We start from the raw sequence: 72,089 nt of genomic DNA, 5'->3' as shown, positions 1-72,089 counted from the left end.
CCCCAGTTTCCCTGCTCCCCTCTTCTCTATTACCACACTCCCCAGTTCACCCACTCCCCAGTCCCTCCAAACTAACACACAAAAGTAACCAAATTACGAATACTACAATTTATATTATTCATATGGATAATATGATAAATTATGATGTATATGTTTTGTTGAAAGAAACATTTTACAGTGAAACAACAATGTGCATTTTATAACTTGAAATTATTAAGTAATAAGGAATGATTGCAGTTTTTAAACATTATTAAACACTTTATCTGCTGTGTGAACCTCAATTAGCTGCCAAACAAACATTGCAATATTATGTATATTACATTTTTATGACATTTATTGGAATACATTTCCCGTAATACTATAAATATCAAAAATGCCCAACTTCTTGATTATATATGTATTTATAGGAATAGTTAAAGAATGACAAACCATATTGTGTAAAGTCTAAATGCTACTCCCAATTAATTCTCCAAGTGTTACATTAATTACAAAATAAACAATGTATAATTATGATCAGATCCATATGATTAATATAAATTGCAGTATTTGTAATTTTGTTACTTTTGTTTGTTAGTTTGGAGGGACTGGGGAGTGGGTGAACTAGGGAGTGTGGTAATAGAGAAGAGGGGAGAAGGAGAACTGGGGATTAGGGGAACAGAGCCACTGGGTAGTTTCCCTGTTTCCATGTTCCCTGTTCCCCATTTTAAAGATAGCTATGTGGTGTGCAGTGCAGTGCAGTACCAATAAGTGTCTGTTGCACCTTGTTTTTTAGGCCATTATATCCATAGGCTAATATTAGTTCCCTAATGGATTTAAAAAATTCATGGTGAAGTACTTTCATCACCTTGTTAATGAAGGAAACATCAAAAAGGAAGAGGCAAAGTGCTGAGGTAATTGACCTGACAAATGATCAAAAGGAAACATTCCCTAGCATTACTGGTTTATCTCCCATAAGGAAAAGACTTTTTACTGATGATGAAAGGGATGGTAATCTTACAACAGGATCAGTGAAAATAGAACCTGTAGCTTTTGATTGCCTTAGCATAAACAATGACCATTATACAATATTACCGCAACAATCGAGAGCTACCAATGTTTAGTGAGAGCAGTCCTAACCTCAAAGGAATATTCAATATATGCCTTCTTCATGATGTATCAAAAGAAAAAATTGTTAAGGCAAAGCCAACTCGGATTAAGGAAACTGCTACGTTTTGTTGTACGGCAAAATTTAATTAACCTTAAGCACCCATATGATGTTGAAGCAGATGACATGCCAGGATCGTTTATTAATCGAGATCAGGTCCGTTTTTATCAAGCAACCCTAAGTGATGACGGCAAACTTAGTTTATCAACTGAAGTGCACGTGAAGAAGGACAGAAAAGGAAACATTATCGGAGGGATGTACAATCGTTGTGAAAATGGTAAATGGAAAAGTAAGGCTGCTGACCTAAGCAAGTTGTACGCTGTCGTGCGAAGATGAGCGGTACACAAATAAACTATCAAGCATTTTAGCACTTCTTTTACGCGATATGTTATTTTTGAAATCTGACAAGTCTGAAGGTGTACAACCTATGGTTGAAGATGATTATCATTCATTATTACTTTAGCTCTGGAAATCCTGTTCCAATTATTCCATCAAAACATGGTAATGCAACAAAAGAAGACACACCGTTTTACAGACCAACAAAACATTTCGTTAAACAGGAATGCGAAGAAGCCGTCAAGTTGTGCTCCAGAGCTCCGCGGCTGTTAGCAAAATCCATAGGAGATGCTGACGTGACGATTTTAGAAAGTACAACAGACTCTTCTCGAGTTCGCAACCCAAAGCAAGTTTCCAATTACAAATTCAATTATGGAAGTCATTCGAAGTCCAATGATGAGATCAATGATGTAATCCTTATGTTGCTAGAACAAAATCAAGAAAGCGAGTTTTTAATTTTAGAAGAAAATAAACCGCTCGTTAGAGAAGTATTATTTTGTCATGGATGTCAGCCAGCCATTGTTGCTTTTACAAACCAAACACTAACGGACGTTATGCACTTTTGTTCCAGAGCCGGTAGTGAAACTTCGTTTTCTCCTATGCTTGCAGACATGACTTTCAATATTGCTGAGTACTATTTCACACAGACAGCTTACCAGAACTTGAGCTTGCGGAAACGGGACTCATGCAGAAGACATCCTTGGTTTCCAGGACCCCTTCTGATCCACAGAAACAGAGCCACTGATGACTTCAAGTACTTTTGGCAAGCAGTTAAGCGTGAAAACTTTAATCTAGAAGGATTGCATGTCATTTGCACTGACAAAGACGAAGCATTAAGTGGTGGGATTCTACAAGAAACATGCGGTACAATTCACTTGCTGGGTTTGGAGCATGTTCAAGACAGCGTTGAAAGAAAGCTTACGGAGTTAAATTTCCCTGTTTGACAAAGAAAACTAATCCAAGCCGACATATTTGGTGGCCCTGCTATGGGAGAAGATGGCTGTTTATATGATTTTGAGAGCAAAGAAGGATTCGATGAAAAATCCAAAGTGTTTAAAACTAAATGGGAACAAATTGAAAGATCTTCAACCCAGAATAACCCACCCAGGTTTTGCAAGTATTTTAGCCGGTACAAAGAGAAGCAAATCAGAGAAAAAATGGCAAAATATATCCGTGATCGTGCAGGAGTTCCGAGAGGTTTTGGTCAGAACCCAGTAGAGTGGTTACATTACATGTCAAAGCTTGAAATCGATGCTGAGGGAGATGGCGTTAACCACAGAGATACTAGTCTTACAGCAGCTATTTCCAGCCTTAAGAACAGGGTTATGCAGCTGTATCAAGATGCTACGAAAGCTTTATATAGGCAAGGGCCATACAGATTAGACGAGGAGTACAAGAAATTTTCTCTTGATTACGATTCAAAATAATGAAAGTGCAAGTGGAGTACCATCAATTTCAAAGATTCCAGAAGTTCCCGTCTTTCTATCTCAGCGGACCAATTTGGTATTGCAGAAGAAATACTTCCTAACAGCACGCTGAGAGATATGATCAGGAATGCGGAAGCTCTATTGAGTGAGCTAGGTGCAATTTTGCCAGCTGCGTCTGAGGAACCTCGAATGAAAACTGTGAAAAGTAGACTTGGCAAAGTTCCCCTCATTGTAAAGCCATTGAAAACCAGAAATCAGCTTGAGTGTCAGTGTAGCGTTTACAAGGCCGTGGCTATCTGTCAGGACACAATTGCCGTAGCCAAAGACCTTGATTGGTTGGAAAAATATGCTGAAGTTATGGTAATTTTGTATTGTGTGTAGTTTTTGCTTAGATAGAAAGTAGGCAAAAATTTATTTTCCCACAATTGACATATAAAACAGGCATTCTTCTACTGATTGACTCAGTTAAAACAGTTTCATACTCTCAAAGAATAGCAGTTTATAACACCTCTTTTGGACATGTCTGATTAATAAACAACTATTCAGCTTGATGGCATAGATACAGATAGATACAAGGTTTAATAATAATAAAATGATATTAAACAATGCCCAGGCAAGTTCAAGGATCTGGCAAATAAATTTAAAATAGATAATTTAGGACAAGAAATCCAAAGGATTGCAAAAACAACTGTACTTATAAATTCTATATGAGAAACAATTTATGCGGATAAAACTATAAGCGTGAATCTCAATTCATTTTCTATGAGAGCTGTCAAAAATGTGATCGATGAAACTTCAGAAGTAGATATAAATTGGCTTACAAGTATGAGTCGACATTCATCCCTTCTGGAGACTAATTGCATCAACACACTGCAAAAAGAGTCCATTGTTTTTAAAGGTCAAAAAAATAGTAGAAAATAGTCGGATTCGTTTGAAAAAAAACAAAAAACAAAAAATATTTTTCGAAGGCAGCCGGAGGGTGAAGGAGTGCGCCTGAAGCACTGTATCGCGGTTGTCAGTGGTCATTACCATTGCCCAGTGGGACCATATCTGGCGTCAGCACGAAAAAATCCGCCATGTTTTTTGCTTCACTTTTTTGACAGGAGCCGGTCCTCCAGGAATTATTATATAGCTCAGTGAATTTTACCCCGGAAATCGATTTCCAGGCTTATTTTACCCCTAGGGGGTAGGCATCGTTGAATTTTTGACACCTTTAACCTCACGCGAAGACCGCAGGTGCGTGTGCGCTGGGCAATGCGTCTCGTTATAAACAATAACAATGCAGAAAAATCGATATTTCTCGACTTTTTCTGCCCATCCTGACTTAAAAACTATCAGAAAAGATAACTAAAGCATTTACTGTTAAAAGACGACAGGATAAAAAATAACGAAGAAAATAACAAAATTCCAAAGGCGAGTTATATTTCCGGTCGTCATCACTCTGTAATTTGATACGATTTTGCCAGCTGCACTGCGGTGTCAGGTTAACAGAAATATTTATTAATTTCCGGATTAAAACAGAAGCGACTGGGTTATAGTACTTTTCTCAAGCTATATTTTGGTGGTATTTTTGTGTTTTTTGCTCACGCATTCGCAGAGTTATTGGGATTTTAAACAAATACGATCGTACTATAGGGACCAGGAACTGCGTAACTGAGTTTAATTTCTGAACTGCATTGTATTTATAACAATGGAGACGACAATGTATTTCTAATCGTTTCCGTTTACTTATATATAGGCTGAATATTAATGATATGTATATATTATTTGCTGCAGATATATCAAGAATTGCTTGTAACTTGCTTCAAAGGTCAAAAGTAAAAATTCGAACTCCGTCAATCCATGCGGAATATTGCTTAGAATAATTGTGCCAAGTTTCATTCCGATCAAACAAGTAATGATAGAGCCTTAGGGTTTTTTTTAAGAGCGTCGCCCCCTAACAAGAAGAAGATTAGCAGCGGTTAGGGACCAGTTCCTGGTCCAAAAAGTCGGACTCTATAGACCAATTGCAAAACTTAGTAACCACGCCTTCGCTCAACATGGAGACGAGGCTTATTATGCAAAGCTATTCCCCGAGTTATATGCCATTTTTCACCTTTGTTTTACATATTTTTCGATTCCTTTAAGCTTGGTTTCATCGTTGTTATCATAGTTTTCAGGTTAGGAAGTTTTGCCTTTCAATTGAGGCATTTTTGTGGTGTTTTCATTAATCATTTCGGCTGCTTTTGTCGGGGAAATATAGAAAAGGTTGACACAAACTCAGGTAAAGGTTTCTTTTTTCCAAACTATTTCGTCTCAAGTTTTGAAAATGTATTTCATTTTTCTCCCTCTTATTTGTGCAAAATTTGGCAATATATATTTGGTGCAAAATCTATGTTTTTTATGTCAAAAATTATTGAAAAGTCACGATCGAGCAAACCACCATGTTCACATTTCTCATCTAAAATTTTTTTATACCAATTTTATCGATCGATAAGATGTAATTTGACAGCAATTTTACAGCTCAGCAAAAAAAATAGTAGAAATCTGTTGACAAAAACTGTAAGAGATAAAATAAGCAACGGAGTTTTATGTTTATTTTCCCTATGTATATGGACTACAGTACATGTGATGTGATGCTGACTGAAAAGCAAAACAACTCTTCAACTTGGCACACATGCATGACATGGATAGTAAAATACTTATAACCAAGACATAATATCATTGTCTATTTTGAATTGCCATTTGAATATTCCTTTTTCCGCAATAACATACTATAAAGGTAGCCACAATGCAAGCTGCAACGTTTTTTAAGATACACCTTTACATGATGGCAAAGCCGAAAGTGAAAAATATTTAAACCAGAGTTCGCAAGTGTTTTTCCGTTTACGATGCTAAACAGAATCCTTTCCTTTTCAAGTATTCCTGGTTAACCCTTATTAAACATCTATTGCATGGTAGTAGATAGAAAGAATAGTGTTTTGTACTAACAAAAATGCAGAATTCAGATGCAAACTCAGATGCATTCGAATTCGACTTTTATAAAATTCGGCCTTCAGGCCGGAATGCAAGCTATGCATTGTCTGTACTTTTTTAAAACGAAAATAAACAAAAACATTTCAGTCAGTTACTTTTGACCATTTTAACAGTATTACTGTGGTATAAAGAAAAAAAAATACAGTGATATTTGTGAATAAATTTGAATAAATCTGAATGTCACTTTTCAATAATTTTTGACATAAAAAAACATAGATTTTGCACCAAATATATATCGCCAAATTTTGCACAAATAAGAGGGAGAAAAATGAAATACATTTTCAAAACTTGAGACAAAATAGCTTGGAAAAACTAAATTTTTACCTGAGTTTGTGTCGGCCTTTTCCATACTTCCCCGACGAAAGCAGCCAAAAAGATTAATGAAAACACCACAAAAACGCCTCAATTGAAAGGCAAAACTTCCTAACCTGAAAACTATGATAACAACGATGAAACCAAGCTGAAAGGTATCAAAAAATATGTAAAACAAAGGCGAAAAACGGCATATAACTCGGCGAATAGCATTGTAGTGCAAAAAATACAAATATTGTTTTTTGCTAATAAGCCTCGTTTCCATGTTGCACAAAGGCACGGTCACTAAGTTTTGCAATTGGTCTATAGTCCGAAATTAATCTACACCGGATGGGAATCAGTTGAAAAAGATTTTTAGCTTATAGAAATTTATTAATGGAATATTGAGGAATGTGGAATTTTAAAACAAGCTTTTTAAAACAAGCAAATAGAAAAATTAAGATAGTTTGGAATTCATTTTTTGAGTTATGGTGTACTAAAAATATGGTTTTCCTGATCTCAAAGGTGGTGCAGAAATAAATTTGGCTATATTCAGATCAAAAATGATCATTGGGAAGTACTTTCCAGAAATAAGAAATAAGAAAGTAATAGTCTGAAAAAGTTTTAAATACTTATACTAATAAAGTTATAGCATATTATGGTGGTGATATAAATTCATTTAGAAAGGAAAATACTTATTACTCCGGCATGAGCGACAGAGTTGGTTATTCGCCTAGGTTTCTTTTTTTTTCATTTTCTCAAGTGTCTCCCAAGAGTTGTGGTGCACAGCTCGAAATCTCTGACAAATTTTCTGATGCGTGATGGCAATTCCTCCAAGAGGAACAAATAAACCGTTCTGTTGATGCTGTTCGATTAAGTTTACATTAAATTGGGGTAGAAATATATTTAATACATGTAGATTCTGGTCCTATTTTAATAATATCCCTGCTATTTTGCCATTTAACAAGATGTGGTGATCATGTATGGGCGTGTTGACATGTTGCAGTTTACACAGGATTGAAGATTTAATAAGCACAAATTCCAAAGTGTAAGACATAGTGAATGTATCATGCGGTTTATTTACATTTTTGAACAATTGAACTTGTATACTTTCTAAAGTACAATGTGCTTCTCAATTTTGTGACCAAACAACATTTAGGTTGAGGCAAGACATCTAAATTAGTATGAACTGTATAGTTTATGTTCAGAAGCTTTATATTGAAGACTGGCACATGCGCTGTATGCCGGAGTTAACAGCAGAACAGGCAAGAGAAAACATTATAGTACTTATGCTATTGACATGATTAATAGTTAATATCCCACTGTTGGGCGTAATAAGGATATTTATTGAGGGGGTGCAGATGCAAAACCTGAGGTTGAATTGAATTTCTTTTTGTCAGATTTTGTCATATCTAAAAATTTGTATCTATATACTTTATAGGAGGTTTGCTCTAATAGTTGTATTTCTCCTATTTCTAAGCCCAGACTATCAAGAATCTGGAAGGAGCCAAGACTTTGTTGCTCCAGAATTCCAAAGCCTATTGTGATGCTGTGACAGCTTGTATGAAGTCCAGGTTATGGTGGTCAGATTTGCAACATCTGCAAGCTATAATCCTTGTGTTGGCGACTGCTGGGTGGGAGAAAGTAATGGAGAAGCTGGATCAGGTGAAAACTGAAAACAAACAGCATTTTCATCACCTTGTCAGACTGATACTAACAGTGAGAATGTTACAAGAGAAAGACTTTTAGAAGCATACAAGGTGCCATTGGAAGGACCAGGTGCTGAAGTAGATGAGATTTGCATTGAGTTTGTAGCTATGATGGTGTATGCTGTTCAATTTATCCCTCTTTCCACTTTAGACTACCAGAATGTGTGCTTGTTTCATGCACCTAACAAATCTTAGTAGCAGCAGCCTAGATGACCTACTTACCATTTCAACCAAAAAGAGAAAGCTTGCCGACTTCTCACCTTATTGTGATGTGCAACATTGGTGGCACACAAAGCATAGAAGACCTAACCAAATTGTAGGAAGGGCAATACCAGCATAAAAATGCAAGTCAAAAATCAACATCAGGATCAGCATCTTCTAGTCTAAAAAATGCCCAAGTTGTTCCCATTTGATGAGAACCAGCCTCAACAATGTTGTGGTGGACCCCATGAACAATGTTGTCAACAATGTTGTGCCACCTTGTTATGCTTGACAACAATTATTATTATTATAGGCTTTATTTAAAGAGGGTAACATTTTACAGTAGTAAAAAATACACTGAGAACTTCATGGCCCTCACCTCTTAGACCTCCTTAGCCCTTCTTACACTGCCTTAGCACATCTTAGACCACCTTAGCCCTGCTTAGCCTACCTTAGCCCTACTTAAACCACCTTAGCCCTACTTAAACCACCTTAGCCCTCCTTAAACCACTATAGCCCACCTTAGACAATCTTAGATTTCCTGAGACCACCTTAGCCCTACTTAGGATGTGAATCTCAAAGTGTTTTATATTGTTCAGTCTACGTAAAATAGCGACTATTTATTTTAGATAGATTGTAGAAGTTTTATATTAATAGCCTGTAAAATGTAATACTGGAAAAGTTTTATTTATGTGAGTATAAAGGCGTAAGGTGGTCTAAGGAGGGCTAAGGTGTGCTAAGGCGGTCTAAAGAGGGCTAAGGCCGTCTGAGGATGGCTAAGGTGCTATAAGGCGAGCTAAGGCAGCCTAAGGAGAATTAATGAAGGCTAAGGGGACTAAGATGTGTGATACACTATAATAGAGTATGTGATGCACTATAATACGGGTCACATGAAGTAACCACCCTGATTGGTACCAAAAAAATATGGCGTATAATCTCTTTCTAGAAGATATTCCTTCAATTTATGACCAAGCTCAGCGACACCTTCACTCTAATGATGTTAAAGTTCTAGAATTCTTTGTACAATGTCTAGATGATCACATTCTTGTTGTAGAATCGTGCTCCTGACAGGATATATTATGTTTCAAAGTTTTTTTTGTAAATATTCGCATATATTTGTCTGTAAAGTAGCAATGGAATTTACATATTTCGCACAGATTCATTACAACTAGAATATTAAAATTTTCAAAGGAGACAAACATGCTCCTCTAGGGGTTCACGTACCAGCCTCGACAGGGTCTTTACTCCACCTCAACGAGTAAAGACCCTGGGTACGAGGTTGCTTCACGTTACTGGTAAGAAAGTTCTATTCCATGTTATAAAACCTCGAACTTTGACAAAAATTAAAAGCAGCCTTTTAATTGCTAGAATTATGCTTTGGTGCTTGGTAGATGAATAGGTTATTATAGATTGGCATTTAACAGTAAAAAATACATACAAACTTCAAAATGAACCTAAAATAATGAAATATTTTATATTGGGAAATCATGATGTAATTTTCAAACAAAACGTCTTTAAAATAGGGAGCTAATCATACTCATTCTTGCGATAGTCATGACAAACTCATGGGTTTTATGAAAGACGCCTTCCCCCTGGCAGTTTATGGTATGCAAGATGTATTCAGTGTTTACATCCTATATTTGAAGCTGTGGACTTCAAATTCTAACCCCAAGCTTATTGGGCGATAGTATATGGAGAATCTTTTTAATGCAAAAGGTAATTTCATATACAAATAATATACTCTGTGGTGTTTTCTTACAAGACCTGAATTAAGTCCTAGCTGCATTAAGTGGCCATATTCTAAATCCCCAGGGGTGACCATTTACTACAGTCCCTACTAACTGGATTTGCCTATAATGCTTATAGACTTTCTTGAAGGGTAATTTAAGCAATCCTTGCTGACCTTGCATTAAAACATAAATTTTACTATTTATGTTTAAAACATGAAAGTAAAATAGATTTTATATCCATCAAAATATTTTTTTCGAATAACAAAATAATTATTGTTTACAGTTATAAGCAGTTTACAATTATAAGGATTGGATATGTCGACTATTTATGCATTCCTAATTAAGAATGCAGATCCCTCCCCCGGTGATACTGTGCACTATGGTCCCTCAACTAACAATAAAGTGCAAATATTGACCTTTTTATATAACTCTATAGTGTCTGTAAGTTTAAAACGTTTTCTTGATTTGATCAGATTGAGCATTGGTGGCAAGAAATTCATCAGGGTTTAAAGAAGTTATTTAAACGACAATTAATGATGCTTCTTGAACAGGGATATTATGATCCAGATTGTCCAACTGATCGTTTGTTTTACTTACGGTCAAGCTTGATTAGCCTGTGTAGACAGCCTGATAAACACCATGATATGCTTGATTTACTGTTCTCACTTTTCTTTTTATGTTATGTGTTCAGTCCTAATTACTGTATTATAAATGATTCTATGTGTATGTTTGTTTTATTGAAATCAAAGAAGCAATAACAGTTTCTTAAAAATTTTCTTTAATTTAACCTGTTTGAGCTCAATATTATTTACAGCAGTATTTCCTTTTATATTTTGGTGATGTCAAAAGCACTGTGATGGATGTGTGGAGTTTAATTGTTGTTTTGTTTAGGGACCTGCTATCATTTGTCTTCATTCCTCTCATACAAAAGGAATTGAATATGTTCAAGGATACAATATGAATACTCACAGGGTGAGATGTCAGAAGGATGCACAAATGCCCAAAGGCGTTCCTTTACATCTGTATTCGTTCCCAGAAAAATATGGTGCAGAACAACGTGGTACAACAGTATAATTGAATGATTAACTTTTTTCTTTTCAGTATAGACCCAGTATAGACTTGTGATTATATTGATTGTTTGTCAACAGGTTTTGAACTGAGAAAAGAAGCTATTGGTGAAGCTGCCCAACTATCTGGAGTAATGGATGTAGGAGATGATTACTTGTCACAAGCTGTTAGACAAGAATGTGAAAGTTATTCCAGAATGGGACAGTGTGGAACCAAAAGATGCAGCAACCACCTTTATTTTCCTCAAAAATTATTATAGAAATGCTGCCGGATATTTATAACTGTTACCCTCCATCTATAGAATACAATGGCTTGAATATAAATATCACAAAACAGAATTTTGTGGTGTAATAATCAGAGAAGCTTGTTTATTAATTTTTTGGAAGTTACATCTCATTTTTTCATTCTTTTTGATAAAATTTCTAAACATTTTGTTACTGCAGTCTGAATAGATCAATCATCAAGTAGTTCCAAGCATAAGTTACCAATTACATTAACTATTATTATGAAATTGTTGTTTGCAATTAGCAATAACAGTGGAAAACTATAGCTACTTGTCGGACAAACTGTGAATGCTGAAGGTGCAAGTATCACTAGAGAGTTGTGGGTTACTCCATCTTTTATGAATTGCCCTTCCTCTAAAATTCTATAACGATTTTTCTGCGGAAAGGGCAACAAACAACATATCGTTTAGGCTGTACTGAAATTAATTTAACTTCATCTAATTTAATTGGCTCCATTTTAATCTCCCAAACATTTGTCATTATGGCTTGAACAACAGACATAGTTGGATACTAAAAGTCTGTTAATTAACAAAACTTTAAATGAACAATATAACGTTTGCTTTGTATACAGTAGTCAAAGTCCTCTAGTCGAGTAGTTCAATCACTTATCACATAAACCAATAAGTTTACAATGTTCATTACACTTATGTGATTGCAGAAAGGCTCCTATTCCAACAGAAGAACAGTTTCCTCACCAAAAGTACAGTTCATCTGTGTCTCTATCAAAAAGTGTAGCAGTTGAAATTTCTGGATCATATAGGGTGTAATTTTAACCCTGTATTAATTATGGAACGTGCTAATAGGGGGCAAATTTAGGTCCTGGATGTATACATGCAATGACATCAGTAACAAATGATGCAAGAATTGGTGCGAGCAGTGACTTAAAGCCCAATGAAAAAGCTTTCTAACACCAAGGGCCTAAATCTGCCCCAAATTCCCACCCAAATTAGCACATTCCCTTTTTGACTAATGTTTTTGACATCAATGCCCTTTGTGTTATTTATAATCTCTATGGCTAAACCTGATAAACCCTAAACCTTTATTGATTAGGTCATATTCAAAATAGTTTGTGTTAATGATAAAACTAGTATTTAAACAAAAAGTCAGAATATAGTGTACCGTATTTCAATTTAGAGTCAACAACTAGTTGTTTTAAAAGGAGATGAAATGAAAAAAATCTCTTTAAAAAATTTAAATTAATCATATTCTATTGAATTCATCTGACAAGCTCTTCAAATCAATATAAGGCAACTATTTTAATTTCAAATACTTGCCTTTTTGATATTCAAATGGTAGTGATTTCGTTTTTTGTGGGTAGCCTGCGCATCTGCGGCTAACCACTATGTAGTTGAAAAAGTGTCTGGATGTATGTTTGTGTGTGGGTGCCACATCTTTGGCAATAGCCGGATATACGAGAGATGACAAACGGTACGTTCGTGTTACGATTGCCTATAGTTTTTCTACTTCCGGAAAATTTCGTTGTTTTCGAAGGACGGAAGAGACCAAAGTCCTGTAAATACGTTTCTCAAATTTTAAAGCGAAGGTGAGTACTTTAAAGTTTGTGTATTTTTGTGACATTTGTTATTTTTATCACTCGCTTTTCTACCCTGCTCGAGTAATTTCGATCACAATCGGATTATTGGAGCATACATATTATATATTCAGGACAAACTTGCAATATGGCGGATAGCAGCATGTGTGAAGTGAGCTCCAATGTAAACGATTCTTACTCGGTAAATGATTGCCTAAGTAATGTGATAACGCTACAAATAAACGACTATCATGGTGGATATATAACTACTGATCAAAAAGGGAAGCTAAAATGGAAGGAGAGCCATGAAAATCTTATAGATTTTGTGACGAAAACTCTTAAGCTAAGGGGAAAATGGACATCACCCTTCGGCCACTTAAAGTTGTTTAAAGAAGCCACAGGTTTGATTGCAATCAGATTTTATACTAATTCAGGCTCTCTTATAATTCAAGGTGAAAAAGGTGAGTCATTAGCGAATACTTTAATCCAAAAACTTACGAACATGCATTTAAATCCTGTGGCGAATATTATTGAGGACAATATGAACTCGGTTGACCCAAGAAAAGATGATGATTTACAAGATATGTCTATTATCTTGACAAAGGATCAAATACAGGACTCTTTAGCATTTAACGACAATATTCCAACACAGGAAAATATGGTCAATAAACAAATTAGGCATATAGATATAACTTCAACAGATGATTGCTCCCAAACAACTAACTTAGCAATGCAAACCTCAACCCACAACCAAGAAGCGACTGGTGATTACCCACAAAATATACCTGGATTCGACACAGCTAGCACCTTCAATAAAGATCTATTAAATATGTTCGTGAATTAGAATTTAGAGTAGAGAAATCGTTCGACATGTTTACGAGCAAACTGCGTGAACTTAGAGCAGTCACTGAACTATCAACTGAAATTAGAGCATCTTGTTCTTTAAATGAAAACCTATCGCTCAAGGAAGAAAATTCACGATTAAAGAGCAAAATCAACGATCAGTCATCCCTAATATGTGATCTGGACACAAAGATAAAAGAACTTAATAACGAACAAAACAGCCTATTAACAGTTGTAAGACTGCTACATGTAGAAAATCAAAATACTATACAATTCCAGCAACAACAACTAGCTCATTTACATTCTAACACATGCTACCAATATACCGGTGTCTCACTAGGCCAATATCTGGAAAAGTAATAGACGTTATCAACACTTCTCAGAAGGATAGGGTCATCCAATCAGGCGTGCTGAATATTGGATTAAGCGACCATCTGCCAATTTTTATCTCCAGAAAAATTAACTATTGGATTAAGACTAAACAAAGCCTACATATGATTATTAGCTATCGTAAGAAGAAGGATTTTATCCCGAGTAATTTTGGCAATGATTTAGTGGAAGTAATTCCGGCAAGTGTTTATGAAAATCATAGTGACCCAAACGTTCTCTTAGACCTTTGGCATTCTCATTTTATAAAAGTTTTGAATAGACATGCACCTTTGATTAAACGTAGGATCAGAAGAAACAAACTGCCTGGATGTTTCAACTGTGAAATATGTCTCTAGTCATCAAAGAGACTATTTCTTAAAGCTATTTCTAAAAAGCAAAAATTCCAATGATTGGTATGCTTACAAAAAGTGGAGAAATAGAACCGTTCATATCATTAAAAAATCAAAAGAAGACTACTATAAAAACCTTCTAACTGTTCACATACATAACCCACAACAATTACGGAAAATATTAAAAGATATCTTGCCTACCAATGACACTGCTTCCCAGATAACTCTTAACATCAATGGTAGGGAGATCAGTGATCCTACTGAAGTAGCCGATCTCTTTAATGAATATTTCTCTTCCATTGCTGATAATGTTGATTTAAGTCCACAAAACAACCCAATCTTTACTCATCTGCAATTCCAAATAAATCATACAAAGTTCTCAATTCCTTAGATGACAATCGATGACGTACAAAACTTTGTTGCATCATTAGACCAGAACAAAGCCACCGGTCTTGATGATATTCCTGCTTATTTCATTAAATCCTCAATTCAATCATTGGAATCTATTATACTTCACATTTGTAATTTGAGTATTGAATATGGTATATTTCCCAACAAGTGGAAGAGAGCCAAACTGATTCCAATCTATAAGGCTGATATCCGTACAGAGAGAAGCAACTACAGACCTATCTCTATACTGCCATCCTATCCAAACTCCTGGAACGTCATGCTGCTGATTCATATATGAAATTTCTTAGTGAAAACAATATTTTGTCGAGTTGTCAGCATGGTTTTCGAGCTCATCATTCTTGTGAATCTACTTTAATCTTAATTTATGAACACCTTCTTAATAATATTGAACAAGGGTTGATCAATGGAATGTCTCTTATTGATTTCTCCAAAGCATTCGACTTAGTTGACCATGACATATCATTACAGAAACTAGAACAATATGGAATTACACCCGTGGCGTTAAGATGGCTCAAATCGTTCCTGAATGACCGTTATCAACAAGTACAAATCTTATCATCCCTATCAAATCCTGCGATGATAAAATCTGGCGTGCCCCAATGCTCTATTCTAGGCCCAATTCTCTTTCTGGTTTTTATTAATGATTTACCCATCTACATCAACAAGTCCAAGCCCTTTTTGTTTGCGGATGACTCTACTATTATTTCTTCCGGAACTAATGTCCACGAACTTAGTGACTCCCTAAAGTCGGACGTTACTTCAGTGTCACATTGGACTACTCACAACAAAATGTCCCTCAATTCGAAAAAGACTAAAATTATGAAAATATTCTCCCAACCCAAATTTTCAGAAATTGACCCAATAACTATTGAGATCAACAACCATACTGTCAAGGAGATTTCTTCTGCTGTTCTACTTGGTGTCACATTTGATCAATATTTGAAATGGGATAGGCAAATTCACACTATCTACAACATAATTAACTCTAGACTCTATCTATTAAAACGCATACGCAGTCACCTTATTCTAAAATGTCGTATTCAGTTTTGGCCATGGGAATGAAAGTAATAGAATACCGTCCGAAATTTTTCCGGAAATAGAGCGGGTTTTTTTCATTATTCATTATTTTCGTAATTTTCTCCTACCAGGGTATTTCTTGCGCAAACAGCACAAGACTGTAAAACGGTTTACAATTTAATTTATTCATTTAATATAAACAGTATGAAATGATCCTTTCATTAAGAAATCTACTGTATTCTACTTTATTTTTAAAGAAATCTACTGTAATTTTCAAATCTACTGTATGCATGGTACTACTGTATATACAGCTTTCAGAGTTGCTTCTTGACGGGATCTTGCAAGCTTCTTCTTTGCAAAGACAAGACACCACTTTTCGCATTCGATACACTGTACCATTACATCTGTATTACGCGTATGTTGTACTGATGGTGAGAAAGGTAACTTGGCCCTGGTAGTCTTTGCCCTAGGCACATTACTTGGCCTATTCTGCAAAAGAAATATATTGTACTGATCACTTTTAGTTTTTATCATTACTATCAGCAGAGACACAAGTTATAACTACATATTTCTGTCGGTTAGAATATTGAAAGTACCTCTTTAGTAACAGTCTTGTAAACATCTTGGAAAGAGCGATAATGTCCATCATCAGCAGGAACTGGAAAAGGCAAGGAACCCACGCTTTTGCTTTGCTTGTCTCGTAATGGTCTAAAATAAATTAAATTATACATCAATTAATAAAACTTCAACAAGAAAAGTCTGCAAAGGCCTATACAAAATTTATTCAAATAAACTTTACAATTTTCTTCTTAATTACATACAGATCTTGCAGTCATCTTTACCACATTTCTTTACTTGAAAGCAATAGTGTCCTTCAATACAGCAATGCTTCAGAAATTCTTTGAGATTGTCGAAATTCTTAACATCTTTCATTGTTAAATGCTCCCGCCATATAAAACAGTAACAAAATGAAAAATTAAGGTGGTATCATGATGGAATTTTTGTCCCTTGTACAAATATTATATACATGTACCTGCAACTCCTTTTCAATTTCTAAACAGTTTTGCCACAAGGTGTTTATGTCTTCTTCTGGAGCAGGACTAAACGTCTTAAAATTCTTTTCTTTCAAACATAACCTGAGCATCTGGCTGTTGAGTAGATCAGTTGGAAACGCCAAAGATTCACCAATTAGTAAGTATTAACTAATAAATAACAAGTAACGAAAAACCATCTCTTTCATCCCAATTTTTCGCAACTTATCGCAAAAAATAGTAAAAACTTTTAGAAATATTGTTCATAGAAATCTCTACCTCATAATCAATTGTTAAATAGTACTTGTGAAGATACATACCTATGGCCTTTTCAAAGTCATCACTAATTTTTTGACGCATAAGACCAACACCTTGGAGACCTGTATTGACAATGCTCATTATTCGTTCCACAGGATTTGCCCACAAATTACTTGGAGCTGTTCGTAACGCAACCAGCATATCGAGATCAAGGGCTTTAAAAAGTGCTATCATTGATAACTTCACAGACATATATGTTGTTCTGTGATCTGGTCCTCCATCAGTGTAGAGTAAGAGCACAGGATTGATAGCTATGTATACAGTGAAAAATATATCAGATATTTACTATGTACTGTAACAAAATAATGATTTAGTAACCTGAAACATACCTCCCCTCAACTTCAGGATTTCTGCTAGCTCAGTTGCATGATGCAATGGTGACAATGGCTGTAAACATGAATCCTTGAATCCTACATAAACATCACCTCTGTAGAAGCTACCAGTTATTGCTGGTGGGATATCAATCTGTCAAATATTTATGGTTATATATATTTAATGATTTCTTATCCCCTATTAATTGTCTATGTACACATGTCACAACATGGCAAGTGCATGTATGTGTTCAACAAATATTCTCAATATAAAACTGACCGATGTCCTAGAGATTTACTAAACTAAGTTAGATCAACTTACCACCAAGTTAACTGATGGGGTCAAAGTGCATTTACTGAAATTGTGATCCCTCACTACCATCACCTGATTAGGTCTCACAATAACCTGCTTTCCTCTTTCCGCTGCAGCCAAAGGATATGATGGTTCGCAAATTTTAACTTTATGCTTATCGTCCATACTGACCAATGTTATCATCTCTCTATGGGCTACTGCTAACTCCCTCATGTATCGCCATGCAGCAGCACATTAATGTGCATCCACATGATTAACTCTGACCTTTAAAGGAAAAAGACAGCTAAACCTTTCACAGCACCTCAAACAGAAAATAATATTAAGCTAAATAGTATTTTAATACCTGTCTCTTTTGCACCATCATTTTTATGTTCATTTTTCCTTTGAAGTACTTGGCTGTATATGCTTTTGGGTTTATTGGCTGAAACTGATAGCGCAACCATTTAACAGATGGTATGTTGGTTTTTGGAGGTACTCTTTCCTTAACTCTTTGGTGTAGATCTTTGATACTAACTGCTTTTGCAAAGTACAGCTGCTCACCATGGCGTCTTTCCTGGCATACCACCCCAATGTCTTCTGCCAAGTACCTCTCAGTTTCAGCAAAAAACTCGTTGAATGCGTCCTTTTGATTTGCAGGTGGTTGGTTTCTGAGATCAACAAGAATTCCTGAATCTTCACATTCCATTGCATATTTAAAGCGATTATCAATTTCTTTTTCACTCAGGTTGGTTGAGGCAGATTTATCTCCTTTCATGTAAGTAACATAACATGTAAGTATTTCTCAATGGTACTTGACACTGGTTCTGCCTCATCAATTTTCCAAACAAAGTGTAAAGATGGTTTGTTGCCTCCGACATGATGAGCATAATGAATACACTTGGATCCCAATCCTTTCTGCTTTAACTCTTCAACAATATCATAAACTCTCCGTCTATCACAGGTAGGCAGGTACTCACGGCCAGATATTGGGGAATACTGTGGAGCATCAAAAAGCTGCTTATTAAGTTCATGTAGAGCAGCATGAATTGGTCCCTTGTTGATTTTCACTATTGTGACATTAGCTTTGATCTCAATTTCACTGCGAGGGGTTTCACGTGAAATTTTGTTTCTTGCACTTCTTACTCTAAGGTGCACACAATACTGCTCGACAACTTGCAACATCTGGAGTATCTCCTGTTTGATTGCTTTCCATGGTATGCTGTTTGTGAATGTTAAGGACTGCATAGTGTCTCTTATGGTAGTAGCATAATTTTCCAACTTCTTTTGAGAGGTTGTTCAGCACACGTTTTTGATGCTTTGATTTTTCTGGGCAATTAAATCCAGAAAATCGGCTCTTGAAGACTTCAGGAAATGCTTGCCTTGCTAATTTCCAACTCAATTTTAAAATATTGACCATCAAGGTAATAAACCAACTCAGAAAGAATAGAAACAAACGAGGTAGCTGCTTTTCCTCAATTTGTAGGAAAGGTGCAGTTATTTTCCTCAAAATACATAAGAACGGTATTTCTTAGTTTGTCAAGGCCAGTTTTAGGATCTATACATATTTTAGGCACATCCATATTGGCAACATCTTTTGCAGCAGCCATCATCACTTCAAATGCATTTGGACCTTTTGTTGCAGTTCTTGATTGACATGATTCACAGTTCATATTTCCATGTTTAATTGAGATCTCATATTGAAGAAATTAACAACTTCCATGATATCTCTTTGTCCATCACCCTTTATTCCACCTATTAAAGCTGTAGACTGGAATGCAGTGCCTTCATGAAATTCATAGCTTCGTGGGTTACACTTTAAATCATGAGTAAAACTGAGCTGCCCATGTACCCCTTTGATCAAATCCGTCCAAAGTTCATTGTATGTGTACGTATTGTGGTTTAACTGAACAAAACGCCACGGCAACACGACACGGTTCGCTTCACAAATACGAACTGCAACTTGCACATGTGTCTGATTTGCCGCCATGCATATATTTTAATATTATGTTAATTTTAAAAACAAACAAAATTAACATATATGAAATAAAATTATAAAATTCTTGTATTACATATCAACGTAGCTCTATTTAGGTTTAGAAAAGGCAGATAATAATTGAAGAAACTTACCAAATTGAGCCTGTTTCAAGACATGAACCTCTTTCGAATGTATTAATTCATCGGTAAAAAAAAGGAAAATATGAGCCCACAATCCCACATTCTACATTTGGTTTCTGAGTTCTAGACCATAAATATGGATGTGATTATTGAAGTTCATCGTGCCAGGATTGGTTCACATCACAATTTCACACATTGTCACGACAGTCTGTGTCGTCTTAAAGGTATACTTTGGAATAAATTACTATTAATGTTTTACTTTAATGTATTCTGCTTGCCTTATTTCAAAAGCCAATTGAATAAGAGCCAAAAAAACAGTGAATTATGCTTATGGTATGTTCAAATGATATACTATAATAATGTTTATGTGCCATTATTACTAAGACTTTCAAATGATGTGGAGGAAAATCCAGGTCCTAGGACTATAAATGATATAGTTGACCCTGCTTGTACAAGAAGACAAAATTAGTAAGAAGACAAAATTAGTCAGCAAAGGAAGCTAGACTTGCAAAAAATAGAAATGCTCAGTAATTAAGAAGACAAAAGGAGTCAGCAGAGGCAAAGAAAGCTAGACTTGCAAAAATTAGAAATGCTGCGAAAGTAAGAAGACAAAATGCGTCAGCAGAGGAAAAGGAAGCTAGACTTGTAAAAAATAGAAATGATCAGAAAGTAAGAAGACAAAATGAGTCAGCAGAAGAAAAGGAAGCTAGACTTGCAAAAAATAGTAATGCTAAGAAAGCAACAAAACAAAATGAAACTACTGAGCAAAGGAATGCAAAAATTGCAAAAGAGAAAGAAAGAAAGAGAGCTTCTAGAAAAAATACTTGCTTTGAAAAGCAAAAGAAAAGTAATGAATCACATTCAGTTCAAAATATTGCAAATGCTGAGAATTGTTACTTGCCTAGTAAAGATATTGATACATTGACACTTGTGAGAAATTTTCATAATTCTGTATCTACAGGACCTTTTTATGTTTGCACTTGCTGTGACCAATTATAGTATAAACATTCTGTTTCTCTGGCAGACAGACTAAGAATGGTCAATCCTGATACAACCAAGTATCTACAAAATATAAAAAGTGTTGATAATATTGAATGGCTTTGCCAAACTTGTAACAACCATTTAAATCCCCCCTTGTGCAATTGCTAATAGCATGAAATTTCCTGAAGGACCTTCTTTCTTTGATTTAAATGAACTAGAATGTCGACTTATTGCTCCTCGGTTGGCATTTCATAGTGTAAGCATGTTACAAGAAAAACCATAGTATTCACATGGTAAGATGAACCCAGGTAATGAGGTAATCACGTCCGACTATAGCGTCAGCATGTTACAAGAACAACTATAGTATTGACATGGTTAGATGAACACAGGCCAATATTTTTTGGCCTGGCTCCAATTTAAAGGTAAGCATTTTATTTTGAGGGGTTTTTTTCATTTTCTTTTCTCATGCAATTTGCCCATTTACCTTTATTTTTAGGTTCTGGTGGCATATTTTCAAATTATTCACACGATGTCGAAGCTGAAACACTAATAATTTAAAGGTAAATAATAGATTCGTATTGCATACTAGCTTTACATATACGTTTGTTTCTTTGATAGCGCAAGTTTTTGCTTTTTACAGGTTTGAATCAGCTACAATCACAAAAAAGTTTTAAAAATGTCAGCGTTGCTTGTTGCCAACTGCATGGATCAACGCTAAATTAATCCGAAGATAAAAAGACCACAACACATATCGGAAATCCTCGTTCCTCTTTCCAGACATCTTCTCTCCACATACCGCAACTGTAATCTGTTCATCAAAACAACGAATGCCAAACAAGAACAAAGTTCTCTGGTAACCTTACTGGTAAATGCTACTCATACCTTCATGGTGACTACTACTGAGAAATACACATTTATATCAATGATGATTGATGGCATTCAATGTTGACTGATTGTCGGACTGATTACCACAGGGATACCACGCAGTTTTTGGACCTACAAACTGGTGCTATTATGTCCAGCTAATTGATGCTGATAAGTTATCTGTAATCAACATTGCAAACCACCTGTACCTTCCTACTGGATCAATGAAATCATACTATCATCTTCAGTTATAATTGTGAAATGTATTGTCAATAAACTTTGGCAAACAAGTGGTATAATCTTACTGGAACAATAACGTTTAACCTTTATTGACGATTAACATAACTATAACATTGATTTATCAAAAAAAGAACCAATCTTGTATGTAACAAAGACATGCTGATAATCAAGGGACCTCAAAACGAAATAATTTGAAAAAGTCTGAAACCTTCTTTTTCTCCTTCTAAACTAAGCTTTATGTCATCAGACGATGTGTGCCACCATCCCGGAACCTTACTCTCTTTTTTGTTCTGTTCACCTATTCTGCTTAAAAATATTTCATTTCCTATCTGTTGTAAAAATGCTTTTATATATGTTTTGATCTGTTGTAAAATGTATTTAATACAATAAAATATTATAATAAATAGATTGTGTAATAAATCGACTTCGTTATAACTGTATTTCAACCAGCTAACTATAGCACGTTTATTCTGTTGTCTATGGCATTAGAATATAAGACTAAAAAAAAAATTGCAGTTAATCATGTTTTACAGGCTACCCACATGTACGCATTTTGTACCTATTTTCTTTCACTTTTTTTATTTTTTCAGAAAAAAAATAACCCAAAAAATAAAAAAACCCATTTTTTCTCAAGCCTATTCGTGCCAGTGTAAAAATACATTTTAAAAAAATTCAATTTGTGCCTTTTCCATATGATGCACTAACTCTTGATAATATAAAGAAAGCATGCAAGAATCATTTTGGCATAGCTTCGGTTATGGAGTGTGATGTGCTAGCTGGTGAAAGGGGTCCGTCATACACCAGCATCGATCAAATAAAGAACACTAAATTACTGCACATAAGATTTCACTTTAAGCTGTCGACAATTATGACGAAGGCCTTGACAAGGAGGATCCACTTCTGGTGAGTTCCTCAGATTGTTTAACAAGTGGGACAGCAGCGAAAAAACCGATGACTGAAAAGGCTGACAAACCCAGCGTAAGGAATTTTACAGAAACACGAAGATCTCTAAACATAGATTCTCCGAAAAAGAAATCGACGCCTTCATAATTTCCAAAGTCAGTTCCACTGAGTACAATTCTCCAACTTGGCAAAATGATCCCTCCAAAATGTGATGAAGAAATTGTTGAGTTATACCTTGAAAAATTTTCCATTGATAAAAAGGAGTGGCTTCTTCCATTTCCTGTCAAGTTATCAGTAAGCAAAACATCTTTTGCTAGTGGAGCATTCAGAAATGCTTTTGAAGCCCAAGGAATTTCTGGTCTTAAAGGGAGGTACATGGTTAAACGTTATAAACCTGATGAGGTGAAGGCTATAGAAGAAGTATTTGGATCAGTTGATAATCACACAAGGAAGTCTGTACAAATGCACACTTTAGCGAAGTAATATGCATCAGCAATGGAGAAGGAGGTTTCCACTTGCAAAGAATTTGGAGAGACTTTCAAGTATACCAAAGTGTATTTGGGAAGAAGTTGTGATGGTCAACTTTTTCTGTTGAGCCTTATATGGAAGGAGAGTTTGTTAAGTATATAAATAATGATGGAGAAATTCTTTAAAAGGCAGTGAAATTTCTGCAAAGGCTGAAGCATTTGCACATTTTACATATGTAAAGTCACAAAACACAATAATGGTTTTTCATATCCAGGGAACTAAGTACTCCTTATATGACCCTGAAATAGCTAGTGCTAAACTTCTTGATGATACTACCAAAGCAGTTTTGTTCTGCTATGGTAACCTATCTACCATAGCAATAGAGAGGTTTTTATTAGACCACAAGTGCAACAAGTATTGTACACTTCTGGGCATATGTGTACTGTAGCAACTAAACATTCCAGGATGAATGGATTTAGAGACCAACTGTATTGTTAGATGTTAAGTTCTTTCTCAAATTGTTGTTTTTGAACCTTGTTAAAAGATAACTTTTACATTGACACTAGTTTTGAAAAATATAACATATTTACTGTTGTAGATCATAGTGTGCAATCATTCAAGTTTAGTAATTTCCACTTGTTAATTATGATACATGATTACATTTGTTAAGTACAGTAGCGGATTATAAATCATGGGGCCTGTAGGCTACGAAGAAATTGCGGGCCTTGGAGTCAGAAATCTATTCTCACTGGTACTAAATTTAGTTACCAGTTAGTTTTCATATTATTAAACTGCATGGCACGGCTAAGAAACAACTAATAATTTGTCGCTTCAAAGGAGGATTCAAACTTGCATCTTTGGGTTTCTAGAAATAGAAAGCAGCAAATATTCCAGATATTTATGAAACCCACGTGAATGCCATACTGGCTAGATCTTTATTGTAAAAACATACAGTTTTCCTATTACATCAGGCACCTTACAAAATAGGTTTGCGGCATTTACGATAGGCAAATTCTTTAATGATATCCTGGAAGTCGATTTTACGTAAGACCTCTGCCTCTATACACATTATAGATAAATTGTTCAGTTTCTGGTCTGTCATGGTAGACCTAAGCACGTTCTTAATGCGTTTCAATGCGGAAAATGATCGCTCTCCCGAACAGTTGCTCACCACTAATGTCAAATAAATTCAAAGAGCAATTGCAACATTTGGAAAAACTTCACGAATTCCTTTGTTTGCCAGCACACAATGCATTTGAAGCTCGACACTGACAGCTTTATCTGATTTATCTTCGTTGCAAGGTTGATACTTTCCTTTAGAATATTCTTGGAAATGAACCAACTCTTCTGCTAAAGATGGCTCCAAGTCTTTTGAATATTGCTCTATCAAGCATTTCGCTCCATCTTTCATGTTTTTGTATCGAGATGCAAATTGTTCAACAATTTGGTATAGGCTTGTAAACGCTTTTTGAGCTCAGCATAAAGTTTGTCCAAAACAGGCAAGTAGACTTCAACCCTGAAACTTTTGCTGGGACTGAATTCTGCTTCTTCAGCTGGACCATTGTTAAAAGTCAGTCTTACACTTCGCGTGTGCTTTCGACTTGTTTCCTTCTTGGAGGATTTTCCTTTTGAGCGCAGCTTTCCCTTGCTTTCAAAATCGTCAAACGAATCTCTGAGGGTTGCTCTATAATTCAACAATGATTCTAAGAGAGCAACAGCTTTATTGAGATCCAGATCGGCACTTTGTAACTTGATGGACGTCTTGTTGAATCTTTCAAGAACAGTTTCCCAGAGCTCCAATAAGATACAGTTTTCCTGCTTCGTTTTTTGTTGCTGGTTCTTCATTTGCATCTTTTGAAATAGAAATAAGAGCTTCATGAATGTTGCCGTAGCTCTTTTTAAATGCAGAAGTAGCTGCTGAATGAGCTAACCAGTGAGTATCGCAAAGGCGTTTTACAACTGGCAACCTGTTCGCTCAAAGCTCATTTAACAGAATATCCCAGCGATGAGGCGAGGCACTAAAGAAAGTTTACAATTTTTGTATGAGCTGAAAAAACAACATAGCGCCTAGGACACAGTCCACAGCACAATGTCCAACCAGGTTGAGCGAATGTGTGAAGCATGGAACCCAATCTGCGAGTTAATTCTTCTCACGAATCAGCGCCTGTAAACCACCGTACTTCCTGCTTATGTTACTCGCATTGTCATATGATTGTCCTCTACAATTTTCAATCCTGATGCCCTCTTGTTCAAAAAACCCCAAAACGGAATTAAGCATTTTCTTCGCAGTATGCTCCTTCATGCCCAAGAACTGAAGAAAGCGTTCAACCGGGCCATCCTCACCTACATATCGCAAAACACAGAAAAGCCAGTATACATGTGAAATATCTGGAGTTGAGTCAACTGTCAGAGAAAAATACTTCGTTTCCTTTACTTGATCAATAATAAAGTCTAGAACTTTCCGGCCCATGATCTCAATCAATTCATTACAAATTGTAGAGGAGAGAAATGACACTGACCCCTTACCTTTCCCTCCATATTTCTCAATATGAGCTGCAATGAAAGGATCAAACTGGGCCAAAAGTTCCAGTGTTCCCAGATAGTTCCTGTTGCAGACAGATCTGAAGAGTTCATTGTGTCCTTGAAAAGGAAGCCCACGTTCTGCCAAGTATTTGATTACTGCAACAACTCTTTCTAGCATGGCACTGGAATAAGCAACTTCAGCTTTCTGCTGCTCTAAAAGTTGGTTCACAATTCTTTGCATCAGATCTGTTGAACCTTGCAATAGATGCCACACGATGGCTCTGACTGTTTTCATGTCTTTCCATTCGGCAAACAGTCCAATCGCAATAACCAATTTCCAATCGCAATAACCAGTAACAGCGAAGACATTGTCATCAGGATATGCCAGCAACTTGCAAGTAAAACAAAATGCACAACCACGAACGTGGAATTTTTTCACCATTCAGCGAATGAATACGAGAAAATATTGATTTAGAAAACCGTCTCTTCTGTTTGCCGTCATTTTGAAAAGACTTGGAAAAATTTGCATCTGTATGCTGGCAGTCTTGTCCGCTACATACAATCCAGTACTCAACAAAACTATCTGGAAGCTTGCCATTAGGCCATAATCCGATGTCGTAATTCATAACAGTCAAAGATTCAGAATCGGGATTAAGTCCAAGCTGTTCACCTTAAGCGTCCAAAGTATTCTGGGACTTCTCAACAGCAGAAATACTGCCAGTCAAAGAATAAATACTACAATCATTAATTTCAGCTGCCATATTTATTGAATCAAAAGTTTGCAAGTTCATATGTTCTGCAACTTCTTTTGCCGGAGATGATAATGATTGTGTATTTTGAGTACATACAGATGGTGCAGCTGGGGTGAAAAATTTCTGAATCTTTGAAATCCGACTATGTTCAGCCTCTTGTTAAGGTTTGCGTTCCCTGCGCTCCTTTGCTTTAACATTACCTGGCTTGTGGTGGTAATTCATACTACGGAAAAACTACGGACAAATACTGTATAAAAAATTACAAACTTAATTTGAATTTTAAAGTACGAAATTTAAATCTCGAAAATTATTGAGATGGTCAGCGGACTTAATAAATCGCAATACTTCATGAGTTCTGAGTATCATGCAAAGAAATTAAACAATGTGTGGTGCGATAGATAACAGTTGAATAGTCAAAATTCACCGCTCGTAGTTCCTACGGTTTTCAAGAGCATTAATGGTCTGGATTAAGAAAATTGTCATCTCATAAAACAAAAGTAGTAAACACTGAAGAAAAATTGAACAAGCCTGGGCCTGTAGGCTTTAGCCTACGTAGCCTATTGGGTAATCCCCCACTGGTTAAGCATGAACCTATGTACAAACTTTATGCAACATTATTGCCACATTTTTTCCATACATACAATATGCAACATGGAAAAGGTAGTTTTGAAATGTAGAAGCCAGGTCTAGGTCAGTAATTTGATCAGGTTTGGGGATTTGTGATTTTTAAAGTATTTTATAAGTATTTTACACAGTTGAAGAAACTCCAAAATGTAGTTTTGATCTGATGAACAGAGTTCAATTTATTTGCTAGATTGGCCTATACCATTGGTTTTAATGGCCTCTATAATCGGCTTTGTGACATTAAATTTTATCATGTCCACACCTGGACTACACCCTCACCCCCCCACCACAATAATGTATCAAAATATATACAGTGAACACCATGCTCAGTCAATGCATGGTTCCAGAAAATATCCATAACACCCTCCCAGATTTCCAAAATGATCCACCCATCCATTAGTCTCTACTAATTATTATATATTACATGATTGGGAGAAGGGCTATGGATATTTTCTAGAACTGCACTATTTCTCACATCCTTTTAAGTTGTATGTTTATGTTAAATGTGACTTCAGGAACAAGTATGCATTTGCAGCTTGGTCAGGCTTAATTTCATCAGTATTTGGGATGTGCTCTTCACAACTTGCTCGGAATTCTACATCCAGAAAATCGTCTGTGTCTTCCAAAACACCAGATAACTTCGCAACTTCTTCCAAATGCTTTTCACTGAAAATGTAGCCACATTGCTCACCTCCATACTGCTCAGGGTGATAGTATATATAGTCAGGAACCCCACAAGGAAGTTGTTTGTTTTGCTGCTTTCTTCCACGATGAGAATTCCACACTGTTTTTCTAAAGATGTCTAACTCTTTTTGAACTACTGGAACATACACATATGCCAGCATATTTCTAGTAAGAAAGAAAATATAACTTATTATTCCTTTGCAGATAAATATAACTAAATGCTTACAAACTGGTCTTTAAAAAATGTTTCCAGTCTTTCTAGTAACTCTTTCCACCATTGTTCTATCTTGTTTTCGGTAGATGGGCCATAAATGACACAATCTGCTGAATATTCATCACTTTCATGCTTTGATAGAAGGTAGGAGTGCATGGTGGCCATATCCACCGTTTCAGTACCCTTATCAATGCGTAGCCATGTAGGCATAACTAAAACATTAAATACTATGCATACAGTATAATTGACATATATATACTGCAATAACTGCATACATGTAGTTTGATCAACTCCTAAAATCTTCAAAATTAGTCAAACTTACCCCTTGTTTCATACAAGTATTCCAAGTAATATCTGTCAACAATTTTTGGATTGTTGTTCGATGTCCATATCCTAAGGAACTGTATTCTGCCACTATATGTATCCATCCCTCCATAAATGCAAAGTGGAAATGTCTCTTTTTGCTACCCACATAGTTTATCATGGCCATCAAGTGACATTGTCCACTCTGAACCCTTGAAAAAGATTAAAGAACAGATGTCTGTTATAATAATACACTAATTGTATCTCATTTAATAAATTGTACCAAGCAGCAATCTGCAGCATTAGGCATCAGTAAGTATAAAATTCGCATCAACTTTTGCATTTCACACTGCGGTACTACCTCATATGTAAATGCATCTTTTCGTGCACATCTTCTTCCTCCAACACCAGCTCTTTCTTGAAGACCAACAGGATTTACTTCTGCCATCATAGCATACACTAAATCTCTTGGTACCTTTAGACCATGAATTTCTCTAATCTTTTTATGTAAAGCACGATATCCTAGTAATTTACCAGGACCCTTCATTTCCTCTTCAACAACTTGATGCAAAAAATTTAGATTGGTGTCATAATCTTGATACTTAATATCAAAATAATTCAAACGGCGAATTAATGTTCGCAGACTCCATGCATAATTTGGGTATTTGCTAGAGACAAAATCTCATATTTCTTTTTTTTTAAGGTTTTGCTTCACATAGTTTTCCAAATCTTGTCGTAATTGGTAGTTGTTTCTCCAAGCATCGTTTCCCAAAACTACCATAGCCATGGTTTTAATACCCGGTTAGATTAAAAAGCTTTTCAGATACAATTATATGAAGTATATTTAAACAACCACCAACACATATTGCATGCTCGTTATCATGTTACTTACTTAGACCCACAAAGCATCATGGGCTATGGCACTTATAGGCTGCTTCAAATTTTTTTTTTTTTACACTGGCACGAATAGGCTTGAGAAAATTTTTTTTTTTGGTTATTTTTTTTCAAAAAAAATAAAAAAAGTGAAAGAAAAACAAAAATATAACTTATTTTAAAGAACATGTAATCGAAAATATTTATGGCCCTCCTAGGCCACCATACAGGAGGGACCCTTGTTAGATATAGAGAGATATATAGACATACATATAGAGAGAGATAGTCAAATATGGGTAGCAAAGTAATATACATAGGCATACATTGGTATAGATGAGAGATAGTGAAATATAGGTAACGAGGGTAGGCAAAGGTAGCAAGGGAAACAAAGTAATATACATAGCCATATATTGGCATATATAGAGACATGTGTAATGTTTAAAACCACACAAACTGCGAAAACCAGCGCTGCAGCTCGACGTGCAGTTATACAGGGTGTATAAAAAAATTAATCCAACTTTGGCGTGCTATTGTACATAAACTACTCATTCTATTAATGAAATGTTTTCACATTCGAAAAGGTTAGGCTTTTAACTATCGAATGACATGTTTTTAATACCAAATGGTTAAAAAATTAGCTAATAGGAGGCTGATAAAAAGCGTTAGCCAGAATCACATATTTTTACCTCTGAGGGTTGGGACCATTAAAAATTAGCACCCTTTGGGACTTAATTGAAGCATCGCCAACTATTCTGGTCATGTGTAAAACATTTTGGTCAGCAAATTTCTCTATTAATAGTATGAACTTCGTGTAATTTTGAAAAATTTTTAAAATCCAATATGGCAGCGCGAAAGAGACCCCCAGTAGACTACAAGGAGTTGAACAATTTTTCTTCAGTTGTATTGTATGATACCACTCCAAAAAAGAAGCGAAAAACCCTTCCGTCCACTTATAAGGTTGAAAGGATAATTTCTAGGCGAAAAATCAACAATGTAAGTACCAAATTAATGGGGAAAACGTTTTCTAAATTTTCAACTTTACGCTATTAATACTTGCTATAATATATTTAAAGTTATGCTTTTTATGACTTAATCCTTTAATTGATATTGTTCAGGGGCCGGTTGTATGAAAGCCGGATAGCGCTATCCACCGGATAGTGATTTTTTCAACCGTTCTAAAAATGCTTAAAAAGCTATAAAATCACGGCTTTGGAATTAAATATTATTAAGAGGATCCTCGACTTAGGAATACTAAGATTTATTCAAAGTTATACCTAACAACAGGTGATTTAAAAGCGATTGAAAAAACCACTATCCGGTGGATAGCGCTATCCGGCTTTCATACAACCGGCCCCAGGATCACAAATATCTCATCAAGTGGGATGGCTGGCCGTTGAAATACAGTAGTTGGGAGCCTTCACTTCATCTTACTGCAGATTTATTGAGGTGAATATTACTAACTATTTATATGTTGTCGACAATGTTGCATAACTATGAAAAAGATTACTCTGCGTAAAGCGCTGTGGTCAACAGCAGTAGCACACAGCGCATAATATATTAGCAGGTTAATGTAAATACGCCATTGATAGAAGTTGTGTAATTCACAAATGACTAGGATTTATAATGGACACATTAAAATTTGTCATTTATCTATACTTTTAAATACTTTGAAATTATCTATACATAGACGCTATGAAAAACCACCAAGACCAGATGCAGAGAAGCTACATGAGGCCAGTCGGCAGTTTTATCAGGGCATTCTTACTAGCTTAAAGTCAAAGTCGACTAGCCCTATGTATGTTCCCATGCAACACGATATCTGGCGCTATGTCGCTTATGGCAAAGGTACTGCTTCTAATCATGCAGGATTCTCACTATATTGCATCTCAGACTTGTCCCGGTTACCACTTCCGGAGCATTAGTGGTACTTTTTGAATAAATCCCATGGAGAAGGGTATGCAATACAGTTTCTCATGAAGATAAAACCAGTGCTTAGTTGGACATTTCCCCACAACATCAAGAAAAATAACAAAATCATACAAGCACCTCGATTGCCAATAGAAAAACTGAACATTGATATACTAAAACGCCCTTGCAATAATGAAAACATTGGGGTATAGTTACATAATTAATTACAACTGTTACTCTAAAGCAGTATTGCCCAAGGGTGTCTTGGGGGATGGCCAATGCTAGAATTGACCCCTGCATCTGACAATAAAAATAACAAAGATATTAAAATTGTAAGAGGTGTAAACATCTCCATAAGTTTCTACTGGTTTTTTAGTGCATCTCTGTACATTTCTTGTAGACGTGTCAACTTCCTGACTCGGGTATGAATGCCAAATCTTTTCAGGCCCTCCCGTAGTTCAGCTGCTGACATTTTGTCAACATCATCTTGGCTGCTTGAAGCATCCTCATCACTTGACCGTAGCCTTCGAAGTTTTTGCTTTGCCCGCTTTTGATTAAGCTCACAGTTCCAATAATCATAATTTCTCTTCTTGTATTCCCTTCATGTACGTTCATGTCCACTAAGCATTTCAATTCGTTTCATAACACGTAAAACATCTGCAGCAGCGCCCCATTTGTTCGATTTATTCAAATGGATCCTTCGGCAGTCGTCGTTGTTTTTTTCAATACCTGCATGTAAAGGTACAGTATTAATTAAATAAGCCACTATATTATAAGGGACGTGAAACAATCATAAACGTAGACCGTGAACAAGGCTGTGGGTGCTGGAATTGGCAGTCATTTATACTTACAGTATTATATTCATTGGCAGTCAAACTAAACTTAACCCATTTACTGACAGTACTCTACCACTGACAAGTAAAATAGTGTGGTATTGGATAGAGTAAATACTAAACTTTAGCGCATTTAGGCCCATTTTCAGTTGATGGGTTAATAACCTCACCTTGTCCGGTAAATTTTTTCATTCCACCGTGCATCCGCATAAAGCCAGGTATATGGTACACCATACAATGCATGTAAGGGGTAACATTTGCCTTTGAATATCCATCACATATCCCTCCTGCACCTTTAAGTGAAGTGAAAAGTGATATCCACTTCCTAGTCTAAAATATAAGTAAAAAATTCTCTATTTGAAAACAGTGCAAAAAATAGTTTTGAGACTCAAGTGTATGAGGCCAATTCTCTCTGGGGCGGGTGGGGGGGGGGGGAGGATTGTAATGAAACTGTCTGGATTCAGTATTTTCTGATAAATCTGCTCAAATTTTCTTGATTTTACCTAGCATTTGCCCAAATTTCAATGGTTTTCCTTTTTTTTAGTGGGGGGGGGGGGGGGGCTGTCTTGTATGCTTATGTTTTGAGTGATTTATAACTACATTATTACAAAAAATTACCTGTTCAAATGTAGTCTGTGATAAATTCTTGCTGGTGTCCCTTGTCTCAATCATTGTGTAGAGTTTGTTAAAATCCTAACAATGCACATAAATCAGATTGGTACATCAATGTACACATATAGACTGCACGCAAGACTATTCCTTATCCAGTAATAATTGTCTGGTATTTGACGACACCGCAGAAATTGGTTTACGATCACGTGGGTCAGCGGTATATCAAACATTTAAAGTCCGAGCGGTATTTTTGAAATTTAATTGTGTTTACATTTTCAATATGAAACTTTAAACAGTAAATCAACGATAAAAACTGAGCAAGAAGTGTAAATGTTTAAAAAATATTATTTCCTCAACTAATGAACCTTAATTTGTGATCATCTTTAAGAGCAAATACAGTTGTTTTCAAAAAATATGCCAACTTCATTACGGCAGTCAAATTAGTAAATAATGCCGTGGGGACTATCATAAAACTTATAAGTGGTGGACAATCGCAAAACTTAGCCGTATTTCGCAATACTTAGACTTTAAACTTAGTGACCAGAAAGTTTATTAAATACTTGAAAAAATATCTGTTGCACAAAGTATTTGAAACCTGCACACAACAAAAACTAGTCGTCTAAAGTTGCCGCTGGCGTACCTGGTTACCACTAGCGACGACATCTTTAGTTTGAGAAGCCTTAATTCCGCTATGCTGTGTTTTTTTTCAAAAACAAGACAGTCTTCAACAAATTGCAGAGGTACTTTGAAACGAATTAATAAAGAAATTAACAGAAGTGAAAGAATTCCATTAAATGACTATCTTTGTCATCACCACTACGATGAAATTCGTCGTCGCGATAACACACGATGTTCTTGTCCTTCAACTTGGGGTCATTCAAAATCACTTCATCAACATCCTATTCCCTCGAAATATTACGAAGTTTTAGACAAAGTTGGCGAAACAGTTAGCAATTACGTACCTGGCACTCGTTGGTGCAACAAATGCCATAAAACTGCTCCCAAGAGGTTTTTAGAAAATTCAGAAAGCAATTTGGCAAAGATTCAAAAAGTAAGTTCTAGATAATGTTTAAAACCCATTCAAATTTGTATCACTTGGCATAGAAACCTCTTTGAATTTCATTACTGTAAACTTTCATAAAATATAAATATCATACAGATAAATGATGATGTGTTATATACGGACAAGCAAAGTGAGCAAGAAAGTGAAACGAATCAGGTATAAAAAGTTGACAGAAACCTCTTTGTCTTTGAATTTCATTGCTCTAAACTTTCATACATTGTAAATATTATACAGATAAATGATGATGTGTCACATTTGGAAAAACAAAATGAGCAGGAAAATGAAGCAAATCAGGTATAAAAAAATTGATATGAACTAATTGCATAAAAAACAAGAAAGTGATAAAAATTCTTGTAGACTACCAAGTTTTTCTTATGCACTTTTTCTCATTTAGGAAGATGGAGAGGCTATGTCTATGATAGAAAATGGTACATGGGCAAATATTCAGTTGAAGCTAAATGGTATGCTACACATCAATAACCCTACTGTGCTGAAATAATTTGTACTAAATATTTAAAAATAATATTCAGAAATGACAAAATGAAAATCTTTAGTTTGATGCAATACAGCTATTACCGTTATTCTACATATGAATGTTTCTAGAACCATCTTTTGAGGAGAGCTTCAATAGGCTTAGCGATAGGGTAAATGGATGCACTGACAAAGAATCCCTGGTTGGACATGATAACATGAAAGCTTTTGTATTGTGTCACGCACCCACTGTTTACTACACACTGCTGAACAGCATTACAAATGAAAGACATGGAGCCAAAAGAACATTCCTACAAGAAAAAAGGGTTACATCATTAATTTGGCATTTATTGTATTTCAGGTACAGTTTTGAATATAACATACACATAAATCTATTCAAGCTGCCCATATTGTTAAAGTAAAGAGTGCTGATAGGTACGATAAATGACTTTAACTTTAATTCTAATGCCAAACAGAAATCAAAAGCATGGGCAATTTCAAGATGAAAGTTCTATCTTTTTGGAGCTTCATGGGCTAACATCAACTGGTATGTCTGCAGGAGCAACTTTAGCATTTTCACGAAATCCCAAGACAAAAACTCTAAAGAAACATCAAATTTCCTGTGCTCATATAAAGAAAGTACAAGAAATATTAAGTCATGCAATGAAAAAGGTATCGAATCACACATCTTATCTTACATATATATAATACATGTATCAGATACTGGCCATATTTAATTTTAGATTCACAAAGTAACATTATTTTCCTTTCATTTGTTAAAGAAATCATTTTTTATCCTGATGATTGACGACTTTCACAACATTAACACCATCAAGACTCCACAAAAAAGGGAACTTTCAAATGCAGTACATATGGCAACTCTGCTCATGGACATACAAGACTATAAAGCAGTACCAAAACCTCCTCAAAGTATTCATAGAGAGGTACAGGTACAAATACCTGGAAAGGAACAACCACAAATTTGCAGAGGTGGCATAAGTGATGAAGCAGTAATTACAGAATTGCAAAATATTTGGGCACAATACTCCCTCAATACATTTTTGGAATCCTTACCAGACAATTACAAAGAAATAAATCCAAGTTTGCTACAGACATCACTGAAGGAGCTTAGGTAAAAATTACACAGTAAAGTATTTAAAATACACAGTAGTAAATACTGGTACCTACAGATTAAATATGTTAATTTTTGTTTCAGAGTTTATGAGAGACAAGACATAGAAGAATGTCAAACTCTAAAATCCTGTGTATTAATTGATGAAATTGAGAAAGATCTCCATGGTCTGGAAAACTACCAAGAAACACACAGCTATATCTCTGAGGCAATACCTGAGCTAAAGCCCTTTTTGGAAAGTAACGTTGTCCCTGTTACTGGTGATTGGCCCACTTGGTATTTTCATAAGAAAATGGTATGTCAAAATAACCCAGAGTCACTCACATTGGTTCCAGAACTTGGTCAGTTCCACATCTACCTCAATGGAATCGAAGATGTTATTAAACAATATCATTCCATTTTCAATGAGATATACAAAGCTGTTTTTGGTCAGAAGAAAAGCCTCCCAGAAAACCCTAAACCAGACAAAATCACACTAAGCTCAACAATCACATTTGCAGGGTGGCTCCAAGTTCGCAATTACATAATAAAAGCTTTTGAAGAATGCAAAGATGTTGAATATACATGCCTTCATCACCTCTTTGATGAATTACTTCCATTAAATTTCCTCCATTATCCTGTTATTGTAAGAAGTGGAAATTTCAATAATATTCAGGATTCCATGAAGCGTCTTTGCCTCATGTTCATTACAATGGACAGACACCATTATAACAAAGCAACCTTGTCATGGATCAGTGACACACAGCATCAGAAGAATACATGTCCTGAATATTACCAAGCAAAACAAAACTTGTGTTCAGTTCTCACAGAAAAAAAAGTAGAAATTTTTCACTCCAAGATCAGAAGCTGTATAAGCAAGAATGACAAGGCCTAGAAAATACAGGAAACTGCGAGACTGCTGGCAAGATCCAATTTTGCAAGCAACTTGTTTGAGCAAAGTTATATAAATCGGTACCAACATGGTATCAGTAATCAAAATTTGCTTCATTTGAGTGGTAAAGTTTTTTATGCATATTCAAAATAGTTAATAATACTGTTACTTATTTTTAATTCATATAAATCATTTTTCAATTTAGGCTTGGCAGCTGAGTGCATACTCCAAATATTTGAGCGGGTTGCATCAAATCTAGGCAAGTCAAAGCGATTACCAAGAAAACTGAATAAGGCTGGAAAACCATATGGGAAATCCAATTACTATCTGGCAAGTTTTCAAAAAGAGTTCACTAGAAAGAGCCTACCTCTTGGTTACAGATGGCCATCCTCTGAACCAGATCCCAATCTTGAGTGTGATTCAGAAAAATGTACATTGCCAGTAAATGAATCTACAACAAAGCGTCTAACGTGTGGTCACACATTTCATCTTGCTTGCTTAGGCAATACTGGCTGTTCCATCTGTTTTAAACATTTGATGCAGGACATAAACAAGGTTTCCGAAGCTTGGAACCTTCGCCTGTTGGGAAATGATGTTCAAGATGACAACGAAAATAACGTCAACCCTGATACAGCCGAACATGATACTGATGATATCGGTTCGTTGATCTCGAAGTCCACACGATGTTCCAAAGATCCAGATTACGTCAAATCCGAAGTTTTTAAACAATACCTCGCAAATAAGGCGTCCAAAATCGCAGAGCTTCTCAGTAAAACTAAGGGATCGAAACCAATCCAACTCGAAATCGAAGAGTAAACACATTTGGCAAACTAGTAAAAGTAAAATGTCAGAAAGCCGTAAATATCTAATATGTAAATCGCAATCATTTATATCGAAAATAATAAGAATAATAACAACAAAAAAATTTGAAATATTACCTTGTGGCTTGTGTATTTCGCCGCTAGCAGACGATTGTAACCCCAAAAATTAAACATCTTGTCTAAATACAAAACTGAACGTGCTCTTTCGCTTATTTTAAGACTGTTTACTGCACCGATCTTCTTTTTTAAGCTCGCAAAAACCAAAAATCTCGACAGCAAAACATGCAAATAACAAACCGCCATTAAAATGTTCGAAATCGGAAATGATGTCATGAAAACCAATTTCTGCGGTGTCGGTATTTGACAGAGTAAACAATAAGGCGGGGGCACATTTGAGTGCATTGCAATTTTTGGAATATATCGGTCCTACCAGTATACACCAAGTATTCAACATGTGAATGACCATGCATTTTATAGGCAGACTACATGATTCCTCAGGAATAGCACATAAAATATGCAATGTGAGTTCATGGGGGTAACTAGAGACATTTTCCAATTTTGTGGTTAACCCGTGTGGCTTCCCCACCGACAAGTAAAATTGTCTGGCGTTTGTCAAAAAAATGAGCAAGGCGCATTGCGAGTTAATGGGTTAAAGAGTTTACTAAGCTTACACATATACCTTCCAGATCTTTATCACATCACTTGTGCCCGACTTAAGTATGCCATTCAATTTTTCAGGAAGATACTTCAAGAGCAGCTTTTTATCATTTCCCATTAAGCTAGTGAAGTCAAATATCCCACTCCCCTTGCCATCTGCATCTTTTTTTTGCCACACTTGAAAACAAACGCCACAGTCCTTTATAGCACCTATTAGGGCATCTAGGTGTGCAGTTGTCCTTTCACATGGGCGCTTATTGTGATTATCTTCCTTGTTCCAGTTAATTGCAGCTGTAACCAGATTTTTGGTCAAGACATCTATCAGAGCACAAACACAAGACATGAATTGAATGATTGTTAATATAATTAACTCAAAAACATTTCAACTAAAAAGTTAAATGTGACTTATACTGTACAGTACAGTACATGTATTTTGATTGAAAAATCCAGCCCTGGAAAAATGAGAGGAAACACTTTTCCTAAGAAAATATTTTAGGCGGTCACTGAAATTAATTCAGTGACTGTTCAAATATCATGCAGCATAGTTAATTAATCGGGTCTGACTACATCATGGGCATTCTTTGAGGGCGCCCGCAGTAACTTTGCAACGCGGATATATTTGAATACCACGAGATACTTGATGTAAAACGGTACTATGAACTAAGGGTTGATTAGGGTCATTTAGGTTATTTTAAGCTCTGCTCTGCAATGCATTAATCCATAAATTTAAAATACCACTCTTGGATAATTTGGGTTTACCAGCGCTGTTTTCTGGATTACCTTCAAAGATAGAGTGTGTGTTGTGGAAAGGTCTCCTCGACAACCTATGAAAAGGTAGGGTTGCCAATATTTTCGTTTACGCAATGTGTGCATGGAATGTTTTTTAATTACAATCCTCAAAGTCAAAGTGCTATTAAAATATCTTTGTCATTTAATATCCTTCTTGCAGTAGAATTAATATATACAAAGTATTCCCTTAGTATATACAGTAAACATTAATATATCTCTTTTTTACCAAACTATTTTATTTTAAGTCATTCTCCAAATTCCTAAAAACCTGGCAGGAATTTTCAATTTTCCTTAAGGACAGTAAAACATATCCTGTAGTGCTTCACCATAGTTTAGGTTGAGACAGCTAGCATGGAAGAATTGGCGGCAAGCATCACAACCAAGCCAATCTTCTCCCCCATCATCCTTGCAAATTTTGCAGCATGAATCATCCCTTCTATATGGAAACAAGCATTATACACAAACAAATGAAATATAGAATCAGATTTTTTTACTTTTAGTATATGAATATTTAAGGAGTATTTCTACAGTGAATTGTGACTCATTTTGTGTACCAATCTTAATTGTTGGATCATTGTGTTGCTTCACAGTCAATGGAACTTCAACATGGTACTTACTGATTAATGTCTTCATAACAACTGCCGAAAAGGGATGAGGCAAGCTTCTGCCTTTCTATCTCGACATTGAATGGCTGATCAAGTGCTTCTCCTTTGGTTATACAATGTGCAAACTAGAGTGTCAGATTAGAAATGTGTTTAAACATAATATAAGTAGTCCAGCTATTGCAATTTGAGCCAGCTAGAGATTATTATTATATACAAGCCATTGAGTATATGTGAGAAAAATCATGATTGTGACCTTGTTAATGGTCAGTGTATATTCAGTGGCTATTATCGAAAGACTTGAATGCACTATATCTGGTTCATTTATTTCATATACCATTAATGCAAAATTAGAGAAACCTACAAACTATAATATACTTACAAGACAAATAAGAACACCACAGTTATAACTGTCTGTCTGAAGAAAATGCTTTGGTTCAATACATATCCATTCTTTAGTTTTCCAGCCAGTTTTTATATCCACAATAGTGCTAGAAAATTTAATTAGTTTACATAATACATACATTCTTTTTGGACTGCTTGGCATGCAATCAAGAAATTTACCATATGTTGTCAATCAGCAACTTAAGCGATCCTGTTATTGTTCTAGGCCACTCATAGGATCAATATACAATCTAACAGATTTCTCCTTGTCAATAGCCTAAAATTTAATGCATAATAAAAAAGTGAGAAGACAAAACATATATTTCCATCATACAGTACTAACCACCACAAATGCAGACATGCAGCAGCACATTATCTCTTTAATACCGTATGCCTTAGATAATAGCTTGGCACAACTGAATGTCTAATGAGTTATACCAGTATTGTCCAGTGCATTCCACCAAGGTTCATTGGAATGAAAATTTTCTTCACAGACCAAAGTGTTCACCTATCCATAGTCTCCTAGTGCTTGCCTGTCGTTGTACCAATTGACATAGAGTTGCATCTGCATAAAAGGTTTCTGGGTGTGAACAACGTAGCTTCCACAAAAATGCTTCAATGACCTATATATGCAGAGAAAAAATAGGAGAAAATAAATCTGGAAATATATAAAGTATACCACTATATGCTGTTAGGAATACAACACATAAGTTAATATATGATATATTAATTTAATGAAGTAAAAATTACTGTGTGTACATATATGCACTTTTCTCTATGTTCATGCTTACTATTACCTTGTCTACAAGCCAGCCACAAACAAAATCTTTATTGTCCACTTTTGCTAGGGTTTTGAAGCTGCTGTTATATTTATTTGGTGGAATTAGAGTACACAAGTCAGAAAGATTTAGTGTCGAAGGCCCATATTCCAACATCCGACTGTCCTTTTCAAATTGGTTGCTTTTGCATGCATAGATGATACGCTCATATGGAGCATAGGGACCATGTTCATTAGTGTCATAGGTTTGTGATTCATCATTTTGATTTACACTTTGATGATCATTGGTAACCATCTGAGAAGCACACCTAAAAGAGGAATTTTCTATTTTTCATTTCAGATTGCATAAAGTGATTACCTAGAAATTACAGTTATCTAAATTTGGGATTGCTCATTGATAATCAACAAATGCTGTCAATTATTCAGTACTTACTTGTCTGTCTTTGATGTGTTCAGTTCTGAATTATTATCAGAACAATCATTATCATCAAGCACATCCACAGTAAGATCAACGAAGGGTTTTTCCTCTGCAACATGATCCTTTAAAATGAAAATTTTTATTTAAAATACATTAAGCAGCATTTCAGGTATATTTTTCCGAAAGGTGAAAACAAAAAAGTGCATATCAATCTTCAATAACTCTTTAATAACTGACTTTCTTCAAAGCCTTATCTTTTAAACAGAATTCTGATGAAGTATCTACTGTTTTCTTTCTTTTTCGTCTGAGAGATAGTTTTTTGTGGAAAACTTTGTGGTAATCAGTGCTTGTGATTTTTAACTTCTTCTTTTCAGGGCTTCCCCGCAAAAGAAGACCCTTCTCTTTTGGAGATGCGCTCTGAAGTTTTACTCGAAGATCGTCGACGATGGCAATTGCATTTTCCAATAGGTTCAGGTTCTCATTATCGAGTAAGTAGGAGATATTTTGAAGTGCCGATAGTTTTTCTCGAAATGTCTGCTTTAGTTTATCACATCGTAGCGACTCAGATAATGACGTGGATGTGGCGTTGATGTGTTTTTCTGTTTCGAGCCTGATTGGCGCTGCTGTTTCAATGCTGGTGTCTGTCAGCCAGTTGCTGCTTAAACGAGGTTGTGGGGGGTGACGATCCGTAGAGATTTCTGGGTTGATCAGCACGCTATCATTATCGAGTGTGATAAACACGCTGTTGCGGTAGTCTGGCGGTAAATCATCAAATTGCCAGCTGGAAAAGAAGTTGAAAATTGCAAAGAAGTGCTTGCACGGATAGTTGGTTCGCCTCCAGCTCTCACATGCACATCTTGGTATTGCTGTCGAGAATTGCCCCCTGATCGTTCTCAACACAATAAGATTTAGTTTTCTTTATAATATTAAACGTTAGTATCACAAATTCACAATAAAATCTCTCACTAATCACACCACGTTGTCTCAAGTTCTCAACCTAAGTTTTCTTATATAACAACAACTACCGGTATATTCCGGAACTTTCCGACAAGGTTCAGTTCAGACTCGCGCGTCCCACGCGTAAACAAAACATAATATATGACAGTTTTCGACACCCTCCCCCCATATAGCTTATAAAAGATATATGTTCTCTTAAGAAACTTTCACTTTAGTTATCAAGTCTTAATGTCTCAATGTTCGAAGTACTCTTAGAGTTCTTCACTTTCGATTTTGGCCATTTCCTGGATTCTGGAACGTGCTACCACCGCAGCGTCTCGAGTTGGTCGGAAGACAGGGGCTGTTGGGTTAAGAGGTGGAGGGTCCTTTTGACGCTGACTGCACGACAACTCCAGAGGGTATAGGTGATTTATCGCTCTCTCCAAGTGGCCATTTGAAGTTTTCACTTTTGCTGCCTGGATGACACCATCTCTACCTGGAAAAAGTTTTTCAACTATGCCCAATGGCCACTTTCCTCGGTTTCTTTCATCAGAAGCGATGATTACAACTTCTCCAACGGACAACATAGACGGCTTCCCATGGTGTTTCATGTTGTGCTTCTCTCATAACGCACGTAGATATTCGGTACTCCATCTTTTCCACATATGATCCTTGCATGTCTTGAAATATCTTGCTCGTTTTCTGAGGTCTCGATCTTCTTCATGGTGAGGCTCCAACTCAGGTAATACAGTAGTACCAACGAACTGTAAACTATTGGGCGTCAGTGTAGGTAGCTCTATGTCATCTTCCTGATATCCCAATGGGCGATTGTTTAACGTCACTTCGATGTCCAACAGTACGTCTTGCAATTCGCTCCAAGTTAAACAACCATTTCCTATTGACTTGTATAGCGCGCGTTTTACCAGTCCAACGAGTCGTTCGAATTGACCGCCCCACCAAGGGGCGCGACTCAAGTTGAACTGCCAATGAATTCTCTCGTTCGCCAATTGGTTGTGGAATTGCTCGTCAGATTGTACCTTCTTTAACCATGTTGATGCAGCTGCAAACGTTCCGGCGTTATCCGAGCAAATCTTCTCCGGTCTTCCTTTCCTTGCTATAAACCGTTTAAGTGTTTGCAGAAATTCACCGGTTTCCATCGTTTTCGTCAGCTCCAAGTAGATTGCTCGACACAGACTACACGCGAACAAGGCCACATACGCTTTCCCTTGTGTTTTCTTTGTCACAAGATATTTTATCGGTCCAGCGAAATCCACACCCACGACTTGGAATGGACGGTTACCTTGGGTACGATCTCGCGGTAAGTTTCCCACAGGTGGTCTAGCGACTCGTTTGGCATGGAATCGTCGACACCCGAAACATTTCTTCATTACCTTTTTCACCAACTGCCTCAGTCTAGGCACCCAATATCGCTCCCTAATTTTTGTCATAGTCAAACCAACTCCCCCGTGTAAGGTGCGCTCGTGAGCATCTTGGACCAACTTTTGGGTGTAGAGATGGTCATCAGGTAAATATATTGGGTATTCTCCTTGCATTCGGCCGTTACAATACATCACTCCATCTCCATCATTTGTCTTCACATTAAGACGTAGCTTGTCCTCGGTTGCTTGGTCATTTTGGTATGATTGAGCTCGTTTTACCCAGAACACGTGTTCGTTGTTTATTTCTTCGGTTATTAACGGTCCCTTGTGACGGTTTTCTTTCCCAGCTCTGCAGTTGAACACGAACCGACGCACCCAGGCGATAACTCTGATAGCTTTCGTCAATGAAAACCTTGCGAGAAGGTTGTCAAACTCATCTTTCGAAACCACAGCTACACTGAAGATTTCTTTCACTGCTTTTGCTTCAGACTCGCTTTCGGGAGTGGCTGTTGTAACAATATCTGGAGGCCATTGATCTGGGTTCACCAACCATTCTGGCTCTTTCCACCAAATGTGAATTCCCGACACTCTGCCTCCTCTGCTTCCCAGGTCCGCTGGGTTATCATTGGTAGGTACGTGGCGCCAGGTGATTTCAGGATGCTCTTGGATCTTCTTGACCCGGTTTGCAACGAATTGCTTATACTGTCCACCACCTCGCAACCACTGTAACGCAACTGTACTATGAAGCCAGCCGAATACACTTATCACTGGGACATCATCGATTGCTTGTTGGACATTAGATACAAGATTCGCGGCCATGTGAGCAGACACAAGTTCCAATCGCGGTATGGTAAGATCCTGTTTTGCTAACCGTGCTTTAGCAGCTACTAAACCAACGTTGACACTGGACTCTTGCTTCGTAATGGCATATACCGCAGCAGAAACTCCTCGTTTACTTGCGTCGCCGAATGCATGTAGCTCGACTTCGTCTACGATTTCCTGATGAACTGGTATGGATCTAGGGACAGTCACCTGTTCAGGGAGTTCTTTCACCCATTGTAGGTATTCACCAGATAGTGGTTCTGAAATCTTCACATCCCATGGTACTTTCTGCTTACAAGCCTCACGGTAGATATGTTTCCCTTTGAGAGTGACAGGCGAAACTAGTCCCAGTGGGTCATATATTCTCGCAAGATTTCGCAAGAGTTCTCTCTTCGTTACAGATGGTTCCATTTTTGGAATCACTATGCTGATTTCATCTTCTTGCTTGTTCCACGGTAGACCAAGCAGGCTTGATTGGGACTGGTTTAATCTGGTTAGCTGCTGTTTTGCAAAGGTTTGATCAGATTCAGCTTCCACTTCATTCACGTCCCGTTCCAGTTTCACTTCACTCTTTTCACATTCAGGTTTCAGTTTGTTGTCTTCTAGCTCTGGTTCGTTCGAGTGCCATTTGTGCAAAGTAAATTTGGCATCTTCGAAGATCTTTATGGCACCTTCCTTTAACTCCATTGCACTGGCAACAGTCGGTTTCCCACTTAACAGATCATCAACATAAAGACTTCGTCGTATGTCAGCAACTAGCTCTGGTTCATGTGCCTCCCAGTTGTCCAGGTGATGGTCCACGACTGCTGCAAGAAGGAAGGGTGAACAGGTTAAGCCAAAAAGTGCTCTTGTAAATCTGAGTGTTTCTATTGGAGAATGTTCAGTTGGCTTCCAGAAGAATCTAAGGGAATCTCTTTCCTCTTTCTTAATTCTCACTTGTAGAAAGGCTTGTTTCAGGTCGCCAGACAATGCAACTGGATGAAACCGCATTCGTGTCAGAACGTTCCACAGCTTGTTCTGGAGCGGAGGTCCGGCATGCAAACACTCGTTAAGACTAGGGGATTGTGGGTTTTCTCTAGCAGATCCATCGTACACCACACGAAGCTTGGTCGATTCCGCGCCTGTTCGCACAACAGGTTTGTGGGGAAGGTAGAACTCCTTGGATGTGGGAGGTTCATCAGCCAACTCCACTATTCCCTCCTCTTTTTGTTGCTCGATTACCCTGTTGTATTCACGAGTGACTTCCATTTTCTCTAATTTGTTATGTAAGCGATCAAGTCGGCGTAGGCTCCCTTGCTTGTTGCTGGGTAATGTTGGGTGGTTCTTCTTCCACAATAATCCAGTTTCATACCATCCCTCGGGATCACGTATAAGCTGTTCACGAAACTCAGCATGCACCGTTTGTTGATCGTGCTCTGGTTTGTCTTCCAAGCCAAGTATATCCAGTCGACACAAAACCTCGTAGTCGGTATGGCTTGTCTGGGTTAACAACATCTTCGAATGATCCAACTCCTTCCCTGACGACATTATAGTCCACCCGAACTTGGTTCTCTCTGCCACAGGCTCTCCTGGTTGACCAACACGAGGTGGTTCTGCTGTCTTTATTGCTGCGTAATCACTTGCCCCGAGAATCAGGTGGACTGGCAAAAATGGTTTGGGATCATTATCCACCATGACGACGCCTTCAAGATGCTTAAATGACTGAATTATCTCTGAATAACGTGGATCGTCAATCGTAAACAGTTTTCCCCGTTCGACCCTCGTAACTTCCACTTGTAATTTCTCTTTACCATCATGCGATGCAACATTGATTGTAGACAAGCTAACTTCACGAGTTGTGGTTCCAAGCATCATCTCAATTTTACGCACTTCCTTCGATTGTGATCGTTTTGGAATTCTGTCTAACAGGGCTGCTGAAGCATAAGAGCTTCCGGCTCCGGTATCCAATAGGGCACGACACTCGATTCCTTCTATGTTAACATTTACTACTGGATACACGACTGGTTTGCTACCTTGATCAGTAGCTAATAGCTTATCTTCCATTATACAGATTGATGTATGGTGTTTTTGCTTGCACCGCTGACACCCAGAAGTGCTTTTACATTCGGAAGCTCGATGTCCTGCTCCTGTGCAGTTAAAGCACAACCGCTTAGTTGCTAGGATTTTCTTCCTCTCGTTCACACCGACAACATGTGTACACTCACGTGACTTGTGATTTCTGTCTTCACAATACACACAACTGTGTTTCTTCGCACCAGTGTTAAAGACTTTGTCTGATCTATCCTTACGCTTCCATTTCTCTTTACTACCCTGCTCATTACATGGATTAATGTCTCTCCATACTTTCATTTCCTTAACAAGTTGTGCCAAGCCCCAATCCTGCCAACCTTCATGCCCTCTCACAATGTCGCTTTTTATACCTTCTGTAGTTAGGGGTAGCCCATCAATATCTGTTCTTATTTTTGGTTCTACGAGTTCTTTCAAATATGCGAACTTTGTTACAGGAGAAAGATCCGTACTGTCAATTTCCGCAATGAATTTGTTCCAAAATGGCAGCCAGTTTTCGTATTTCCCATCAAATTTTGTTATAGAAAGCTTAGGTAGCTTTGTTGAACTCGCTTTCGCTTCACTCTTCGCTTCACGTTTTCCTTCTAATGCCTTTTGGAATTTTAGTTGCTGTTCGAATAGCTCGTGCTCTTGACGTAATTTTTGTTCGTGTTTTTCTTGCTGAAACATGAGTTCCTCTTTGACAGCTTCGGCTTTCTCAGTCGCTTGCGTTTTTCGCACACTTTCATCTTGAATTTGTTGCAGTTCTAAAACCTTTTCGTCGGCAGCCTTTAATTTTTTCTCAATAGCACTTACCCACTCTGTTATTTGCTCCTCGGACTCCTCTTTTACGAATTTTTCTTCCTCGATACTGTCCTTCAAGCTGTGACAAGCATTGACCTTTGCTATTATCGAATTTTCGTGTCTTGATATAGCTTCGCTATTGTTCGTTTTAATCACTTCGTCGCTCCTTTTCACGGCAAACTCGAGTATTCGCAATTTCCCTTCGAGCTCCTTCACTTTTTCTTCCATATCTCCGTTAATTTACAATAAATCGGTAGAATAATCACCAGTTTTAAATGCTTTTTAAGCCAGGTTTCGTTTCACACGGCCGTATGGTTCGTATAAATGTTTATATAACGCCAATATTCACGGGTTCTTGCTCTTGTACGAGCGAAAAAAATCACACAAATCCCGTCCCAGAGGTGCCACTATGTCGAGAATTGCCCCCTGATCGTTCTCAACACAATAAGATTTAGTTTTCTTTATAATATTAAACGTTAGTATCACAAATTCACAATAAAATCTCTCACTAATCACACCACGTTGTCTCAAGTTCTCAACCTAAGTTTTCTTATATAACAACAACTACCGGTATATTCTGGAACTTTCCGACAAGGTTCAGTTCAGACTCGCGCGTCCCACGCGTAAACAAAACATAATATATGACAGTTTTCGACATTGCGAGTTCGACAAGATATTTTACCGTCTTGCTGGTAGCGCTTTTTACCACGAATTCACCCTTCCCGTGATTCACACAAGTGATATCATCTTCGCAAAATTCTTGTGCAGCCATCTTCGTCTTCAGGCAGTGCTTTACAAAATTTGTTGGACGGTTTTCCAAATACTCGGGAACCATTGTGTTGTATTTCCTGTATGATCCACTCAATCGCAAGTTCGCACTTCGGTACGCTTGGTATGTCTCGGGAAGAAACAATGTGACAATTAACACGACGATGCCATACAACGACTTGTCAATAGATCTGGGTAAATAGTCATATTTAAATAGCCGATTCAACGACTCTACCCCATTATTGGTGTTGACGATATTCAGCACTTGAGACTTTCGGAATGCATGACACCATCGAAATGCGCAAGGTATCCATGTTTTTTCGATATAGTTTCTAACACTTTCTTTTGTTTTGTAGACATTTGACTGACGAAACTGAGACAATGCCTCTTCGTATTCACTTTGCGTTGGCGCGCAACCAATTCTTGTCATGGCGTTTTGAAGAAACTCCTGTTCGTTTTCATCAAGGCCATTTCGTCCCGTCCTGGTCCAACGTCGTATTGCCTGTTGACGATGAAAATCGCAGATGTATGCAATCACTCCTGGAAATTGCGCTTCTATTGCTCCAATCTCAGCCGTCGAGAAATCCACCATGAAGTACTTTGGATTCCACTGTGGGTTCCATTGCTGCAAAACCCCCAAGGCTTCTGATATCGAAACTTCATCTTCGTGCTGACACATGAACTCCACTACGACTTTGTATCCAACATTTGTGTGGACACATAAAAAGAATAACGGCATGGCGTATTTTGTTGTTTTATACGTTGCATCCAGTAGAGCGAGATCACTCCCATACTTTAGCAATAATTTTCGTTGCCATTCTTCTTGATGTACAAATAAGAAGTTGCTGCTGTTTTTTAAAGACACAATATTTCCAAAGAAATTCGGTTTACCGTCGTCTTCTGGTCGTAGGAGGTAGTTTGTTGTGGGCGAAGATATCTTCCAGTTTGGTATTTTCCTGATAAGACATTCCTGATCATCACCACAATATTTTTGAGACGCAATTGCTTTCCCAACGTGAGTCCTTAGGTCTTTGGAACTTGGATAGTATTTTCGATTGGTCTTTTTTGGCAACCTGTTACCAGGGACAACAGAACATAACTCCTTCAACACAAATTCGTCAAGACATCTTTTTATTTCCTTGATGCTAGTAACATTTTTTTTTACCAATTCGTAGATCCTAGCAATTATTCTCTTATCGACGATTTGATTCACGCATGCATCTTCGCCTACAGGATGTCCACAGTGATCTTTACAAACGGGAATCTTGATATAATACCGGAAAGATGTATTCAAAACATGGTCCCTTTTCAGCTTTTCTTTTAGTGTCTCAACCATTTTTTGCTTGGCGATTCTGATTTGGGTAGAAGACGAGATGTTGTTGGGAAGTTCGAAGTCATTGAATACTTTGATTTGCCATACTTGAATCATGGCCGGGCAGTTTAGTTTACGCGTTCCCTGTATCATAATCCGGCGATTTCTTGCATAATTGTGCTCGTTTTCTGGTATTCTTTTCCAACTACCTCGTGCATCCTACAAAATACCCAAGGCGAAAGGTACGTAAATGTGATTGGAATTAACTGTAATACTAATGCCTAGATTTTGTAGAAGTGATAATGAAATTTACTTACTGTAGCTTATTTTACTTATCTTACCTTTTCAGAGCCGTGTACACAATGACGAGTTTCTGTCCCCACTATGGTAAATGGTTTTCCGAACATTGAGATTGGCACTTTCCCTCTGTTGTGTTCAAAGATGAGATTTTCTAGAAGTATTTTGCAATACATTTTCATAAAAAGACTGTATACTTTCAGAGTGTTATTCACCTTTGCACCTTGTATTTTGCCATATTGAATATGAAAAATAATATTGTGTATGAATTATAATTAAACAACATATAATTTTGTTCACTTTGGTCAGGTTTGATGTATCTTCACGTGTCATCATCATCAAGCGCAGGGGGGCAGCATCTCGAAAAAGGGCACTTTCAATAGTTAGAATACCACCTCTCCTCAAATAAAGAACAACAAAGGGCAGGGTGGGGGGAGCACCTACACCATGGTTCCGGCGCCCTTGGCTATACTCCTCACATTAGGGGCTCAGATTTGAAGCTCAATATTTTCGCCAATAAAGCTATAGAGAAGTACTTGTACATACCTGTATTTGAGAATCGTTTATGACCTTTATCTTTAAAATGTGCTTATTTTGTGACGAAGCAAGTAGAGCTAATGGACAGGTATTTTTCGATAATATCTTCATAATTATCGTCAGTAAACCCGTAACAGTAGGATCCAATCACCTTAAAATCCTTCAAAGCGCCTTGCAGAAAACTTATTTCTTCGTTTACTATGTTTTGTAACCGTGCGCTTGCCATATTTATGCCTATATTTATATTTATACCTGCCTAAATTCCCTCGATCGTCGAACCGGTAAATATATTTAAATATTTCCCGCAATATTTTAAAGTTCCCGCAATTACCGCAATTATAATGAATGCGTGCTGACCGAAAAGATCGCTAATAGCATTTATCCGCGTTGCAAAGTTACTGCGGGCGCCCTCAAAGAACGCCCGTGATGTAGTCAGACCCTAATTAATCTCACCTGTTACTCTAAGCATGAGATGTAGTTCATCAAGAATAATATTTTCTAACTGCATGTCTATCAAGGGCTGATGAACACAAGACAATTTCTGTTCCAGTGCACACTTCTTGATTTCAGTTAGGGTTTTTTTAATGCGAATACCGTTGTATCGCTACCTCAGCATCACAATATTCGAAACGCTGGATTGGAATTTGGATTTTCTGTTCCGTCAATTAAATTAAAATAGGGTGGAGCTTCAGTGAGAATTGTAAATTGTAATTTTTGTATCAGATACATGTGTTGAATTAAAATAAACAAAATGACTCAAGCATACCCAGAAGAATTAAAGAGGAGAGTGGTTTATTTGATAACGGTAGGCTGTAAGATTAAAGACATAGCAAATATTCTTCACGTGGGCGAAGCATTTGTCAAGAAAATTAAGCGGCTATTCGTTACAAGTCAGTCAATTTTGTTTTGACCACCCATTTTAATTTCATTGATGGAACAGAAAATCCAAAATGCAATGAACAATCTGAGACTTCTGACAAATATCAAGACTCAAGAGTCGCCGGTTTTCGCCGTAATGCCTAATGGGAATTTGTGCAGCTTGTGCTCCAAACTTGTGAAACTCCCAAAGCAACAAACAAGTAATATTGTGTACACATACAGTACTACAGGTGAGTTTGGGACAATGGAGTAATATGTGCAGTGCTTATTATTGCATTAAATAGCATTGCGCCCTACAGTACTTCCTCTTTTTTTTTCACAAACACCAGATAATTTAACTTGTCAGGGAGAGAGTCTTGCAATCTAATGGATTAAGCAAACAATCTGCCAATGTGTCTTACTAACCCACATTAAACTCCAGAGCTTCCCCATTGACAAGTAAATCGCCTGGTGTTTGTAACAAAATCAAGTAGGGTGCATTGTGGCTTAATGCGTTAAGCAGCAATGCATCCAAATACACCCTACTTTATTCTTTTACTCTGTCTATGGCAGGTGATTTTACCAATCAATGGGTTTTGCGCTCTCATGTGTTAAACTATTGAACCATAAGAAATTTGGAAAGGACAGGGTTTACAGGCTTTGAAATACTTGTATAGTGTAACTGTACATGACCTTTTGCTCTTGTGTATTTCACACCATATACACGAATGATCAGAAGTTGCTCCCTTCATTCCGAGAAAAAGTAGCAGAACTATAATTTAATATAAAATTTCAAAATGACATGATAAAATATAACCATAATCATGCACAAACCCCCAACACTGTTCCAGTTCACACCCCCAGTTCAATTCACACTTGAGGTAACTTTAACAAAAAATCAAATATTTTTGGTTACAAAACAGTGTTGGGTTTTGATTAAATATTGATCAAGTTGTAATTACCTTATAGTCACCACCTAAAAATATCTCAACAGGAATATCAGTTTCACACACAGTGAGTTTTCCTTCTCTTATGATTCTATTTATGGTTCCAAATAGATCTGAAAAAGAATTCTTTAAAAGTTCATAGCACTCATGTCCCTTGACAACTGCAACAGTGTGGCTTCCTATTAATAAATGAAATATGTAGTCACAAGTAAGACATAACAGAATCAGACTTATTCGGTGACATGAAAACTATAAAATTTTGGCTTGAGAAATTCTATGCACAATAATTACCTTTTGACGACATAACATCATCACTATCTAGCAGTGAAAAGGACATTACAACAAAGCTAGTAATCCAAGTCATTTGGGCACCATCGCCACTAATCTTTATGCGCAGTTTATCATCTGTGTTCACCAACTGTTGAAGATCAATCTGTAGAAGAGAAAGACTGAAATGTTAAGCAAGAGCTAACCCAAATCAAACCTGGCAGCCACCCGGGTTTGAATCCAGTTCAAACACTTTCAAACAATTTCTCTGAAACTTTTAGAGTGAATCTGTAAGGGTTAGGCTAGCTTTGAACAAGACTAGACACAGTGCCATGCCGAGGGGCATGTCTTGGGGGTGGGCAACAAAAATTTGGGGCCCCATTACATGTAGAATCGCTTTGATTTTTCATTAAAGTGTTGGCGAGCAGGGGCAGGCACCATATTTTCCCCTTATAATATATGCTTAGACCCCCCTTCCCCACACTCTCCCAGTTCACACATCACCACTGTACATGTCCAATTATAGAATGACCACTTACCGGTTTCTTTATTGTGTTTTTTATCTCGGTCTCAAAATCCAGCTGTGCGCCCTCCTCTTCCTCGGATATTCGGCTTATATGGCATAAACTATTCAGATCTGTTTTACATTGTTTTACCAAATAAGAGCGTGGTAGGTCTTCTCCGTCAGCTGTCATGGACAATTCGTGATATGCGGCTTCGCTTATGCCAAATTTGTCAGTGATAAATAAAACCTGTTGCACTTTCTCTTTTTCTTCATCGCTCAGTTCTTTGTATGACTTCTTTCCTCCATCTTCTGTCTGATATTCAATTGTATGAAACCTGCCAGTGTCATCTTTGAATTCCACTGAACTGAGCTGAAGACCAAAAGTTCCAGCAAACCATAGTGCTTTATCAACATATGTTTTCAGTTCTCGTATCTTTTGTCTTTTCTTCCTCTCTTTAACCTCATCAATGTTCTTTCCACAATTTTTAAATCCTTCTTGCTCTGAAATCCTGTCAAAGTATTCCCACAAATGGCACATTTAATTTGTCTCCAATGGTTTTATAGTAATTTTAGTTGCCATTTTTGCTTTTATTTTTGGCGAAATCCGCTTGCGCAACATGGGCTCAATGACCGGAATAGTTGGCGATGGAATTTTGCTTCTGAATAAACTACGTGCATATGCATATTAGGTAGAAATAAATCATATCAGGAGAAAATTCCAAGCAATGCAGTAGTGATATCTACTTTGTATTGATAGAAATGGTGGTCAAGTTGAAGACATAAGTGCATAATCTCTTTTTAAAAACTGTGAATGTTAATAATTGCAATAAACATTTTGTAAAACCAGTGCAAGCTGTGACATGTTCATGATTGTTTTTTCTTTCGTTATACACTGCTCTTATTAGGCTCAAAGATGAAGTATGCGATTGTGACTAACATAGTGATAATGCAAAGACTCAGGTGTGTATATTAAATGTATATATGTGATGTTGCTACTCTGAGTCACCAACTGGGCAAGCTGAAAAATTAGCTTGACCACGATGGGAATTGAACCTGCAACCTTTGGTTTGCTAGTGAGCTACAAGGTTAAAAAGGTTCAAGTCGTCGATATTTTGGAACTCAATCTAGTCCCTTCAATATCAACTACTCGAAGCTCCAAAATGGCCATTTCAAAGCTGTCTGATGTGTATCATGAGATGCCAAAAAATTGTAGAATGCGAATTCAGAAAACTTTAATAAATTTATTGATAGATAGCTATCTTTGATAGCAATTAAAGATGCAGAATGTCTCTAATTTGACCTACCTAAAATAGAACTCTGATTCCTCTTTCTTGATTTACCCTGATAAACATATCTGCTTATCTATATATGCGTGGATGTAAAGCTCTATAGAAGTGTTGATATGAAGTGTGACATAGAGAAAGTGATTGAAGAGCTTGTTACACATAAAGCCAGCTGTGACACTGTGGGAGTCAATCTCGCCTTTATCTTGAGACTGCAACTGGAGATTAAAACCAAAATCATGCAGGAACCTAATGATGTAAGAATATTTTATGTTGTGACCCATTATTGAAAATAGATAGTACACTAATGAATAATCATATGCATAGATTGACAAGTTAAATTGTTTGAGGTTATACCATGACCTTTATATCATGATATAGTACCAAATCAGCTTGCAGCATTCTCGCACTTCCCATTACATTCTTAAAATGCAAGTATTATCATGGCTTGACTCAAAAATTGCTATGAACAGAAATGGGGACTCCACAGTGGCCATTGGAATAAAATAAAGTTTAAAAGCTGCACAAACGTGACAAGAGAGGTACGGTTTACAGTATAATTCTACAGTTTCTACTGTCTTTTAGCTGTTAAATTGTTTAAGATCATGCATGGAAAAACTATGAATACATACATTCTTACCTTTTATTTTCTATGTATAGGAGACCAAAATCTTCTGTCAAGATTCTGGCCTGAAAAATGTCTTCAGCCAGCCAATTCAATTTGCTGTCCTCGGCGCATCCGAAACCTTGGCAGATATTTCTAAAAGAACACCGGGAAAGGGGGCTAAAATCTCAGAGATAACTTAGGCAGTTCTATTATTGAACTAATACAAAATGGTGAGAATACTTGTAATACTTACAATTCCAAAACTTTGGACGCATAATCTCCATTAACGACGTAGAAACATGTTACATTTATACGTTAAGAGCTGTGATTACTCGAATTTTCATTATTTTTTGTAAACAGAATTAGCATGCGATAAAACAGAATCTTTTTTGAATATTTTATAGAAAATATTTTATGGGAAAATCTGACCGTATCTAAAGCTATGCTCGATACCCTCTGGATCCGCCCCTGACAATACTTGGGAGAATAATTTCCCTGGGAATTACAGAGTAAATAGAGTACATTTACATACCAAGGTCAGTTGGAGATACATGGTGCATTGCCTGACAAGATGTTTTGCGGCAGACTTTTACCAATATCCTGACTTTCTAAGACAGGTTTTGGGATGTTAAGAGAATTCTGTTATGTACTTGATGTAAGAACTTTATGTCAAACTCGTCCCAGGCCTCCTTAGGATATAATAGGTCACATTTTGTTTTGGCGGCCATTTTGAAATTGTAGGAGCTGGAGTAAACTTAAAACTTATTCAAGTCTAGAGATTATAAAGTCTACATTTCCTAAAACTTATTCATCGGAGTGGAGTAAAGCTATAGATGTATGTATGTTGTCGTATTTGTTCTTAAATCGTTAATCTTACTGTTTAATATTTGTAATTTGTGTACGATATTCGTTTCCGTTCTTTGTATAGTTTTCACCTTAGTTTTTACGAATAAAAGCTTATTTTTTATCTTGTGTTTTCCTTGGTTGACACTTTGTTCTCTCCCTGGGACGCAACAGTGAAAAATCTGGCTCTTTCGGAGAGATTAACTGGTCGAACTTTACGAAGACGTGGACACTCAAAATGGCGCAAGACGCTGGCAACAGTCTACCTAGCCCAGTCGTATCCGAACATGGAGAGAAGTGTACAAAAACTTTTACACTTAAAGGCTTCCAGAACGCGCTTATAAGTCAGACAAACGCATTCAACAAACAAACAAGAGCACTACAAAGAGCGATTGACTTGGTATACAAGGCAATAGAAGAGAACTCAGCGATAAAAGAAGCCTTAGACTTGCTCGAAAAAGAGAAACGAACATTCGAAACTTCTGTCAAAGGTCTCGAAGGACTTTTCGCACAGGACAAGTGGGGCGAAGCAACCGAAGTGGAACCAACAATTAGGAAAACTTTTGAAAGTTTCCTACAAGCAGTAGACTCCATTTCCCAAGAGGCAGCGAAGAGACTGGAAAGTAGCGAATTTAGAATCAAGAACCTGCCCTCCGTAAAGTCCAGACGATCGAGAACTTCGGACAGAACTGGATCTTCGCGTTCATTGCTTCATTCAGAAAGACAAAGGGTGTTGGCGCAAGCAGCTGCCGCGAAAGAACAAGCGGAGTATGACATGTTAATTGCTAAGAAGGAGAAAGATTGAAAGCAGAGAGAAGCCCAAGACGAGCTTGAGAGATTAGCAGCACAAGCCCGACACAAACACGATATGGCGGTCCTCGCAGCTTGGAAATTGGAAGCAGTAGCTCAAGCAAAGCTTGAAGCTATTGAAAGATCCATCATTCAAGAAGAAAACGAATCTTATTCTGGAAAATCAAGCCAGAAAATTAGCATAGTGCCGCCGCAACGCACCAAAGCATGGGTAGAGAGCCAACCTCACTTCGAAGACGATGTCGTGAGAAAGATTAAACGTGAAGCTAACGACGACTTCAACCAGAACTTACCTCATCCAACCTCATACTGATCAGAACAACATCAAATTTATGAAACAGAGGAACCTAGTGGTGCAGTGCAACAATGCATGGGAGCAATAACTAGGACGATTGAGAAGTTGACCGCAAGTTTGGCGAAGTTGAGCTTACCGAAATGCCACCCAGACATATTTTTCGGTGATGCGACGATGTTCCATCCTTGGAAAAGTGCCTTTAAATGAATGATAGAAGGCTGCGACGTAACTCTAGAGAACGAAATGAACTACCTATGTATGTGTACGACCGGTGAGCCACGAAAGTTAGTGAATATTTATTGAAAAAGGCGTCATAAAGACCCCGAGACATTATTAAAGGAACTGTGGACTGAATTAGAAAGGCGTTTTGGTAACGTCGCAGCATAGACTATCAAAGAGAATGGACTGGAAACGCTAGTGCAAAGCGCTAATGTCAGTGTTGCCTATCCGTGATATGGGTTATCACGAATCAATTGCCGCGTTGCTCAGGAAGCGGACCAAATAAAAACATGAAATTTACATAATTTAAAATTTGTTTATAGCGCGTTTTTTAAAAAAATACAGATTTTGTAGAAAAAAATTAGACTTCGTATGCAAAGTCGAGTACTTTATAAAGGTTAGTATGTTAAAAAAATATGACTTTTATAGTAAATAGTAGCAAAAACTGCAGCCTCTAGCAAGCGATACCTTTTAAAATGGCGCACGTAAGGTCAGTGTTGTAAATTGCACAACTTTGAAACCCTGTAACTCAAGAACCATCATGTTTTACGATTGTGTAAGGAAATATTACTATTCTTAAACGTCTTGTAAACGAAATGCAAAAAAAAGTTGTAGCTATTTACGTTCCTGTTTGACAATAAATCCGATCAAATAATTTTTGGTTGTTTTTGCAAAAATTGCCGATCGACATTGTTATTGTCGATGTACCAGGTGAAAAGTAACTCAATATATTAAAATTTGTTTCATAAAATTCATTTTTATTTATTTATACCGCTTCTTTGATTACTTAACTACAAAACCATCATAAAATAAGTACATTTGTGGTTCTAAACTTCGTAAAAATAGCCAGCAAAGTGTTGTGATACGGAATTTAGTAATTACGCACGCGACAAAAAACACAATATTATTATCGAAACAAGGGTCACATTTGGAACCCTGAATCTTAAACGCGAGTGCGTTTTCTTCAACAGGATTATGCTAAAACAATTCTTCAGTCATCAAGCTACGAAACTATAGTTAATTCATTGCTGTGCGATTTTTCATTCAGAAAAAAATGTAATATGATTGTGACTATACGTCAACGAACAGCAATTATAAATCAACTAATTAAAATTATATTTTACAGAATATTAAACATTTTTTAAAAGTTACTGTAATGACATAATCAAGTATACACAAAAGTCATACAACCTTAAATTAAGCCAGTACTTTGCAATTACTTTTGAAGATGCCATACAAGAAAGGATATTCTATAAAAAAAAAGTTTGTCAGAAAAAAAATTAAACAAGACCAGGAAAACACAGGCACAGTGCTGGATGTACATGTGAACAAAGAAAACAATGAGCCGGTAAAAAATATAACTCTAAAATTATGTGTTAAAGATTGTGTGTTGTTATAAAAATTTCCTTATTTATTTGTGTTCTTTTATCCTGCTTTAGGACAAATACATGTACAATCAATTACATGCGACTTTTGCCAGTACATGTGGCTGCACAAGCACTAGCAATGTCAACACTGAAGACAATACCAGGTGTCAACCCCTAGCAGAACCAATAAACAAAAACCCCTCGACAAGTCTAAAGGACTTAGCATATACTGTAAAACTTGTAGGCCTTCCATTTGGATGGACTTTAGTAGAAAGTGACGATACACAGTTAAAAGTAGTTTATATGACGGAAAGGAAACGAAGTCCAATGAAAGACCCAATGATACTAAAATCATTAACAATTTATGCAGACCATACCTGGATTCTTAGAGTGCATGACAAACCTGTCCAACAGTTTAATAGCAAAGGATTGGAAAACCTAATTAAGCACAAAGAAATTAAGACAAATGAGGGATAATGATCTGATGGACACAGCTAAAAGAAGTACCATGCTCAGCACGACAGCAGGTAATACTAATTCAGCCATGAAAGCAAATTTTGAAGTCCAAAACAATGGACAGTATTTTGATGGTACAATTCGAACCAAGAAATGCCACCTGTTGGTGTCAGGCCACTATGATCGATGCGCAGAGTGTGTTAAACACAGAAACTATTTGAGAGTGATCAAGAGCAGACAAACAAAGCTGTTAGATGATGACAAGCACTACACCAAATCAAGCAGTCATGTTAATTATCAATATTTGTCATCTGAAGGAAAAACTGAACAGTTAAGGTCCATGCAAAAGAAACTGAAATCCACAAAGCAGATATTAAGAAAGACAAGATCTAAAGTTGATAATCTAATTAACACAGAAGGCCATATTCTAGATTCAGAAATGAATGATTATCTAGCAGGGATATTAAGGCATAAAGATTTTGCAAAAGAATTACCTGAAGGCTCATTTAGACGATTATTCTGGGAACAGCAGTTACAGGCTCTATGTTGCAATGACTCAAGACAAAGAAGATGGCATCCAATCATGATCAAGTGGTGTTTGAATGTAAAGCTAAGATCAACTTCAGCATACAAGGCCATGCGAGATTCAGGGGTCATTCAGCTACCAAGTGAAAGAACACTGAGAGACTATACACACTGGAAAAAGGTGACATCAGGGTTTCAGCCATCTTCATTTGAACGTTTACTAAAAGATATGAAGTATAGTGACCTAGACGACTGGCAGAAATTTGTTGTTTTACTCCATGATGAGATAAAAATAAAGAGTGACCTTGTTTACTGCAAGCACACTGGAGAACTGATTGGATTTGCAAACTTAGGTGAAATGAACAATGCATTAACAGACTTTGAAAAGCAGTGCCAAGATGACAGCAACAGCACACCAGATATTGCAACTTACATGCTAGTCTTTATGGTTCGTGGAATTACTACCAAGTTGGAGTATCCACTGGCACATTTCCCTTGCAACGGCTGTATAACAGCAGATTTATTATTCCCCCTTGTCTGGGATGCAGTGAGGCACTTAGAAACTATTGGTTTAAAAGTAGCTGCAAGCACCTGTGATGGAGCTTCTACAAACCGAAAATTCATCAAGATTCATAAACCACACAAGAGTGCTAAAGTCTCGTTGTTCACAAAACAAGAAACATCTATAGTTCTGACGGAAGAGACCTGTTCTTTACATCTGATGCACCACACCTGCTAAAAACTGTGAGGAACAATTGGGAAAACAGTGGATGGAACAAAAAGACAAGACAACTATGGGTAAAAACATGCATTGCCAAACACTAATTTATTACCACTAGACATGGATAATCAAATATTAGACAGTATATGTTTGATTGTCAATAGTTGTTATTGCTGCATATAATTTTAATAGGCCTAAATAGAATTGTCTATGCCCTAACTTGATCTGTTTAATTAATGGTTTAATATATTTATTGTTGTAGAATGGAGGGCACAGTATCTCTTGGTTGCATCTTGTGAACCTTTATAAGGATGATCTAAGACGTGGTGGACTTAAATTAGTGCCGAAGCTAAAATATGACCATATTTACCTTACCTCGTATTCTAGAATGAAAGTCTACTTGGCCACACAGGTGACTAATATTTACTACGAGTATGTATCCTGCCATAAAATTGTCTGGTACATTGTATATAACATCTGATAAGGAACTTCTCTAGGATATCTTTGGAAATAATATATATAACGTTGAAGAATATAATAGACAAAATAGAATATAACTGATTCTATGACCAATTGACCATGCCGTATGTTGTCGATGATAATTTCCATGGCAACAGGATTATCACGCCAGAGCATATGAAATACCAAACAAAACTCGAAAAAAAGCCAAAATAGCCAACAAGTAATTATTGCGCAAAAGCTCAGATCACCCTGCTTTGGCAACTATTGTTCAATGTTCTTCTAGTTTTAACATTGAATTAATAATTAATTTTTTTAACGAAAACCTGATATTTTCTCTTTAGGTACTTAGCACAACGGTCACTAATGCGCTTGACTCGTTTTATGGTCAAGACGTACAAGGAACAGTAAAGTTCATTAGAATGTTCGACAAGTTTTTTGACTGTATGAATACTCAATCTCTAACTGAAGCTACCAGAAACCGAAAACCGTATTTGGCTCCGTACAAATTTCCGAGTGACGTGCGTTTAAAGGTAAATTTTATCCATACACAGAAACTTATCCGAATTATTATGCATTGTTAATACATTTTACTGTATGTTGGTGAAGAACTTTTATCATAAGTATTTCCAGATTCCTCATTTTATGTAATTTAATTCTACGCTCTGCTCAAACGTCAGGACTGAAGAGTGAATAAAAAAGTTATAAACGTGCAGTGTAAAATTGTGCAGATGACATAAAAATTAATTATCTTTTCATAATTTTAGTGGCTCGAAGAAGATTTTCTGATGTACCTACAAAATTGGTCGAATACAGTGGACCAGATACCGTACCTGGACGCAAAGCAGAAGGCTAGAATGATGTTAAGTCATCAAACTATAGAGGGAATACACATGACAGGTATGAAATTTTGATGTTTGGGTATGTAACTGTATATGTAGAGAAGTGAGATAATTTTTTATGACTTAATCAATTATAATTGTTTAGTTCATTCGTTTGTGGAACTGACAAAATTCTTGCTGGCACAAACTGGTGTACGCTTCGTTCTAAGTGAGCGCTTCAACCAAGACCCTCTCGAATCCCACTTTGGCAAGCAGCGGCAAATGAAGGGAGGTAATGACACCCCTTCTGTTGTGCAATTCAATTATAACGAGAACAGCATACGTCTGCTTGGATCTCAAGTTCTTTCCCCTGCAAGCGGAAATTGTAAAAGGGTAACCCCGTCAGAAGACACAGGAAAGATTGACGGCACTCTGTTACCAAAACGACAAATAAGGCCCAAACAGCTAACATTTCTTTAACACTTTATATATTTATATATTAATATACATACATACATCCATAATACATATATATATATATATATATATATATATATATATATATATATATACAGTCGTTATCAAAAAGGTTGTCCCTATCAATATATATACAAATATATAAATATCAATCACGTGAGCATTAAACATTGTTTATTTCGCCCATTTTTGTCTTGTTTCTTTATTATTATCAATATTATTGACCTTACTATTATATTTATGAAATTTTTAATAAAGATTTTCACAGATTTCCCATAAAATTAACGTATGCAGTAAAATCACGTGACTGATATTTACGTATTTATATATATTTCAATCTGACAACCTTTTTGATAACGACTATATATATATATATATATATATATATATATATATATATATATATATATATATAGTGTATAAATGTTAATGTACAAATAGACCGTTGTCACTTTAATATGAAAAAACAAATGACGGCTTTTGAAGCAGTTATGTCCTTCAAACTTTTTCGAAGAGATTTCTTTCTCGCTCCTTCGGCTGTTTCCATGTGTTTAAAATTTTCAATCCAGTTTGTTGCAAATGTGTGACCTCGTATATTAACCCATAGTTTTACACACATTTGCATAACCTGATGTGATACTGAGGGATCTTGGCCTACTGTTGCTTCTGCCCATTGTTCCATTGCAACCTTGTCTTTATATATTGCGTTTAACACTGGCAATTTGATGTTTGCCGAATCAGTTAATGTTCTCATACGTTTTGAGTTAAAATATTTCCGACAATGACGCTCTACCTCTCTAAAGAAAAGGTAGGCGTAATTTTTCAGCTGAAATAAACCACCTCTGTCTTGTTTTTCCAGCCAGCATTTAGTGTACTTCGAAAATGTCTGACGGTTACTCACTTCATTGGGCACTCCAATAACACTTAGACACTTTATATAAGCGTCACTATCTTTTGAAAGCCTTTTCATGCACTGTTTTGTCAATGAAAATGGAACAAAACCAGCGGCATACCTCAAAATATTCTCTTCAATGGGAGGTATGTCCTCAGAAATATCTTCCGGTTCTGATGGCATGAGGCGTGTTTTTTCAAGGACTATTTTTTCAAATAATTTTTGCACCAATGTTTGCTCGAAAAGTGCAGAAAATGGTTGTTGTAGAAGGGCCGGACGCAGGAAGGAACTCACTTCCGTAACAAAGTCGGGGTTTGAGCACAGGTTGTGGTAAGTATGCCACATTTTTTCTTGTCGGTTGGCTGAAACCTTTCGTGTGTCCCCAGACGTAGCTGCCTTCCAAAGTTTGTGCAAAATTTGGCGAAACTTTTTCACATCGGAAAGAGCTCTGTTGGCCAGGAAGCACTTAGCAATTGAAATTAGCTGCGGACCATGTTGTGATCCTGGGATCTGATGAAACGGATCTGTACTTATCTCTTTGAGAGTTTCCTCTAACAGTCGCTCGCCATCATTGTACAATGTAGGAAGTGAGTACTTTGCACCACGACATTTACTATTATCCAATTCTGTATATACATAAAAACACAAATATGATAGTTCAGGGCGGTTATTTAAAATTAATTGGTGCATGATCAGGTCAAACAAATGTGTGTTCTGTGGATGTGGACAATTGGCAGGGAAATAATAACTGTTCTAAATCGCCTATGGATTAATATCAGTTATCTACATTTGCAACAAACAAAAGTTCAAATTAAAAGCATGCACTCTTGCCATCAGTTCTATTCAGCGTTTTTCTTATTTCTTATTCGCAAGCCGAAAAATATGTACCAGTATAAATTGTTCAAGGGGCAAGCTTGCATCTTTGTCCCTAGAAACAATTCTGTTAAAATCACAAATCACAATGTAACTTCTTTTGTCAGCTTACTTGTATGTTAAGATGTTGGACTTTGATTGGCATGCAACTGATATGACATCATATTGCATAATGAGTTTCTTTTTAATTAAAGAAAACGTTTTCCTGCCAAATATGTGATAATACCACCGACACTGAAAGTTATATACTGTAAGAGCTATCACTTCATCTTCAAATTTGGGCTAATGACAATATTATCAAGCTATAAGTCTAAAACACAGTCTTCTTAAAAATCATATAATGCAGTGTGATGCCATTTGAGTTACATTTGCCCATCAAAGAGGGTCCGATATCTTGACATAAAAAAAGCTAACAAAATTTTAGAAAAGAAATTATATATAATGTGATTTTAAATTAACTTTGCAATTCAATCATAAAAAAATTTGCTGCATCTGCAATTTAATCATGTTATCAATAGTCATTAAAAAAGAGTATCATTTGTAATGTCATTTACCAAAAGCAGAGGTTTCTTTGTCACTGTCTAGCTTCTTTACACCATCCTGTACTTTTGTTGAAACTGCCTTGTCTGCAAGAAATGATATGCTAATGTTATCGGGTTGTTTCCAATGCATTACTATAATAATTAATATATGTTCTCTGAAAATACTGCAAGCTACTGTAGTGCATGTGAATGATGTGATGTGGTCATACTGTACATATTTAATCATAGACAAGCAAACAGAATTTCTATTTGATTGCCTGTGATTTAATTCAGTAATAAATATGCCTTCAGAACATACAGTTCCATTTAATTTGAGATGAAGTATGCTATAGTATCATAGTGTGTAGTATTAATTATCAATTGTTAAAACAAATTGTAGATTTTTTCCTGCGTACCTGTACAATATAAAAACACATGCATTGTTGATAATATGGCAAAGTTAATAAAATTAAAATAAATACGTTGTAATATAAATTGTAATATAGATCTCAATACTTGCAAACAAATAAAAATACCGCTGATAAACAGTTTTTCTTCAATACCTGAACACTCATCGCTACTATAGTTCCCTTCGCTTTCTTCGCTTTCACTATTGGGTTCAAATTCAGCGGTAAAAATGGTATCCCAGTTGATTTCTTCCGATCCTAAATTTCCCGCACTTGAAGCTTCCGCCATTTTGAATTTGATTTGTGCTCAAATGAGACCGCGAATTTTACAGGCCGCATCACGGATATGCAACGCGAGAAACACTCGCGTTTCCAGTCCATTCTCTTTGATAGTCTATGGTCGCAGTAATCACGAGCGCATTCCTTACAAGACTTCGAGAATCAGCTAAATTTGGAGGGAACAATAAGAAGAAACTCCAAGCTTTCTCCAACTTGTTCTTGGACGTTGTTTTGCAAGTCAGTCAACTCCCTGGATTAGCATGCCTCAACTATCCAAACGCCATTCGACCTATTCTTTACAACTTACCAGAATCTATTCGTAAAAGGTGGGACAAACAAGTCATCGAATACACTCTGAAAAACGAAGACGCTTATCCTGATTTTACAGTCTTCGCCTCCATGATCGAGAAGCAAGCCTTACTCAAAAATCACCCAAATGTCACAGCCTTTGAGAAACGAGGAAAGCTAGATTGGAGAAAACCCCCTTCATTACCATTTATTCCACGGGAGAACCCTTTGCATATGGTCTTAGCGGGAGAAACTAAAACAAAAGACGAGGAAGATAAAGAAAAGCACTGTCCGTTCCACAAATGCGTCGGACATACGTTGTCTGAGTGTAAATCCTTTACTCAAAAAACCCTTGATGAGAAAACGCAATGGATCAAGAAAGGGAAGTTATGTTTCTGGTGCTTACTCCCTGGGCATATGGCCCATCAATGTAAATTGAAGGTGAAATGCAGGAAGTGTAGTAGCGAACGCCACCCAACACTTCTTCATAAGGAGAAGTGGAACAAAGGAGCTGACGATGAAGAAATAAAATCTGCACGAATGAGTATTGGTTATAACGCTGACAGAAAAGTTTCCTGCAGCAAGATCACCCTTCTAGATGTGTTTCACCCAGACAGAGCGCAAAAGAAATTCCGAGTCTATGCCATCGTAGATGAGCAAAGTAACGCGTCTATGATTAGTCCGGAGTTGGCTGGTGGTCTCGGCATGTCACCACCAAAAGAGAAGTACTTGCTGTCAACGTGTAGCGGTTCGAGAGAAACAAGGTTTTGTCGTCGAGTTTCAGGCCTGATGGTCACACCTACAATTAGAGGAAAACCGCTGAAGTTACCAACTCTTATCGAATATGATAACATCCCCAAAGATAAGAGTGAATTCCCTTGCCAGAGTTTGCAAAACAGTATACCCATCTTCGAGACATCGCTGATGAAATTCCTCTGTTCGACGATAAAGCAGAAGTTCAGCTGTTGATCGGCCGAAATACACCAGAAATGTTGAAAGTGAGAGCATTCCGTAACGGTCCTACTGGAACTCCCTGGGCACACAAACTAGCCGTAGGCTGGACGATTTGTGGACAGGTCTGTGTTGATCGTCGAGGAGGACCCATCCACATTAGCACCCACCGTACAATCTGTTTCCATCCACCAACACGGACACATTTCGAACAAGAGGAAGTGAGTATTCTGAAATGTGATCGTAAACCTAAACTAGAGAAGAGTACCCCAAGAGAAATTTCATATCATGAGCTGTCACCCTGCCCAAATAACTATGTTATACAAGAGAAATTCCCTGACGTGTACCAAACAACGGATTGTGACAACAAAACCACCATGTCAATAGAAGACCAACGCTTCATCCAAATAATGGAAAACCAAACAGGGCATTGGGAAATGCCACTGCCCCTTCGATCCAGCGACATACACGTCCCTGATAATAGGAGTCAAGCTTCAACTCGTCTCAAAAGTCTGCTATGTTCATTCAAGAGAAATCCAAAAATGGAGCATGACTACTTCGATTTCATGGCAAAATTGTTTGAACGCGGTCACGCCGTACCAGTACTAATCGAAGCGTCACCACCAAACGAAAGTGAGAAGATCTGGTACCTACCACATTTTGGCGTATACCATCCACGCATGCCAAATAAGATCCGAGTGGTATTCGACTCCTCAGCAGAGTTCAAAGGAACATCTCTCAATAAGGAACTTCTGTCAGGTCCAGATATGCACAACAGTATACTCATCAGATACAGATGACTCAACAGTATACTGGGAATACTCATGAGATTCAGAAGAAATACCGTTGGTGTGATGTGTGATATAGAACAAATGTTTCACAACTTCCAACGTCCATCCACCACATAGAGATCTACTACGGTTCTTGTGGTTCGGTGATAACAGTAGAGAAAAGGAAGTCATCGCTTACCAAATGGTAGTCCACTTGTTTGGCAACACATGAAGTCCCGCTGTGGCAACGCTCGGAGAAAGAATTTGGTCAAGACGCAAAAAACTTTGTTGTCGAAGATTTCTACGTAGACGACGGTTTGACATCACGCGATACAGCAGAAGAAACCGTATCTCTCATCAAGAACACGCAAGCAATGCTCGAAACTGCAAATCTGAGACTTCATAAGATTGCTTCTAACTCCATTGAAGTCATGAAATCATTTCCAGACCAAGACCAAGTCGAAGGCCTCAAAGATCTACATATCAAACAAGGCCCACTTCCCTCACAACGGTCGTTAGGAGTAATGTGGGATTTGGAGAAGGATGCCTTCGCATTCCAAATCACGTTGCCAGAGAAACCGTATACGCGTAGAGGCGTGTTATCTGTCGTTAACTCAATATACTACCCATTGGGATTCGCGATTCCGGTAACCCTACAAGGACGATTATTACTACGGGATCTTGTCAAAATTGGGAATGAAAAACGAGGTAACAAAGCACCCTCTTCCGCAACCACTGCAAAATCGATGGAGTTGCTTGAGAGATTCATTACGCGACTTAGAAGACATCCGAATTCCAAGATCTTATCGTCCCGAAACCTTCGCCATAACGAAAAGATCAGAAATCCACGCGTTCTCGGACGCCAGCGATAAAGCAATCGGTACCGCAGTCTACCTTAAGCAAGAAAACAATGAGGGAGTAGTAAACGTCTCACTTCTGTTCGCACAAGCTCGATTATCCCCAAAGCAAGCAACGACTACCCCAAGGCTCGAACTTTGCGCCGCAGTGTTATCAGTCCGAGCCGTAAAGTGGATAACCCGCGAACTGCGAGAAAATATCGAGGAAAAAGTGTTCCACACCGTTGTATTAGGCTATATTCCAAAGTTGTATTAGGCTATATTCAGAATGAAAGCCGACGCTTCTACGTCTATGTAGCGAACAGGGTTCAGATAATTCGCAATATTTCAGATCCCTCACAGTGGAGATACGTGATGATACCTAATTCTCAGTTGCATATACAAAGTTGCATTGTTGGCAAGTTGCATCTGAAACTTTTGGTAGCGATTTCGTTCATGTATTTATCAAAGGGAAAAATTGATATTTATTGGCAAATTAGCATGTGGTAGGTGTTGTATGAATTCAGTCGAATTTTCAAAAATATCCTTATTGCAGGAATTTCCAACATTTAAAAACTGATCATGCATGTACTGTATGTGTACTGTGCCTACATGTTTAAATGATGCTTTGCTTTTAGGCATTTCTTGATTAAACCAATTTTTAGTGTTTGGTGTAAGTCTCTAATTTTTGAAATACAAAAAAACATGAAGTTATTAAAAATTTGAGTTGACAGTTTGTTGCAATTGATATTTTCGACACTGATGAAATTGGGGTTAAACTATATTTATCTTCGAACCAGATGTGTTGCTGCATTTAGAAGAAGCTTTTCCTTTGAGGTCATCCAGTATCAATTCCTCAGATGTGGCAAAGTAGATTGAACTCGCTCTTGCAGATACATTTTCTTCTTCTAGTTTTTTTGAAAGATCCTAAAAAATTCATGTTAGGAATATTTAGATTCTTAAAGGACATTGGCATCAATTTTTTTTTACTTACATTAGTTTTCCAGTATAGGTAGTTAGCAGAAATACTAATTTTATAAATATAAAACGTTGGCAAGTAGGTAAAAACAAACAATCTTTCCGCTTAAAATTCGAATTTGGCGGCCATCTTGAGCAATTTTTCAAAAAATTATATTTTTCGTGATGTGACCAGTTGTGACGTCAGGTGTTGGGTTTCAGATTTCAGAAATAAATCAAAACAGGTAGCCATTGTTCTTGTTCTGAGGTGTTTTATTACAGTAGTCCTCATAAATAATACATATATTCATGGAAGCGGAACCTGGAAGTTGTCATAACGAAGTGTTACCATATCAGTTTGAACCAGAGATAAACGAAAAAGGTAGCGACAGCGATAAAATGAGCAGCGATTCATCTGACGATTCAGACGGAAAAGGCCTCGATAAACTATTTGACGAGCAAAATGGGTGGCGTTTTGAGTCGCTGCGGTGGTGCATCTGTGGAAATTGTACCATAAGTAAGAAGGTTGAAGGTTGAAGAGTGTTTTTGTTGTAAGGAGAAAGCTGCCGAATATGATGATTATGATTCATTATTATCCCAAGTTGAAACGGAAGGATTCCAGTGCACAACTCTTCATCCGGAGTTCATTGAGAACATGTTGTCACAGGGGGTTCTCAAAATTGATGTATGTCATTATTTGGAGGAAAATCGGCCAGTTGGCGATGACGATCTGGAACGAACACACAAATTGTACCGCTTGGGCAAGAACGTTAGACGCCCTTTCCCGCCTTGCATTTATACTAAGATTCGTGAAAGATTTGCCTCACCAGATGGCCTGTACACGCACTTTAAAAGTGCAAAACAAAAACAAGATAAAGACAAAAATATGTGAGTTACAAATACATACTGTACTTGATATTATAATCACGGCAAGTGGACATTGTGCACGACAGGCAATAATTGATTATTTTAATTCACCTTTTAAATATTTGGGTTCAGCTACCATTCTTGCATTTTGACTTGTTGCATTCACATTTCCTATTGCAGCTAACTTCATTGCTTTGACAAGTGCAACATATTGTTGCACACATACCCTTGCAGGAACAACTAATAGAATCTCTTTGTTGCAGTGGCATTGCTGGTATATCAGCTATGCCTGGCTGCTATTACACTTTCCTTCACCTGTCGTTCTTTGCCAACCAAATACTTCTCAACTAGGCTGCACGGTTCAGCTGGTAGCATTTTTTTTGCATAATTTCTTGCTTTCTGTAATGTTGGGTAGGCAGCTCTCAACTTGATTGCTTCTTGAAGTATATGCCTGATATATTCTATAATTCCCAACAGTTTAACCCAGTATTATATGCTATTGGATATGAAACAGGAACTTTCCAAGTATGTTTATGTATCTAACACTTACAGATTTACCATTTTTACTACATTACTACATTTACTTAATTTCATTACTTACCATAAGATGGCTTTTCCTTAACTGGCTTGGCGATTGCTTTCTCTCCATTGAATGCCTTAGGATAAGCAATGCTCCATCTGAGTTTGCCATCTGCTGTTCTAGCCTGTCCTCTTTTGCTATTTTCATTATAATGGAGATTTGAACAGAATAATCTATAAGGAAACCGGGAACTTGCTGTCATTTGTATTTTTATATAAAGACTGAAAACAGGTGATTGTTACCTAGCACTTAATGAATGATACGAGAAGTAGGTGTTTTTGGAAGCCATAAGGTTATCCAAGGCATGCTTAGCTTCAAGGCTTGATGTCTGATGCCCGTTAGAAAGTTGACGTACTGCAGCAACAAGCCGAGGTCTTGACACAATTTCAACTAATTTCTTGTGTGTTGCTGATCCTGTAAATGTGACAATAATTATTGGGAATAAAATATTTGAAAAACTATCTTTAAGCATTATATACAGTATGCTATCATACACAGAAAAATCTTATTTGTTGGAATTAACTGATTTATATTCGAGTTTATAATAATATTATTAACCTTCCTTTAGCCATGCTCGCTCAATTTCACCATCTAAGCACTTTTGGAAGATCTTGTTTCCAGCATGTGCATGGATATTGGCAATATGATTAGTTATGCTTAGCCATTTTTCTTCTCTTTCATCACCTGTTTTGCTGCTGCTGGCAACCCAATACATATGATTGACAATGGACTGTAACAGGCATGAATAAAAATGTTTATCAATAATTTATTTTTGAATATTCATGATGAAATTTCTGATTCATGTAACCATACAGAACAAATTGACAAGTTGTATTGTTTTAGTGTTAATTGAAGAGTATATAAAATATTGCAACAGAGTGACATACTCCTATCCATGGTTTCAATAACTTGAACTTCTTTTTGGCTGCTTTTGTCATTTTTTTCTTTTCACCTAAAAGTATATTTAACTCTTTAACAGTTTTTACATTATTGCTGCTATCCCAAATAATTCTAAAAAAATATTACTTAACTGCTAAAGTTTCACGTTTAGATATGCTTTGATTCTGAATGTTCTCACCTTTTGCAACATGCCATACATCATATGTGTGTAGGACATCTGGGTTTTCATTGGCCATATAAGCTGATACTTGAGAGTGTCTATCTGTTATAAGCTCTTTTATGTTTACATTTTCATCTTTCATGAACTTTATCTGTCTTTTTAATGATTCCAACTCCATGGCATTAGCATTTTTAACCTCAGTGGACTATATAATTGTGAAATATGTAGTTCATTAGCATTAAGACTGAACTCACTGAACTGTAAATTTTCATTCCAAGGAAGGAGAGTTGTAACAGATTTTCCATTTATTTCTTTGATTCTAGCTTTTTGCTCTCTCTTCCAAACTTGAAACACAGCAGGAATTGCATAAGCTTTCATAATTTTTGATATGGCTCTCTGGTGTAGGTTGAATATTTTCAAAGAATCAAATAATCGTAGCACCTTCGTTGTTTCTAGCCTATTACATATTATTCCTGCAGCAAGAAGCAAGTGCAAAGCAGGCATATGGTTAATAATTGGACCCGTTGACCATGAAAAGTCATGTCTACTGTCATTTGGGCAGGAAATGTGTAGGTTACAAATTGAGCCAATTTGGTGTTCCAATTTAATAGTACATATTGAACCACACTGATGACATGTTTCAAATGCATTTAAAAGGGCCTCCTCAAATACAACAATTTTCATTTGCTCTGATGCTGGTTTCCCCCTAATTAAAGTTTGTTGCATATTGTGGTTCTCTTGCTCTACCTCACACTCATCATCACTTTCCTGAGTTTCCTCACCATCTGATGTAGATGGTAGAAAATCTGGATCTTTCACTTTTGCACATCTTGTGGTATTAGCAAGAGCTTCATTTTCCATGGGACTTTCTGTATTGTCTGTTATATTTGCAAGCTGACAATATAAAATTCCATCTCCTGTATAACTTTTGTCAATATTGTCATCACTCTGGATTGAGGTGGTATTCATGCATTCACCGTTATTGTCATCTTCATTATTCAAACAACCCTGAACTGATGTTGTATTCATGCATTTGCCATTATGATCATCCTCATTTATATTCTGTAGGGCTGACATACTTGCGACAGGCGGTGTATTTTGTCTAGTGCATGTGCATTCAACAATTCTTTTATCTGGAATATCTGATGATTGTAGTTGGATATGAAAAGAATGTTGAATTTGCATCCAAGTCTGTTTGAATATATTTGTTGCACAGTTTTGGTTTTACTGTTTGTACCTTCTTTGACTTTTTCAAAACATAATTGCTTGTGACAGTCATTTCCTCACAATTGCTTTGCTCTGTTCTTTAACTCACTGCCGACAGATCGGATGACATTTCGAAGTGGTTTGCTGATTATAACTTGCGATTCCTGTTCGAATACTTGACCGATTTTAACAAAAATAGGCACACTTTAAAGAAGAAATTGTCCTCAGTAGATACATGTTTTTTTTATATCAATATGTTGTCAATTCGCTAAGATATTCACTTTAAAGTGCATGTGCTTTTTATATTATTCAATATTGCACATCAAAGTGGCCTAATCCTTAAAATATTGCCCAAAATGCAAACGAACACGGGTTGCAGTGGTTTAGTTCACATATTCAGGATTATTTTGATATCTTTAGCGTCAAAATCGAGCCATTAGAAGATTTTTGCCGTTTTTTTATATAAACATACATTGATGATATGAATTTCGCGTCACCGGCGATAATATTTCACAATAATAAAAATATCAAAAAAAAATTCGGGCAAAAAAAGCCGAAAATCTGCCTCCTAGGTCCAATTTTACGTCAGAAATCGATTTCCGGGGTCAAATTTACCCTAGGGGGAAGGCATTAGGGAGTTTTGTCACATTTTCCAACCGCATGACAACATTCTGAGCATG

The 72,089-nt window shown here is 36.8% G+C and overlaps 2 protein-coding genes and 2 long non-coding RNA genes across 5 annotated transcripts; 2 read left to right on the top strand and 2 right to left on the bottom strand.

The window, feature by feature from the left end:
• Nucleotides 1–27,642: 27,642 nt before the first annotated feature.
• Nucleotides 27,643–28,896, bottom strand: LOC114529258. Its single transcript, XM_028551012.1, has 4 exons — nt 28,711–28,896; nt 28,519–28,561; nt 28,063–28,273; nt 27,643–27,997 (listed from the first exon to the last, which is right to left on the bottom strand). The coding sequence occupies exons 1-4, from the start codon at nt 28,894–28,896 to the stop codon at nt 27,643–27,645; spliced, it is 795 nt and encodes a 264-aa protein (XP_028406813.1).
• A 6,085-nt stretch (nt 28,897–34,981) lies between these two features.
• On the top strand, nt 34,982–36,941 carry LOC114529256. The gene is made up of 4 exons (XM_028551011.1): nt 34,982–35,241; nt 35,326–35,536; nt 36,176–36,236; nt 36,318–36,941. Exons 1-4 carry the CDS (start codon nt 34,982–34,984, stop codon nt 36,926–36,928), a joined length of 1,143 nt encoding a protein of 380 aa, XP_028406812.1. The 3' UTR covers nt 36,929–36,941.
• Nucleotides 36,942–38,315: 1,374 nt separating this feature from the next.
• On the top strand, nt 38,316–47,993 carry LOC114529208. 2 transcript variants are annotated; one of them, XR_003687597.1, is made up of 5 exons: nt 38,316–38,424; nt 40,214–40,388; nt 40,484–40,645; nt 40,936–41,049; nt 47,673–47,993. It is a non-coding gene; the product is annotated as an uncharacterized LOC114529208 (long non-coding RNA). The 2 variants fall into 2 exon arrangements; XR_003687596.1 differs by lacking the exon at nt 47,673–47,993 and having other exon boundaries at nt 40,936–41,189.
• On the bottom strand, nt 39,245–40,281 carry LOC114529210. The gene is made up of 3 exons (XR_003687598.1): nt 40,163–40,281; nt 39,804–39,988; nt 39,245–39,642 (listed from the first exon to the last, which is right to left on the bottom strand). It is a non-coding gene; the product is annotated as an uncharacterized LOC114529210 (long non-coding RNA).
• Nucleotides 47,994–72,089: the final 24,096 nt, after the last annotated feature.

The sequence above is a fragment of the Dendronephthya gigantea genome, unplaced genomic scaffold (genome assembly GCF_004324835.1).
Source record: "Dendronephthya gigantea isolate DGI-Jeju-01 unplaced genomic scaffold, DenGig_1.0 000055F, whole genome shotgun sequence".
Lineage (NCBI taxonomy): Eukaryota > Metazoa > Cnidaria > Anthozoa > Malacalcyonacea > Nephtheidae > Dendronephthya > Dendronephthya gigantea.
The sequence above is the reverse complement of the archived record's forward strand: the minus strand, read 5'-3'. Positions and strand labels throughout refer to the sequence as shown.

Coding starts and splice junctions, on each gene's coding strand:
- LOC114529258 (XM_028551012.1), bottom strand. CDS start 28,896: ATGAAGGGTCCTGGTAAATTACTAGGATATCGTGCTTTACATAAAAAG. Junction 28,274..28,518: donor TGATGGCCATGATAAACTAT/GTGGGTAGCAAA, acceptor CTGTATGCATAG/TATTTAATGTTTTAGTTATG. Junction 27,998..28,062: donor GAAACATTTTTTAAAGACCA/GTTTGTAAGCAT, acceptor CTTTCTTACTAG/AAATATGCTGGCATATGTGT.
- LOC114529256 (XM_028551011.1), top strand. CDS start 34,982: ATGGCAACTCTGCTCATGGACATACAAGACTATAAAGCAGTACCAAAA. Junction 35,242..35,325: donor ACATCACTGAAGGAGCTTAG/GTAAAAATTACA, acceptor TTTTTGTTTCAG/AGTTTATGAGAGACAAGACA. Junction 36,237..36,317: donor AAATTTGCTTCATTTGAGTG/GTAAAGTTTTTT, acceptor TTTTCAATTTAG/GCTTGGCAGCTGAGTGCATA.